We start from the raw sequence: 72,089 nt of genomic DNA on the forward strand, positions 1-72,089 counted from the left end.
CAGTTTGAATTCAACTTTATCACCAGCCAAATTGATCGTTCCTCAGTATTTAAATGAGGTTCCCGACCTTCCGTGGCGGCAACCTCTTTATGTCACCGGCGAGGGGCCTGGGAAATCGGGAAACACAATCTCGCCTAAGAATCATGGGCGGGATTCTCCGCAATCGGCACGATGTCCGCCGACCGGTGCCAAAAACGGCGCGAATCAGTCCGGCATCGCGCCGCCCCAAAGGTGTGGAATTCTCTGCATCTTGAGGGGCCGAGCCCTCATCTTGAGGGGCTAGGCCCACGCCGGACTGATTTCCGCCCTGCCAGTTGGCGGGAAAGGCCTATGGTGCCCTGCTAGCTGGCGCGGAAATTACTTTGCCGTGCGGCGCATGCGTGGGAGGGTTAGCGGCCGCTCATGGCATCCCCGCGCATGCGCAGTGGAGGGGGTCTCTTCCGCCTCCGCCATGGTGGAGACCGTGGTGGAGGCGGAAGGGAAAGAGTGCCCCCACGGCACAGGCCCACCCACGGATCGGTGGGCCCGATCGCGGGCCAGGCCACCGTGGGGGCACCCCCCGGGGCCAGATCGCCCCGCCCGCCCCCCAGGACCCCGGAGCCCGCCCGCGCCGCCTTGTCCCGCCGGTAAGAGAGGTGGTTTGATTCTCGCCGGCGGGACAGGCATTCCAGCAGCGGGACTTCGGCCCATCGCGGGCCGGAGAATCGCCGGGGGGCCCGCCAACCGGCGCGGCGCGATTCCCACCCCCGCCGAATATCCGGTGCCGGAGAATTCGGCAACCGGCGGGGGCGGGATTCACGTCAGCCCCCGACGATTCTCCGACCTGGCGGGGGGGTCGGAGAATCCCGCCCCATGTTTCCCGATCCTCACCATATTTTGTGCCCATGTTAAACAGCAAACACGGGCTGACAATCGCCCCCGTAGATTTATTTCCTCGTCGATAGATTCTTGTCATCGTCTGTATTGTGCTGTGGCAGATTTCTAATGAGTTCCGTGACCATAGCTCTCCAGTCTTGACTGGACACTGCAGCCTGGCTTTAAGAAGCGTTAAAATTTAAGCGGCAATGCTGGACCTTGGTTGCAGATAGTAAACATGTAAACGCTGCATCGCGATCTATTACATTACACATGCTTGCATCCATAAATTGTCTCAGTCTGACTGGATTACAAATACCAAAGCTTTCCAGAATCCATATGGCACTGTGGAAAACATACTGTGAGTTGAGCTGAAAATCACCTGTACCTTTTATAGTTGCAGAGAAGTCCACAGCCTTTGAATTCATCCAGTCTGCTAAAGGGAGAAATAATGGATCCCATCAATCATGGCTGGCACGTTCTGCCCTTCGGGGGAGGCTGAAATCTGCAGCCACAAACATGGATACCCATTCTCATTCCAAACCTTGCAGATGAATTCACACATGGGGCCATTACTGATAAATCAAATGAAGCTGATCTGAGATCGATCAGCTTCAATAATGAGCCGAAAACCAAATGAAGCAATCCCTTTACCATTCTGCCAATGGTCATTTAGTTTTCATTTTTACAGCAGCCACTGCACAGATAATGACATTCATAGGTGCCACACAGAGAAAAAGAGTGGAACTGAAGGACTGCAGTGCCTGCCCCTTGAAACCAGATGCATGTACGGCTGATGTCAGTTTGATGTAATCGATTTGAAGCCTAACCCGTAATCATTTTAAAAGGATCAATTGAAAATGCATCGTTTTTTTTTGTGGGTGTGTACAAGGAGAACTGACATTGATTTTCTCTAAGGGCAATGGATAGGTCTTCCTGTGATTTATGGAAACAATTGATAGCCTGCTCCTGCATCTCATTTTGTTTCGGGTAGGAGAATTTTGCTCATGATTTGTGACGCAAGAACAAACAATTTGTGGGAGTTTATATTAGAGGTTCAGTGAAATAGTTCAAAAGCACCAGGCTACAGGGGGTTCGTGTGAATGTGTAAACCACTCATTGTCATCTGAAGCTCTAAGGTTTACTATGGGGCCTTAAACACGTTCACAGGGCAGGGTGTGAGCTGGGCAGATTTTAAAACGAGGACAGGAACATTAAAATCGGCAGGCTGAGTGTGGAGATAATGGAGTGATGGGAGTGTGAATGTGAGTACAGGTGAGTACAAGAGCTGCAGCACTTTAGATGAGTTCATGCTTGTGAAGATTGAAGTGAGAGATCAGGTCGCAGGCATTAGAGAATGCAAGACCAGAAGTGAGGGAAGCATGGATAAGAATTATAGAATCACTACAGTGCAGAAGAAGGCCATTTGGCCCATTGGGTCTACACTGAGGGCAGTAGAGCGGAGCTGCTGATTGGCTGTTGCGGGGGAAATTTGCATTCGTCCGTGTGCTCACCCTAACTTGAAGGTGTACCTGAGCAAGAGACCTTTGCTGTTCAAGTGAAGACAAGCATCCAGCAGAGGGCAGTAATGCAGAGCTGCTGATTGGCTGTTGCGGGGGAAATTTGCATACATCCGTGTGCTCACCCTAACTTGAAGGTGTACCTAAGCAAGAGACCTTAGCTGTTCAAGTGAAGGCAAGCATCCAGCAGAGGGCAGTAGAGCGGAGCTGCTGATTAGCTGTTGTGGGGTAAATTTGCATATGTCCCTGTGCTCACCCTAACTTGAAGGTGGTTTCTGGAGGAGCTGTTGTCAAGTGACACTTAAACCCGAAACACTTCTTCAGTGTTTCTCTCCCTACGATGTAGGTAGGAAAAGGGATAGGGATGTAAGGCAGGAATTCAGGGAGCTAGGGTGGAAACTTAGATCTAGGACAAACAGAGTTATTATCTATGGGTTGTTACCCATTCCACGTGATAGCGAGACGAGGAATATGGAGAGAGAGGAGTTGAACACGTGGCTACAGGGATGGTGCAGGAGGGAGGGTTTCAGATTTCTGGATAATTGGGGCTCATTCTGGGGTCGGTGGGACCTCTACACCTGGACCAGAGGGGTACCAATATCCTGGGGGGCAAATTTGTTAATGCTCTTCGGGAGGGTTTAAACTAGTTCAGCAGGGGCTTGGGAACCTGAATTGTAGCTCCAGTATACAGGACGTTGAGAGTAGTGAGGTTATGAGTAAGGTTTCAAAGTTGCAGGAGTGTACCGGCAGGCTGGCAGGGTAGTTGTTATGGGGGACTTTAACTTTCCAAATATTGACTGGAAACGCTATAGTTTGAGTACTTTAGATGGGTCCGTTTTTGTCCAATGTGTGCAGGAGGGTTTCCTGACAGAGTATGTAGACAGACCAACGAGAGGCGAGGCCATATTGGATTTGGTACTGGGTAATGAACCAGGACAGGTGTTAGATTTGGAGGTAGGTGAGCACTTTGGTGATAGTGACCACAATTCCATTACGTTTACTTTAGTGGTGAAAAGGGATAGGTATATATCGCAGGGCAAGAGTTATATCTGGGGGAAAGGCAATTATGATGCGATGAGGCAAGCCTTAGGATGCATCGGATGGAGAGGAAATCTGCAGGGGATGGGCACAATGGAAATGTGGAGCTTGTTCAAGGAACAGCTACTGCGTGTCCTTGATAAGTATGTACCTGTCAGGCAGGGAGGACGTGGTCGAGCAAGGGAACCGTGGTTTACTAAAGCAGTCAAAACACTTGTCAAGAGGAAGAAGGAGGCTTATGTAAAGATGAGACATGAAGGTTCAGTTAGGGCGCTCGAGAGTTACAAGTTAGCTAGGAAGGACCTAAAGAGAGAGCTCAGAAGAGCCAGGAGGGGACCTGAGAAGTCTTTGGCAGGTAGGATCAAGGATAATCCTAAAGCTTTCTATAGATATGTTAGGAATAAACAAATGACTAGGATAATAGTAGGGCCAGTCAAGGACAGTAGTGGGAAGTTGTGCTTGGAGTCTGAGGAGATAGGAGAGGGGCTAAATTAATATTTTTCGTCAGTATTCACACAGGAAAAAACCAATATTGTCGAGGAGAATACTGAGATTCAGGCTACTAGACTAGAAGGGCTTGAGGTTCATAAGGGGGAGGTGTTCGCAATTCTGGAAAGTGTGAAAATAGATAAGTCCCCTGGGCCGGATGGGATTTATCCTAGGATTCTCTGGGAAGCTAGAGAGGAGATTGCTGAGCCTTTGGCTTTGATCTTTAAGTCATCTTTGTCTACAGGAATAGTGCCAGAAGACTGGAGGATAGCAAATGTTGCCCCCTTGTTCAAGAAGGGGAGTAGAGACAAACCCGGTAACTATAGACCAGTGAGCCTTACTTCTGTTGTGGGCAAAATCTTGGAAAGGTTCATAAGAGATAGGATGCATAATCATCTGGAAAGGAATAATTTGATTAGAGATAGTCAACACGGTTTTGTGAAGGTGACCAAACAGGTGGATGAGGGTAAAGCAGTTGATGTGGTGTATATGGATTTCAGTAAAGCGTTTGATAAGGTTCCCCACAGTAGGCTACTGCAGAAAATATGGAGGCATGGGATTCAGGGTGATTTAGCAGTTTGGATCAGAAATTGGCTAGCTGGAAGAAGACAAAGGGTGGTGGTTGATGGGAAGCATTCAGACTGGAGTCCAGTTACTATTGGTGTACCACAAGGATCTGTTTTGGACAAACTGCTGTTTGTCATTTTTATATATGACCTGGAGGAGGGCGTAGAAGGATGGGTGAGTAAATTTGCAGATGACACTAAAGTCGATGGAGTTGTGGACAGTGCGGAAGGATGTTACAAGTTACAGAGGGACATAGATAAGCTGCAACGCTGGGCTGAGAGGTGGCAAATGGAGTTTAATGCAGAAAAGTGTGAGGTGATTCATTTTGGAAGGAATAACAGGAAGACAGAGTACTGGGCTAATGGTAAGATTCTTGGCAGTGTGGATGAGCAGAGAGATCTCGGTGTCCATGTACATAGATCCCTGAAAGTTGCCACCCAGGTTGAGAGGGTTGTTAAGAAGGTGTACGGTGTGTTAGCTTTTATTGGTAGAAGGATTGAGTTTCGGAGCCATGAGGTCATGTTGCAGGTGTACAAAACTCTGGTGTGGCCGCATTTGGAGTATTGCGTGCAATTCTGGTCGCCGCATTATAGGAAGGATGTGGAAGCATTGGAAAGGGTGCAGAGGAGATTTACCAGAATGTTGCCTGGTATGGAGGGAAGATCTTATGAGGAAAGGCTGAGGGACTTCAGGCTGTTTTCGTTAGAGAGAAGAAGGTTAAGAGGTGACTTAATTGAGGCATACAAGATGATCAGAGGATTGGATAGGGTGGACAGTGAGAGATGTTTTCCTCGAATGGTGATGTCTAGCACGAGGGGACATAGCTTTAAGTTGAGGGGAGATAGATATAAGACAGATGTCAGAGGTAGGTTCTTTACTCAGAGAGTAGTAAGGGCGTGGAATGCCCTGCCTGCAACAGTAGTGGACTCGCCAACACTAAAGGCATTCAAATGGTCATTGGATAGATATATGGACAATAAGGGAATAGTGTAGATGGGCTTTAGAGTGGTTTCACAGGTCGGCGCAACATCGAGGGCCGAAGGGCCTGTACTGAGCTTTAATGTTCTATGTTCTAAGTATCTCTCATTACCTTAATGATTATATTTCAACAGAACATGCTATATTTTCCTTTAAATATGGTGAGGACTTTAGCATTTATCTATCTGATACTCCAGGCAAGATATGACTTAGTAACTGAAAAGTATAAAAATAGCAATATCAGCCACTACAGCAACTCAACAAGGCTTATTTTCAGGCGCCTTCCAAACCCATGAGCTCTACCGCGTCGAATAACAAGATGGCAGTCGCATGGAGACACCACTACCTGCAAGCTCCCCATCAAGTTACACACCAACCCGATTTGGGAATGGGTAGTCATTTTTTCATTATCATTGGCTCAAACTCCTGGAACTCCCTCCCCGGCAGCACTGTGAGTGTACCTGCACCACATGGGCGCCAAAGATTCAAGAAAGCGGCTCACCACTACCTTCTCGAGGGAAATTGGAATGGGCAGTGCATGCTGGCCCTGCCAACGATGCCCAATTCCAATGATTGAGTAAAAGAAGAGATAAGACCAACATCAATAGGACTTGATATGAGGTGTTTATCAGAATAGACTTGATCTCAATTAGGATCAATAGGTTTTCTATCCGAATTATTTTTCTATTTCATCTCACTAGATATATCAATGTGGAGACTCGCACTGTATGTGAGGGGTTAATTTTAGTCACGGCGTCTTTCAATGCAGCATAAAGCGAATGAAACAAAAAAGCTGACTAATCAGCCAATTAAATTCAACAGCACACAAATGATTAATGGTCAGCGATGTTCAGCCAAAAAATGTGTGATTCTTGATAAAAGAGGATGGACTTTTGATCAGCAGCATGCAAATTTTATACAACACTAAAACTGAGCACATTCAAACAAAACTGTTTCTCATCTGGATGGGTCTCCGTAGAATCGTTGAGGTCGCAGATGTAATGGTGAGCATGTCTTGTGGTAAAAACAAAAAGGCAGCACTGGCATGAGTCAGCACTTGTTAAATGTCAGCAGATAATATCGTGGGGTAGTTATTAAATGGCAAGTAGGTCTGGAATCCCAAGGTTGTGGTGAAAAGATGGCAGACGGAATTGTGATGGTGAGATAGTCTACATGAAAAGTCTCCGGAGGATACACCACTCAGTAGGCCGACAAAATGCAAATCTCAGTGAATTAATCAGTATAAAGAAGTGAATGGAAACAGATGAGTGAACGATCTGATTTACTTACAGATGAAAAGAAATAAATCTGCCTCAGTCACAGGAACTATTAACATCAAGGATTTTGTGCTCAGATCTTAATATCTCAGCGGACATACAGCATACAGGCATACATCATACAATATCAATTATGTATAATGATTTATAAATGAGGTGGATAATGAACTATCATTACAAATTAAATGTTCAAATTCCCATCTTCAGTCCCTGAAAGATGTGCCTCTGTTCTCATTATATTTTCCCAAGATATCCCTCTGCTGCTGTCTCTAATCATTACATTTCTTTATTCAGTGAGGAGACTGGAACAACCCGTGTTTCTCCAGATCTGCTGCCAACATTATTTGGCGATGGGCTGACAGGGGCAGCTCCTGTCCCAGTGAGGCTCCATTTAGTGATTTGCCCTCAGTTCTGCCTGCCGGACTTCTCTCCTTTTGAACAGCAGCCCAGCTGAAAGACCAGCTGATCAGGGCTGAAAGCGAATGGCAGTCAAGTCAGGATGTGAATTCTCAACACTAAGGTTGGGAAGACACTGGTCTTTATTTTAAAAAAGATCAGACCACCCCAGATCCAACTTTTTAAGTTATTGTCTTGTGTAACTTCGCTAGTATTTCTGCACAGACTAAAAAATCGACGAGGGGCCAGCACGGTGGCACGGCGGTTAGCACAGTTGCTTCACAGCTCCAGGGTCCCAGGTTCGATTCCCAGCTTGGGTCACTGTCTGTGCGGAGCCTGCATGTTCTCCCCGTGTGTGCGTGGGTTTCCTCCCACAGTCCAAAGATGTGCAGGTTAGCTGGATTGACCAAGATAAATTGCCCTGAGCGTCCAAAAAGGTTAGGTGGGGTTACTGGGTTACGGGGATAGGATGGAGGTATGGGCTTGGGTAGGGTGCTCTTTCCAAGGGCTGGTACGACTCGATGGGCCGAATGGTCTCTTCCTGCACTTTAAATTCTATGAGATTTTAAGTTCAGTGTAGTGTTAATTGAAGCGTGAAAAGTAATTTCCAGCTGGAATGAAATAAATTAAAATAGTTTTCTGGTATTCTCTTCAGATGATTTAATTTTCAAGATTTGTGATAATGGTGTGAGAATACATCAGTGTTGATAAACACACAGAAATGTCAACTGTAAGAGTACAATTCTTTTGCAATTACCCAGACCTGTTATTCGCTGAGAATAATACATCATATACGTTCAAAATGTGGATCTTTGTCTGCTTAAGCTATGCAAGCTCGCTCACATTCATCAGTGTGGAAAGTTGTACACAACCCTAGGCTTCTGCTGACATTTGGATGATTATTTCTACATAGAAATATGCAGGACAAGAGAAAAGACAACGGGCGCAATTCTCCCATCAGGAAACTAGGGCGTCATTCTCCGACCCCCCAGCGGGTCGGAGAATGGCCGTTGGCCGCCATGAATCCCGCCCCCGCCGTTTGCCGAAGTCTCCGAAGGGAGAAAAGTCGGCGGGGCGTTAATGGCGCCGCAGACGTCGTAGAATGGCACGGGTGGGAGCAAGGCAGCCGATTTTGGGCCTGCCGATATTCTCCCGTCCGGATGGGCCGAAGTCCCGTCGGCGTGATGACCGGTCACGTCGAGGTAAATCAAACCTCCTTTTAATCGGCGTCAACCTGTGCTCCAGGTTCACGCCGACCAGCGTGGAGGTGGGTGACGGCCTGGGGGGTTGGTCGCTGGGCAGGCGATGGCGTGGCCGCAGTCTGAATGTGTGGGGGAGGTGTGTGTAGGGTTGTGTGTGTGTGTGTGCGGCGGGGGGGGGGTGGTTAGAGTGGGCTGGACTCCGGGGGAGTGCCGGGAGGGGGGGGGTCAGTGCCGGGGAGGGGGATGGGGGGGTCCGTGCCGGGGAGGAGGATGGGGGGGGTCCGTGCCGGGGAGGGGAATGGGGGGGTCAGTGCCGGGGAGGGGGATGGGGGGGCTGTCCGTGCCGGGGAGGGGGATGGGGGGGGGTCCGTGCCGGGGAGGAGGATGGGGGGGGTCCGTGCGGGGAGGAGGATGGGGGGGGGGGTCCATGCCGGGGAGGAGGATGGGGGGTCCGTGCCGGGGAGGGGGATGGGGGGGTGGTCCGTGCCGGGGAGGAGGATGGGGGGGTCCGTGCCAGGGAGGAGGATGGGGGGGTCCGTGCCGGGGAGGAGGATGGGGTCCGTGCCGGGGAGGAGGATGGGGGGCCCGTGCCGGGGAGGGGGATGGGGGTGGGGTCCGTGCCAGGGAGGAGGAAGGGGGGGTCCGTGCCGGGGATGAGGATAGGGTCCGTGCCGGGGAGGGGGGGTGCGAGGGCAAGTAAGTTGGTCCACCTGGCCAGGTGCCAGCCTCCAACAGTTGGACCCATGCGGTCCATGCCACCTGCTGGCTGGGGGGAGGAGGGGGTATGGGCAATGATGACATGTCGTCGTTCCCCTCCCCCCCCCCCCCCCCCCACAAGGCCGTCATGTTTTCCGATCATCCAGCGATGTTGGCCGTCGTGGCGGCAGCTGCTAATGTCTATGTTGCCCTGGATGAGGAGGAGGAGGAGCGTGCCAGAGAGGCGGCGCAGGCTGCCGCACAGGGGCAGGCAGCAGCCGCCCAGGCTGGAGGGACACCTGACCGACAGGACGAGGAGGGGGAGGAGGACGTCGCGGCCCCATGGCAACGGAGGCACCCGAGGGCGCCCCGTGTGTCCCGGCCCCGGCAGTCATACCAGGACCTCACGGACCGGGAATGCAGGAGGAGACTCCGGATGAGCCGGAAAACCGTGGCACACATCTGCCACCTGCTGGCACACCTGTCACCGCGTGGCACTGGCGGGGGACACCCTCTCCCCGTGTCCGTCAAGGTTACGCTGGCCCTGAACGTTTATGCAACGGGGTCATTCCAGGCACCGAGTGGGGACCTGTCCGGCATATCGCAGACATCGGTGCATCGGTGCATCCGGGCAGTGACAGACGCCCTATATGCTATGGCGCACCGCTACATCCGCTTCCCTGTGCACCGGGCCAGCCAAGATGCCCGGGCCGTGGGCTTCTCTGCCGTGGTCGGGTTCCCCATGACCCAGGGCGCGATTAATGGGATGCACGTCGCCGTGCGGCCACCTGCAGATAACAGGGCCGTGTTCACCAATAGGAAGGGGACCTATTCGATGAACATACAGGTGGTCTGTGACCACCGCATGATGATCCTGCACGTCTGCGCCCGTTACCCGGGCAGTGTACACGACTCATACGTGTTGTCGCGGTCATCCATCACCGGCATGTACGAGGGACGCCATCCCCGGCTGAGGGGCTGGTTGCTGGGCGACAGGGGCTACCCATTGCGATCGTGGCTGATGACGCCTATACGGAGGCCACGCAATGAGGCGGAGAAATGCTACAATGATGCCCATGTAGCGGCAAGGGGAGTGATCGAGAGGTGCTTTGGCGTGCTGAAGATGCATTTCAGGTGCCTGGACCTCTCTGGGGGCGCCCTCCAGTATCTGTCAGATAGGGTCGGCCGCATCATTGTGGTGTACTGCGTCCTGCACAACATAGCCCAGCAGAGGGGCGATGTGCCGCAGGCAGAGGAGGGCGGAGTGGAGGAGCAGCAGGAAGAGGCGCAGTCCTCCCCAGATAAGGGGGATGGGGGCAATGGTCAGGGCAGATGGGCTAGACACAGGCGGGTGGCTGTCCACCGATACCGGCTGGCCCAGTGGGCACGGGACAGGCTGATAGCCGCCCGCTTCACTGACTAGATGGGCGTGGGAATCGGGTAGTATGGCCACAGACCGCACACCATGGCAACAGCTGACCACCCACACCCCCCACCCATCCACCCACCCAACACCCTCACCCCCCTCCCCAACCCCACCCACCCCACCCGCATGCACACCACCCCCCCCCCATTGCCGATCCACCTGCGGCACAACGGCCGGGCTCACACAGTTGCCGGTGGACGCATGTCTATTGCAGGCCATGGAGGATGATGACAACCCGCCCTGCGATGAGCTCCTGGCTCCACATCTTCGGACTATGTCTGACCCATGGCCACAGTACCACCATCCACCCGGACCACCCCTGCATGCGGCTGTGACACTGTAGCGCACGGTCCCGTCCACTGCCCGGGGGGATGTTGATGGCGGCCCAGGGGGAAGGGGCAGACTCACCTGGGGCTGAGGTAAGACCACCCCTCACACACACACACTTGCGCTCAACGTACATGACACCCCCGCACGCTTTGGACAGAGCACAAAGGCAGCTTCTGTAGGTGTAACATTGACTTTAATAACCAAACGAGTTCATGCACGTGCCCTAGCCCCTAAAACTCATCTGTGCCCTGCACCCGTGCCAACTTACTCAGTGTCTAATTGTTTGGCCTTACGGGCCCTTTGACTACATTTACGTGGTTCCCCAGATGGTACAGCAGAACTGGAGGTGGACTCCTGTGATTCCTGCCCTCTGACACTGGATCCCTTTGGCGGCCGTTTCCTGGGGCGTCCTGGCCTAGATGGGCCAGGCTGCGGCCCGGGCGACTGGGATGGCGAGCTGCCAGCCTGTCCTGCCCGTTGCCCACCCGGTGCACCTGGGACAGAAGGGGAGGAGTCCGAGGTGTCGCGGTGTTCCGGGACCTCCCCTACAGGGGGACCCGGGACGGACCACAGCACCTCCTCCTCCCTCGGGGTGCCCGATGGCCCCCAGGCCTCTACATGGGTGGGGGATGCGAACGGACTGGCCATCCGACGCCCCCCCCGACATCTGGCGCTGCCAGTCCTGGAGGCCCGTGCTGGTATCGACAGGGGTCTGCAGGTTTGCAGCCATGGAGCCCAGGGGATTGGCAAACCCCGTCTGTGACTGTGCGACGCCGGCTCGCACATGGCCAATGGCGCCGATGCCCTCAGCGATGGCCTGCTGAGACTGGGCCATGGACTGCTGAGACTGGGCTATGGCCTGCAGAGACTGGGCTATGGCCTGCTGAGACTGGGCCATGGCCTGCAGAGACTGGGCTATGGACTGCTGAGACTGGGCCATGGCGTTGAGCGCCTCTGCCATCTGCCGCTGGCACTGGCTCATGGCCTCCTGTGAGAGGGCAGCCATGTCCTGGGCCACAGACGCCGCCTGCACGGAAAGCCCCAGGCCTCGCAAACCGTTCCCCATGTCTGACACCGTCGCACCCATTGCCTCCACCGCGGACGCCACCCGTGCGGTGTCGGCCTGGGTGGCACGTATGACCGGCACCACTCCCAGCTCCTGGACGCGGGTGGACTCCTCCACCTGCAACTGCAGCCGCCGCAAGCCGGCCGTCACCCTCTTCGCTCGTCTCCGGTTCGGTGGTAGCTCCACGAACCCGGGATCCATCTGGGCGGCAGATGTTCGCTTGGGCTGGGCTGCCCTCCGACCGCCCGGCCCCTCTGCTGCTCCTACCTCCACCTGCTGTACCGGGTGGGCTGTGTTGTGCGCACCAGTGAGTGTACCAGACGCCTCATCACTAAAGTGCCCAAGCGAGGTGAGTGTTTCTGCGATGGTGGAGGGCGTTGATGACAGCAGTGGCGTTGTGTCGTGCTCTTCGTCCCACTCTGAGTCCATGGCACTTTGGGGTGGGGGTTCCTCTCCACCCATCCACTCTGTGTCACTGTCCGGTATTTCGTCTTCCTGGGTTGTGCTGTCCCGGGTAGGGGTGTCCTGGGTAGTGGTGTCCTGGGTAGTGGTGTCCTGGGTAGTGGTGTCCTGGCTCGGCTGTGACGGGGGCCTGTGGCTGCCCCTCTCGTCGCTGGGTGGCACACGCCTGCGTCGTCGCAACCGCACGAGACGGGGGCGTCGTCTCCCTGTTGCTCCAGGTCTCTCCGTCTCCCGTGGTCTCAAAGGGACATCCTGCGGGCGTCGCATGCCGGAGGGTCCGGGTCTCTCCGTCTCCCGTGGTGTGCGAGGGGCATCCTGCGGGCTTCGCATGCCGGAGGGTCCGAGTCTCTCCGTCTCCCGTGGCCTCCGAGGGGCATCCTGCGGGCGGTCTGCATCTGCGGGGATGGGTGCCTCGACGTTTGCTCCTGCGATACACAATGAAGCATGCATGGTTAGACACGCAGGCAGTGATCTGGTGATATGGGGGAGGGGGAATATGGGGACGGGCTGTCGGTGGCTCACTTGCTGGTGGGCCCCCGACCTCTGCATCAGCAACCTCCCGGTCCTCAGGTCCGCCAGCCAGTTCCAGGGCCCTTTCCTCGTGTTCGGTCAGTGGCCTCTCATCAGTGGGGCCTCCTCCAGTCCTCACATGCTCCCTGGTGTTGTGTGCGCGTTTCTCCTGTGGCGGGGGAGGGGGGGGGGCGGTGGCAGGGATAAAAGGCAACAGTGTTAGACAGGTATATGAATGCACGCCATCGGTTGCGCGTGCATTGCAGAGGTTAAGGTTAGGGCTGGATTCACTTGGGGATATGGGGGATATGGGGGAGGGGGGATATGGGGAGGGGGATATGGGGGAGGGGGATATGGGGGATATGGGGGAGGGGGGATATGGGGGAGGGGGGGATATGGGGAGGGGGGATATGGGGGATATGGGGTAGGGGGATATGGGGGAGGGGGATATGGGGGAGGGGGGATATGGGGGAGGGGGGATATGGGGGAGGGGGGATATGGGGGAGGGGGGATATGGGGAGGGGGACATGGGGGAGGGGGGACATGGGGGAGGGGGGATATGGGGGAGGGGGATATGGGGAGGGGGGATATGGGGGGTATGGGGAGGGGGGATATGGGGGATATGGGGAGGGGGGATATGGGGGAGGGGGGATATGGGGGATATGGGGGAGGGGGGAAATGGGGGAGGGGGGATATGGGGGATATGGATATGGGGAGGGGGGGGAGGCTCACCCTGCCTGCTCTGACCAGGTCGTTCACCTTCTTGTGGCACTGGGTGCCTGTCCGTGGTGTCAGGGCCACAGCGGTGACGGCCTCTGCCACCTCCCTCCACAGACGCCGGCTGTGGCGTGGGGCAACTCTGCGGCCGTGCCCGGGATACAGGATGTCCCTCCTCTGCTCCACTGCGTCCAGGAGCGCCTCCACATCCCGTGACTGGAATCTCGGGGCTGAGCGGCGGCCGGCCATCCGGTCGGGTGTTCCGGTCGGGTATTCCGGTCGGGTGGGGGGGAGCAGGCGTCCTTATGAGCCGTCACGCCGTGCGGCGTGTATGACGTTGCACCGCGTGAACCACGTGAGCAAGCGCGGATCCCGTCACGTCGCTGCTAGTCCATTTCGGGCCGGAGTCGTCGCGATGATTTTTGCGGCGTGACGCAGGTCGGATTTGCGCCGTTTTTTTGCGCCGATCGGCGGACTTTGCGCCGATAACGGAGAATTTCGCCCCTAAGTCCCGACACCAGAGTGAAAACCGGAGTGTTTCACTCTGGCATCGGAGGCCATTCCTAGGCCCCTCTTCTTCCGCATCCGGGGGGCTAGGAACGGCGCCGCGTCATTTACGCGCGCCGGGCCTTGGCGCCGCGTAAAAGCGGTACCGCGTAAATGACTCGACCGGCGCCTCGTAAATGATGTCACCCGCGCATGCATGGATTGGCCGGCGCCAACCCGCGCATGCGCGGTTGCCGTCCTCCCCGCAGCCGCCCCGCAAGAAGATGGCGGATCGATCTTGCGGGACAGTGGAGGAAAGGAGGTCCTCTTTCAGAGAGGCCGGCCTGCCGATGGTGGGCACCGATCGCGGGCCAGACCCCTTTTGAGCCCCACACCCGGCGCAGGAACCCCTCTCGACACCCCACAGGCTGCCCTTCCAGCGTTCCCGCGCTGTTCCCGCCGGCAGCGACCAGGCGTGGATGGCGCCGGCGGGAACCTATCGTGTTGGGCAGGCCGCTCGGCCCATCCGGGCTGGAGAATCGCCGCTCGCCCATTACCAATGGCAAGCGGCGATTCTCCCAGCGGCCAGCCGTGATTCGCGCTGCGAGGGTTTGGGGGGGGGGGGGGGAGAATCGCGTGCGGGCATCGGGACGGTGTGGTCGGACTCGTGCGACGCCGGGCGATTCTCACACCCGGGGCGAAATTCTCCCCAAACGGCGCGATGTCCGCCGACTGGCGCCCAAAACGGCGCCAATCAGACGGGCATCGCCATCTTTGGGGGCTGAGCCCCAACATTGAGGGGCTAGGCCAGCGCCGGAGGGATTTCCGCCCCGCCAGCTGACGGAAACGGCCTTTGTTGCCCCGCCAGCTGGCGCGGAAATGACATATCGGGGCGGCGCATGCGCAGGAGGGTCAGCGGCCGCTGACAGTTTCCCGCGCATGCGCAGTGGAGGGAGTCTCTTCCGCCTCCGCCATGGTGGAGACCGTGGAGGAGGCGGAAGGGAAAGAGTGCACCCACGGCACAGGCCCGCCCGCGGATCGGTGTGCCCCGATCGCGGGCCAGGCCACCGTGGGGGCACCCCCCCGGGTCAGATCGCCCCGCGCCCCCCCCAGGACCCCGGAGCCCGCCCACGCCGCCTTGTCCCGCCGGTAAATAGGTACTTTAATTTACGCCGGCGGGACAGGCAATTTATCAGCGGGACTTGGGCCCATCCGGGCCGGAGAATCGAGCGGGGGGGGGGCCCGCCAACCGGCGCGGCCCGATTCCCGCCCCCGCCGAATATCCGGTACCGGAGACTTCGGCAACCGTCGGGGGCGGGATTCACGGCAACCCCCGGCGATTCTCCGACCCGGCGGGGAGGGTCGGAGAATGACGCCCCCGTTGTGGGGGGGGGGGGGGGAGAATTCCGCCCCTGATTTTGGCACCAAAACGGATTCTCCGTCCCGTCGCTGAACGCGATTCCGGCGCAGGGAGCGGAGAATCCAGCCCACTATTTTTGGGACCATCCCCACCTTTGATCCCAAAGTCGGTGTGGTGGGGTGGGGGGTGGGGATGGCGGGGGTGGGTGTGTGGGAGGGGGGCGTGTGGGCCGGGGGGGGGGGGGGGAGGAGGAAGAGAAATTTCAACCCTTGGTTGAATCTGTAACACTGTGGTAATTTGTTGCGACTTCAAGGAACTTAACCCTGGAGCTTTATTTTTAGACTAATTGCAATCTAAGGGACTTGTGGTGATGCTCATTCTTCATTAATGAGGAGTGGAAAAGTGAACAGGAAGATGTTGTTGGCAACTGCCGCAGCCATTTGGAAATAAAACGTAGTGATTCTGCTGCGATTCCGCTTTCTGCACAATTGAGCAGGTCACAGGAATCCTGACTCATGCTTATCACAACACTGCAAGCAGGCGCAAAAGTGATTTGCTGGAGTTTGTGCACCAAAGTCTCACTTCACCTGCCACGTAAGCCACAATGTTGGGCGGAATTCTCCTCCCCCCCCCCCACGCCGGGTGGGAGAATCACCCGGGCGCTGCGCGAGTCCCACCACGCCGTCCCGACGCACGCATGCGATTCTCCCACCCCCCCCCCAAACCGGCACAGTGCGAATCATGGCGGGGCTCTTGGAAAACGGCGCTTGCAAAAATCCTAGGAAGATGTCGTAGTTTCTCCGCTCCGGGAAAGTACTGGACGACGAAGGGTACTCTGTCGGTTGTGTCCCATGTTTGTCTTCTGAGGAGGTCGGTGCGGTTTTTTGCTGTGGCCCGTTGGAACTGTCGATCGATGAGTCGAGTGCCATATCCCGTTCGTACGAGGGCATCTTTCAACGTCTGTAGATGTCTGTTACGGTCCTCCTCGTCTGAGCAGATCCAGGAACAGTCATCAAAAAGAAAATCCTGGCAGAATTTACTGGTCCCGCACTTGGGGGTTTGCAGTCGAAGGAGGGGGTGCCATTTTTTTGTTAAGAGTTTCCACCTCACTGACGAGGCTTCAGGTTTTTTAGGATCAAGGAAAACCCAAAAGCTTTCTATAGGTATGTCAGGAATAAGCGAATGACTAGGGAAAGAGTAGGACCAGTCAAGGACAGGGATGGGAAGTTGTGTGTGGAGTCTGAAGAGATAGGCGAGATACTAAATGAATATTTTTCGTCAGTATTCACTCAGGAAAAAGAGAATGTTGTGGAGGAGAATGCTGAGACCCAGGCTAATAGAATAGATGGCATTGAGGTACGTAGGGAAGAGGTGTTGGCAATTCTGGACAGGCTGAAAATAGATAAGTCCCCGGGGCCTGATGGGATTTATCCTAGGATTCTCTGGGAAGCCAGGGAAGAGATTGCTGGGCCTTTGGCTTTGATTTTTATGTCATCATTGGCTACAGGAATAGTGCCAGAGGACTGGAGGATAGCAAATGTGGTCCCTTTGTTCAAGAAGGGGGGTAGAGACAACCCCGGCAACTATAGACCGGTGAGCCTCACGTCTGTTGTGGGTAAAGTCTTGGAGGGGATTATAAGAGACAAGATTTATAATCATCTAGATAGGAATAATATGATTAGGGATAGTCAGCATGGCTTTGTGAAGGGTAGGTCATGCCTCACAAACCTTATCGAGTTCTTTGAGAAGGTGACTGAACAGGTAGACGAGGGCAGAGCAGTTGATGTGGTGTATATGGATTTCAGTAAAGCGTTTGATAAGGTTCCTCACGGTAGGCTATTGCAGAAAATACGGAGGCTGGGGATTGAGGGTGATTTAGAGATCCAAGGGGCGGGATTCTCCGCAATCGGCGCGATGTCCGCCGACCGGCGTCAAAAACGACGCGAATCAGACCGACATCGCACCGCCCCAAAGGTGCAGAATCCTCCACCCCTTGAGCGGCCGAGCCCTAACCTTGAGGGGCTAGGCCCACGCCGGACTGATTTCCGCCCCACCAGCTGGTGGGAAAGGCCTTTGGTGCCCTGCCAGCTGGCGCGGAAATGACATTGCTGGGCGGCGCATGCGCGGGAGCGTCAGTGGCCACTCACGGCATCCCCGCGCATGCGCAGTGGAGGGAGTCGCTTCCACCTCCGCCATGATGGAGACCGTGGCGAAGGCGGAAGGAAAAGAGTGCCCCCACGGCACAGGCCCGCCCGCGGATTGGTGGGCCCCGATCGCGGGCCAGGCCACCGTGGGGGCCCCCCCGGGGCCAGATCGCCCCGCGCCCCCGCCAGGACGCGGAGCCCTCCCGCGCCGCCTTGTCCCGCCGTTAAGAGAGGTGGTTTAATCCAATCCGGCGGGACAGGCATTCTAGCAGCGGGACTTCGGCCCATCCGGGCCGGAGAATCGCCGGGGGGGGGGGGGGCCCGCCAACTGGCGTGGCTCGATTCCCGCCCCTGACGAATATCCGGTGCCGGAGAATTCGGCAACCGGCGGGTCGGGATTCACGGCAGCCCCCGGCGATTCTCCGACCCGGTGTGGGGTCGGATAATCGCGCCCAAGATGCGGAGGATTCCGCACCTTTGGGGCGGCGTGATGCCGGACTGATTTGCGCCGTTTTTGGCACCGGTCGGCGGACATCGCGCCGATTAAGGAGAATTTTGCCCCTTGCTCTAGATCTGCAAATTTGCCAAGACCTAATCAATTCTTCCTAGAGCCATACCCTATCACATAAAGATTCATTGAAATCGGTCCATTAGGTTTTGAGATGTGTTCTTTACAAAGGGACTAACAAACGTGGAGAAAAACATAACCTCCAACCAGTGATGGCAGAAGTAACAAGGAAACAATTGCATGGATTTAACCACTCCTGTTTCTTTATTACATTTATGCACCTCTTCCTTGAGGCCTTTCCCCGCCCAGTTGATGCTCTGTAACTACAAATCTGGGGGGAAAAAAATTTTTTTGTTAAGAACTTCCATCTCACTGACGAGGGTTCAGGTAAATCCACATCCAACAATGTGCTCTGAAAACTCTGCTCACATTTTGACAGCTGTGGCAAATCCCATCACAGCAGCTGAGATGCCCACAACATTCTAAAACAATCAACAACATTCCAAACTAAACAGCCCACAACATTCTTTAAAAAAGGACAATTCACCATATATCCCAATGTTAATGGATCTTTTAAAAAATCGAAAATCTGGATCAATGCCTTTCCCAAATGCTAATGTGTTCTTCCTTGGGCCATACCCTTTCTGTATACCATGTTTTGCTGAAATCTATCCATTTGTTTTGAGCTGTGTTGTTCCAAGTCAAACAGACAAACAAGAGGTGAAAATATTACCGCCACAAACCTTCAGTGGTGGGGAAAAATGTACAGCACAGAAAGAGCTCCTTCACCCCAGTATATGATGTGTTAGGATCCCAACGAGAACCCAACTATTTTAAATCTATAAAACTGTGAGGAAATGGTACTGCACCACAAGAGTGATCGCACTGATCAATAGGTAGCTTTTATGTTAAAACAAACTTTAATTTAATCACAGAATTAACCACATTAGCAGCAAAGAAATGGCTTTGCAGTTAACAGTTACAACAGTTCTTAAATAAAAGAAGAAATCTTACCTTACTTCTAAACCTGCCACTATATTCCAATTAAGCAAACCAATATATGTTAAATACCACTCATGAATAAAGTTAACAACCAGGGTTTTACTTGTTTTTCTAAGTGCAGCATCTTTGAAGAGAGAACCTTTCAGGACCAAACTGAAACATCTGTGTTCAGATTAGAGTTCTCGGACCTACTGACTCTTCACAGGGTAACATAGTAGCACAGTGGTTAGCACAGTTGCTTCACAGCTCCAGGGTCCAAGGTTCGATTCCCGGCTCGAGTCACTGTCTGTGCGGAGTCTGCACGTTCTCCTCGTGTCTGCGTGGGTTTCCTCCAGGTGCTCCGGTTTCCTCCCACAAGTCCTCCCAATCTGCCTCCCCCCCCTATTTCCCTCCTTCACCATCAATCCCCCCCCCCCATTTCCCTTCTTCCCTCCTCCTGCCCAATGCCCTGCTCCCCCTCCCCAATTACCTCCTTAACAACCAATCCCTCCTCCCGCCCCAATTCCACCCCCCCCCCCCAAGCGCACCACCCCTCTCCCCGACCATCCTGCTCCACCCTCCAAGGGTCTGTGCAACATCAGTCCAAGGTGGTGGCACTGTGTCAGCACTATCAGCGGGTCACTATACAAGGCAGACAAGTCATGATAACTCGCTGTGAGGAAAGCTCTGGTGCTCCTCAGTTTATGCCAAAGTCTGTCTGCTGCCTTTCTGCTGACAGCGCGCTCACCCCCATCCTCTCAACGGACTCTGCATCGGGGGTGTTTGACCTTGGACCACTGTACTTGCGGGAGGTGGGGGGAGTGGAGGACAACAGGAGGTGGAGGTGCAGGCAGGCCCGCTGTGAAGATTAATGTGACAGAGGCTTCACATGTATCAGGTTTAACATGATTTAAAGGTGAACATTTGACATTTCCATTCCCCTGGCTACAGATAGTGAACCCCCTAGTGCCCACTCAGTGCCCCTCACTCTTCTTGATCTCCTGTGGTCTAGTGCTCCATCTAGGTGTGTCCCCAGGATGCACATCAGAAGTGGAGGCAGCTTGCTTCTTTCCGTGCCCTGTGGCCTTTGATGTCCTATGCCGACGTCCTCTGGAGGGCCTGCAGCCGAAGGGCCTCGGCCGACTTAATAGTGTCACAGGCGTTGCCGTGCCACCCTGCTCTGGCCCCTGCCCTTGAGAGGCGCCGGTGTCAGGAGCGGGGGAATCGGAACAATGGAGACCACCATCGTCTTCTTGGTGGCAGGCCCCCTGATGGCCTCCAGCGCTTCCTCCTCTCTGATGGTGCCTGCGGGACCCTGGCGAACTCCATGGGACAGCGGGGCAGCTGGAGTGAGCTCCAGAAGCCTCTGCGTCACCTGGCCCTGCCAGTCCTGGACACTCCCCATTGTCTGCACCATGTTTGCGATGCCCTCATCGGTGCCCCTCAGTCACTGGGCCACGCTTTGGAGTGCCTCACCAATGTCCATCTGTGTCTGCATATGTCCCTCATCGACTGTGACATGATGTTGAGGCTCTCAGCCATAGTCTTCACATACTGAGCGATGCCATGGACACCACCACTTAAGACGTAGACATTGTGCTCCAGGTTTTCCACTGTGGTCGCCACACTAGTAGTGTTGACCTTGGTGCCACACATGGTTGGCACCATCTCCTGCACCTGAATCCTTGGGACTACTCAAATTGGCTTTACAGTCGCTGGAATATCTCTGACATCCCCTTCTGAATGTCACGGCTGTGTCCTATCATCTGCATCAGCTCTGGGAGAACCTTGTCCAGAGGCTCGGCATCTGATTTGGACCCAGTTGAGTCCTGGGATCCAGCACACCTCCGACTATTGTTTCTCTTGGATGTTCCTACCTCCACCTGATGGATTGGATTTGGATTTGGATTTTGCTTTGTTTTATTGTAACGCATACTGAGGTACAGTGAAAAGTATTGTACTGCATACAGTCCAGACAGATCATCCCATACATGAAAAAACATAGGACATGCATAAATACACAATGTAAATACATAGACTCAGGCATCAGGTAAAGCATATGGAGTGTGGCACTACTCAGTAGGGAGGATGTGAAGAGGTCAGTTCAGTCCATAAGAGGGTCATTCAGGAGTCTGGTAACTGCGGGGAAGAAACTGTTTTTGAATCTGTTAGTGCGTGTTCTCAGACTTTTGTATCCCCTGCATGATGGAAAAGGTTGGAAGAGAGAATAACCTAGGTGGGAGGGGGTCTTTGACTATGTTGCCTGCTTTCCCAAGGCAGCGGGAGGTGTAGACAGAGTCAATGGATGGGAGGTGATTTCACTTGATGGACTGGGCTGTGTTCACGACTCTCTGTAGTTTCTTACGGCCTTGGGCCGAGCAGTTGCCATGCCAGGCTGTGATGCAGTCGCATAGAATGCTTTCTATAGTGCACCTGTAAAAGTTGGTAAGAGTCGATGTGGACATGCCGAATTTCCTTAGTTTCCTGAGGAAGTATAGGTGCTGTTGTGCTTTCTTGGTGGTAGCGTTGACCTCGGTGGATCAGGACAGATTGTTGGTGATGTGCACACCTAGGAATTGGAAGCTGTCAACCATCTCCACCTCGGCCCCATTGATGCAGACAGAGGTGTGCACGATACTTCCCTTCCTGAAGCTCCTTCGTATTGCTGACATTGAGGGAGAGATTGTTGTCATTACACCACTCCACTAGGTTCTCTATCTTCCTCCTGTATTCTGACTCATCGTTCTTTGAGATCCCACCTACCACGGTCATGTCATTGGCAAACATGTAAGAACATAAGAACATAAGAACTAGGAGCAGGAGTAGGCCATCTGGCCCCTCGAGCCTGCTCCACCATTCAATGAGATCATGGCAGATCTTTTGTGGACTCAGCTCCACTTTCCGGCCCGAACACCATAACCCTTAATCCCTTTATTCTTCAAAAAACTATCTATCTTTATCTTAAAAACATTTAATGAATGAGCCTCTACTGCTTCACTGGGCAAGGAATTCCATAGATTCACAACCCTTTGGGTGAAGAAGTTCCTCCTAAACTCAGTCCTAAATCTACTTCCCCTTATTTTGAGGCTATGCCCCCTAGTTCTGCTTTCACCCGCCAGTGGAAACAACCTGCCTGCATCTATCCTATCTATTCCCTTCATAATCTTATATGTTTCTATAAGATCCCCCCTCATCCTTCTAAATTCCAAAGAGTACAGTCCCAGTCTACTCAACCTCTCCTCGTAATCCAACCCCTTCAGCTCTGGGATTAACCTAATGAATCTCCTCTGCACACCCTCCAGTGCCAGTACGTCCTTTCTCAAGTAAGGAGACCAAAACTGAACACAATACTCGAGGTGTGACCTCACTAACACCTTATACAATTGCAGCAGAACCTCCCTAGTCTTAAACTCCATCCCTCTAGCAATGAAGGACAAAATTCCATTTGCCTTCTTAATCACCTGTTGCACCTGAAAACCAACTTTTTGCGACTCATGCACTAGCACACCCAGGTCTCTCTGCACAGCAGCATGTTTTAATATTTTATCATTTAAATAATAATCCCTTTTGCTGTTATTCCTACCAAAATGGATAACCTCACATTTTTCAACATTGTATTCCATCTGCCAGACCCTAGCCCATTCACTTAGCCTATCCAAATCCCTCTGCAGACTTCCAGTATCCTCTGCACTTTTTGCTTTACCACTTATCTTAGTGTCGTCTGTAAACTTGGACACATTGCCCTTGGTCCCCAACTCCAAATCATCTATGTAAATTGTGAACAGTTGTGGGCCCAACACTGATCCCTGAGGGACACCACTAACTACTGATTGCCAACCAGAGAAACACTCATTAATCCCCACTCTTTGCTTTCTATTAATTAACCAATCCTCTATCCATGCTACTACTTTCCCCTTAATGCCATGCATCTTTATCTTATGCAACAACCTTTTGTGTGTCACCTTGTCAAAGGCTTTCTGGAAATCCAGATATACCACATCCATTGGCTCCCCGTTATCTACCGCACTGTTAATGTCCTCAAAAAATTCCACTAAATTAGTTAGGCACGACCTGCCCTTTATGAACCCATGCTGCATCTGTCCAATGGGACAATTTCCATCCAGATGCCTCGTTATTTCTTCCTTGATGATAGATTCCAGCATCTTCCCTACTACCGAAGTTAAGCTCACTGGCCTATAATTACCCGCTTTCTGCCTACCTCCTTTTTTAAACAGTGGTGTCACCTTTGCTAATTTCCAATCCGCCGGGACCACACCAGAGTCTAGTGAATTTTGGTAAATTATCACTAGTGCATTTGCAATTTCCCTAGCCAACTCTTTTAGCACTCTGGGATGCATTCCATCAGGTCCAGGAGACGTGTCTACCTTTAGCCCCATTAGCTTGCCCATCACTACCTCCTTGGTGATAACAATCCTCTCAAGGTCCTCACCTGTCATAGCCTCATTTCCATCAGTCACTGGCATGTTATTTGTGTCTTCCACTGTGAAGACCGACCCAAAAAACCTGTTCAGTTCCTCAGCCATTTCCTCATCTCCCATTACTAAATCTCCCTTCTCATCCTCTAAAGGACCAATATTTACCTTGGCCACTCTTTTTTGTTTTATGTATTTGTAGAAACTTTTACTATCTGTTTTTATATTCTGAGCAAGTTTACTCTCATAATCTATCTTACTCTTCTTTATAGCTTTTTTAGTAGCTTTCTGTTGCCCCCTAAAGATTTCCCAGTCCTCTAGTCTCCCACTGATCTTTGCTACTTTGTATGTTTTTTCCTTCAATTTGATACTCTCCCTTATTTCCTTAGATATCCACGGTCGATTTTCCCTCTTTTTACCACCCTTCCTTTTTGTTGGTATAAACCTTTGCTGGGCACTGTGAAAAATCACTTGGAAGGTTCTCCACTGTTCCTCAACTGTTTCACCATAAAGTCTTTGCTCCCAGTCTACCTTAGCTAGTTCTTCTCTCATCCCATTGTAATCTCCTTTGTTTAAGCACAAAACTCTAGTGCTTGATTTTACCTTCTCACCCTCCATCTGAATTTTAAATTCCACCATATTGTGATCGCTCCTTCCGAGAGGATCCCTAACTATGAGATCCTGAATCAATCCTGTCTCATTACACAGGACCAGATCTAGGACCGCTTGTTCCCTCGTAGGTTCCATTACATACTGTTCTAGGAAACTATCGCGGATACATTCTATAAACTCCTCCTCAAGGCTGCCTTGACTGACCTGGTTAAACCAATCGACATGTAGATTAAAATCCCCCATGATAATTGCTGTGCCATTTCTACATGCATCTGTTATTTCTTTGTTTATTGCCTGCCCCACCATAATGTTACTATTTGGTGGCCTATAGATTACTCCTATCAGTGACTTTTTCGCCTTACTATTCCTGATTTCCACCCAAATGGATTCAACCTTATCCTCCATAGCACCGATGTCATCCCTTACTGTTGCCCGGATGTCATCCTTAAATAACAGAGCTACACCACCTCCCTTACCATCCACTCTGTCCTTCCGAAAGGTTTGATACCCTCGGATATTTAACTCCCAGTCGTGACCATCCTTTAACCATGTTTCAGTAATGGCCACTAAATCATAGTCATTGTAGCCATCATGTAGATGGAGTTGAGCCAAATTCTGCCCACAGTCATGTGTGTATAGGGAATAGAGGAGGGGGTTAAGTATGCAGCCTTGCGGGGCCCCGGTATTGAGGACTATCGTGGAGGAGATGTTGCTGTTTATCCTTACTGATTGGGGTCTATGGAAGTCGAGGATACAGTTGCAGATGGAGGAACCAAGTCCTAGGTTTTGGAGCTTTGATATCAGCTTGGCTGGGCTTATGGAGTTGAAGGCAGAGCTGTAGTCAATGAATAGGAGTCTGACGTAGGAGTCCTTGTTGTCAAGATGCTCCAGGGATGGGTGTAGGGCAGGGAGATGGCATCTGCTGTGGACCAGTTGTGGAGGCATGCAAATTGCAATGGATCAAGGCATTTTAGGAGTATGGAGTTGATGTGTCTCATGACGAACCCCTCGAAACATCAGATTTGTGTGCATCAGCAACTGTGTGGTGTTGACTAGATTGTGCCCCAGAAGCCTGTCCAGAAGGCCTGTGTGTTTGTTTCTGCACTGATGGAAGGTGGTGGTGCTGGTGGTTGGGGGGGGGGGGGGGGGCGGGGGGGGGTGATAGCTCTGATGCCTCGATGGTGGTTTCTTTGGAGCTCTTCTCCAAGGTGGTCTCTTGGGTGGCAGAGGGCAATGACTTCAGATGGCCCAGCCTCATCAGATGGAGATCCTGCAGGACAATGGAAATGTGGTCAGTGAGAGGGAAGGATCATTTTGTCTCACATAAACAACTCACTTGAGACAGGTCATCTGTGCGAAGAGGAAATGGATCCTCACCTCTGTGGAACAGGCCAACCTTGCTGTCGGTGACTGCTTTCTCTTCAGACAAATCCGGGTTTTCCAGTGCTCGTTCTTCATAGGGGGTGAGGATGTGGATGTCTGGCATCCCAGCCCGCGCCCCACCCCCCACCCGTTTTGGCCATTTCTCGCTTATTATGGGCTATCTTCTCCTGCGGGGATAAAGAGAGGACAGTGTGAGCTGCTTGCTTGATGGGTCGGGGGGCCTGTCGCAGGTGGCATGTGTGGGCACTGCTCCTGGAGGTTGTGTTGATAGGTGCCGGGGGTACTGAGGGACAAGAACGAAGATCAGGGGCGAGATTCTCCGACCCCCCCCGCCGGGTCGGAGAATCGCCGGGGGCTGGCGTGAATCCCGCCCCCGCCGGTTGCCGAATTCTCCACCACCGGATATTCGGCGGGGGCGGGAATCATGCCGCGCCAGTTGGCGGGCCACCCCCCCGCGATTCTCCGGCCCGGATGGGCCGAAGTCCCGCCGCTAAAATGCCTGTCCCGCCAGCGTAGATTAAACCACCTACCTTACCGGCGGGACAAGGCGGCGCGGGTGGGCTCCGGGGTCCTGGGGGGGGGGGCGCGGGGCGATCTGGCCTGGGGGGTGCCCCCACGGAGGCCTGGCCCGCGATCGGGGCCCACCAATCCGCGGGCGGGCCTGTGCCGTGGGGGCACTCTTTCCCTTCCGCCTTCGCCACGGTCTCCACCATGGTGGAGGCGGTAGAGACTCCCTCCACTGCGCATGCGCGGGAATGCCGTCAGCGGCCGCTGATGCTCCCGCGCATGCGCCGTCCAGAGATGTCATTTCCGCGCCAGCTGGCGGGGCACCAAAGGCCTTTTCCGCCAGCTGGCGGGGCGGAAATTTGTCCGGCGCGGGCCTAGCCCCTTAAGGTTGGGGCTCGGCCCCCAAAGATGCAGAGCATTCCGCACCTTTGGGGCGGCGCGATGCCCGACTGATTTGCGCCGTTTTGGGCGCCAGTCGGCGGACATCCCGCCGTTTCCGGAGAATTTCGCCCCTGATGTGGGGAGGGTATGAGTTGTCAGCCAGTGATTTGTGGAGGGGGTTTTGGGGATTTGAGGGGTGGCAGGCGGAACTGATGCCAGGAGAGAGGTGGTAACTTACCCTTGCAGATCGGTGGTGGTCGTTAGTCTTCTTCTGACATTGGACGGCGGTCCTCCTTGTCATGCTGCCCGAACTGACACTGCCTCCCAGGCAGCATTACTGACCCTGCTGTTGGTCCTCCGACCCCCTCAATGGAACAGGGTGGCCTGCCTCTCAACCACAGCGTCAGAAGCCTGACCAAGTTGGCATCACCAAAGTAAGGAGCAGGTCTGCTCGCTACCATGTTTGTGTGTTGACAGGGAGTGAGCGGTGAGGGAGCATTTAAAAGCAGCTCCCCGTGAGGGTAGCACAAGTGGATAGCACTGTGGCTTCACAGCGCCAGGATCCAGGTTCGATTCCCCGCTGGGTCACTGTCTGTGCAGAGTCTGCACGTGCTCCCCGTGTCTGCGTGGGTTTCCTCCGGGTGCTCCGGTTTCCTCCCACAGTCTAAAGACATGCAGGTTAGGTGGATTGGCCACGATAAATTGCCCTCAGTGACCAAAAAGGTTTTGAGGGGTTATTGGGTTACCGGGATAGGGTGGAAGTGAGGGCTTAAGTGGGTCGGTGCAGACTTGATGGGCCGAATGGCCTCCTTCTGCATTATATGTTCTATGTTGTTAGCAGCGAGAAGGTAAGGCCCAAGTCAGACGGCATGGCCGCCAGTAATATCCAGAATCTCGTGGGGGATCATTCTTGGCACTAAGTGCTGTCGAATACAGGCCGCAATCTCGCCAATGTGGCTGTGGAGAAACAACCCGCTAAGCGTGCCCAAAATGACACTTCAGTGTGAGATTTATAGCTTCCAATCTTATTTCTGTCTGATTTCTCTCTGTCGGCAACAGAACTTTCTCTTTGTCCTTTATTTTGGTTTCCCTGGTTAGTCAGGTCTGCCTCCAGCAAAGTCTTAACTTGTACCAGTTCTGCATATTCATTTCTCCTTTATCTGCTCACAGGTTGGGAAGTATTTTCCTTTCACTGTCTCCTCTTTGTCATTCAGCTGCTTCTTCCGCTCCTCAATCTGTTTCCTGTGGCTTTCGCTTTCCTCTGGGAACATAGATCATTGATGAGTCTCTGCCAACTGCTTCTTCAGTTTGTTCAGAGTGACGTTCAATTCATTTTGCTTCTCTTTGTATTTTTCCAGAGGAACCAACTTTGACCTGAAGGATTCTTGTAATGAAGGCCATTTCCTTTTCTATATGAAGTCAGCTTGCTTCATCGTGAGCTTGCCTGTCATTCAATAGAGTCTCCTTGAATTTATTTTGGGATGCTTCCATTCTGATCTTGAAGGACAACCAATTATTCCTCCAATGTTTATTTTCTTGTTGCCCTCTTGCCGACTCATTCTGGGTTTCAATACATCAATTTGTTATTACTGAGAGTTCCAACTTTATCTGAAGCAATATTCAATGTCCTCTGTAGTTCCTCATGTTTTTCTCATGGCTACATATTGTTTCTTCACAAAGTCATTCATGGAATCATAGAATCACTACAGTGCAGAAAGAGGCCATTCGGCCCATTGGGTCTGCATCGACCCTCTGAAAGAGCACCCCACCTAGGCCCATTCCCTGACTTATCCCCGTAACCTCACCTAACCTGCAAATCCCTGGACACTAAGGGGCAATTTTTATCATAGCCAATTCACTTAACCTGCACATCTTTGGTCTGTGGAAGGAAACCCACACAGACACGGGGAGAAAGTGCAAACTCCACACAGACAGTCACCCAAGGTCGGAATTGAACCCGATTCCCTGGTGCTGTGAGGCAGCATTGCCAACCAGTGTACCACCATGCCACCTGGTGACTTTTTTCAGGTCAATACTTCTTTGTGTGCTTTTTCTTCCTGCTGTTTTGCTTGGCTGCACATCTGGTTGCGTTTTCCAAACTCCCGTTGTTATTTGCTACCTGTGGAATTGGCGTTCATTATTTCCTCTTGATACATTTGTGTCATTACTGTTTGTTCAGATCGTGAACAGCTTAGTTAATTGAAGACTTTAGTTTTCAAGGGTATATACTCAGCTTGAATTTTGCACTTCCACTCTTCCAGTTCAGCTCTGATGCGAACATTTTCCTAAAGAACAGCTTCATATGGCTTTTTCCACATTTTCCTTCTGTTGAATTACCTCAGTTGGCTTTCCTTCTTTCACAACAATCTGCTCACTCCATACTGTTGTGGTGTCGATGCAATGTCAGTATTTTCAAAGAGCTCTATGTCTAAGCCTTTTGGCTGCCTCTCAGCTATTTCTTTCTTTTGCACTAAATTCTGTAGCTCATGCATTTCATTGTACTGACATGATCGGTAACTGTCTACAGGTTTGAACCTTGTGGCGGTATCGAAAGATACCTGGCGACTCTAGAGCAAACATAATTAGGATTGAGGAAGGCGACCCATATTGACCGCCATATTCAGAGCCAACCAAAGAGAGCAACAACTTGGAGTCTGAAATACCTGTCAAAACCTTTTAATATCTCAACAAATGTTGCCGAGAATTGGTCAAGTGTTGTACTTACCCGTAAATGAACCAAAGACGAATGAAACTTGTCACCTTGTACTTCTTCTGATTCCTAATTTTAAAAAAAATTTAGAGTATCCAATTCATTTTTTCCAATTAATGGGTAATTTAGCGTGGCCAATCCACCTAGCCTGCATATCTTTTGGGTTGTGGGGTCGAAACCCATGCAAACACAGGGAGAATGTGCAAACTCCACACGGACAGTGACCCAGAACCGGGATCGAACCTGGGACCTCGGCGCCGTGAGGCAACCGTGCTAACCACTTGCACCACCGTGCTGCCACTTCTGATTCCTTATTAAATCTTATCATTTTCCTGGAAACTAAAAATTTCTCCAAGATTCCCACTCTTTTGCCTGGTTTAGCCATTTTTGAATCCAAAATGTGCCTGGCTCTGGTAATTTTCTGTACATGGCCATTATTTTTTTTCTTAGTTTACAGCTCTAAATGTAATTGTCCCTTTAACACTATCAATGCAGTTATCATTTTTCATGCAGGTTGTGTTCAGCCTATTGGTTTCTTTGTGTTTGATTTCCCCATGCTTTTTTGGGGATCCCTCCATTCATGGAGTTTAAGTTTTTAAAAATGACCAGCAATTTCTTCACTGGGCTATGAAAACGAATTGCACGTTAATTCTTTCTTCTTTTGTTTAACTCTGCAGGTTTTCTTTCTGTGAACATCCCTCGCTTTTCTGATTTGGCAGACTCTTCAGCAATCAGCTGCTTTGTTTTTTGTTAAGGATTTTGAACTTTTGGAACTTTGCCTTTAGAAAAAAATGTCACTGCAGCGATTTCTGCCTTTAAAGTTCTGTAAAAAGGTTTCCCGTTTCTCTACTTTCTCAGACTTTCTTCTCTTTTTTTTACTGTGCTTTGCAAGTCTCTCTCTAATTCTATTTTTGAAGCTGTCGACTTTTTGGAGCATCAGCTGCCGGAATCTGCTGAGCCTCTGGGACTGCCACCTATTCTACAATGGAAGTGGAACTTTGTTTTGGGGACTTTTTTCACCCTCTTGTGAACTGACCAGGTTCTTTGACACTACATCAGTCAGGGTATTACAATTTTAGAAGTTTTGCTCACATGCCTTTGTGATCTGACTAGGTTTTTTAACTCTACGTCACTCAAGATTTTAGATTTTATTTTGTAGTTCTGCTCACCCGTTTTTATGATCTGACCAGGGTTATTTTACTGTGTCGCTCAATGTCCTTGCTTCTTTTTTCCCGAAGTTCTACTCACCCACCTTTGTGCTCCAACCAGGCTTTTGTTTTATTCTGCATCACTTGGGGGTTTTGCAATGGTCTTCACTCACTCTCATGGATTCCTTAACACACAAGTCTGTGTTGAAGCTTCTTGAACTGGTTCTTCATTTTTTCCTGTTAGGCACATAATAATAATCTTTATTGTCACAAGTAGGCTTACATTGCAATGAAGTTGCTGTGAAAAGCCCCGAGTCGCCACATTCCAGCGCCTGTTTGGGTACATGGAGGGAGAATTCAGAATGTCCAAATTACCTAAGTCTTTCGGGACTTGTGGGAGGAAACTGGAGCACCCGGAGGAAACCCACGCAGACATTGGGAGAACATGCAGACTCCTCACAGACAGTGAGCCAAGCCGGGAACCGAACCTAGGACCCTGGCGCTGTGAAGCAACAATACTATCCACTGTGCTACACATGCCATTATGGGTAGGCTTTGGCTGCACTTAGTTGTTCATATCTTGAGATTCTGCTTTATGTTTCTCTTTTATCCCATCGCTGTCACCATGTTATAATACCACCACTGATCACTATGTTGCATTATGGTGTTACTGGTGATGTCTCAATGATGAGATCTTGAGAATTGTATGTTTCAACATGAACCATTTATTGTTAATCTTTAACTATGTACAGATCTCAGTTAATGTCATGCATGGTGCTGGTTCTCCCAGACAGGTTCCTTCTAGAGTGTTCTCTCAGTCATTTACCATGTGACTCCATGCATCATACCATGGGCAGTGCTATTCTTCAGTTCCACATTAGCTTGCTCTATTGGATACCTTTACATTATAATGGCATGCAAACACATGTAATATCATACAACAGAAGTTAGCATATGGACAGAAACTAGTCAGGACCATATATATAGTTATGTGTTAATAATAGACAGTTATTATTCAACCATACAAGTCTCTTTTGAGAGAACACTCAACCTTACAACAGTGATCCCTTTGAAACATATTTTTAAGGGGCTTGAAGGCTGGATACTGCAAGGATATTTTCCTGGGCTGGGATTCTAGAACTAGGTGCACAGGATCAGAATAAGGGGCAAAATTCTCTGTTATCGGCGCAAAGTCCGCCGATCAGCGCAAAAAACGGCGCAAACCTGACTTGCGTCACGCCGGAAAAATGGTTCAAAAGTCTCCGGCCCTAAAGGGGCTAGCAGCGACGTGACGGGATCCGCGCTTGCGCACGTGGTTCACGCCGTGCAGCGTCATACGCGCCGCACGGCGTGACGGCTCATAAGGCCGCGCTGCTCCCCCCCACCCGACCGGAACACCCGACCGGATGGCCGGCCGCCGCTCAGCCCCGAGGTTCCAGTCACGGGATGTGGAGGCGCTCCTGGACGCAGTGGAGCAGAGGAGGGACGCCCTGTATCCCGGGCACGGCCGCAGAGTTGCCCCACGCCACAGCCGGCGTCTGTGGAGGGAGGTGGCAGAGGCCGTCACCGCTGCGGCCCTGACACCACGGACAGGCACCCAGTGCCACAAGAAGGTGAACGACCTTGTCAGAGCAGGCAAGGTGAGCCTCGCCTATATCCCCCCCTCCCCCATATCCCCCCTCCCCCATATCCCCCCTCCCCATATCCCCATCCCCCCCTCCCCCATATCCCCCATATCCTCCCCTCCCCCATATCCCCCCTCCCCCATATCCCCCCTCCCCCAGATCCCCATCCCCATATCCCCCCCACCCCATATCCCCCCTCCCCATATCCCCCCATCCCCCATATCCCCCCTCCCCATATCCCCCCTCCCCATATCCCCCCTCCCCCATATCCCCCTCCCCCATATACCCCCTCCCCATATCCTCCCTCCCCAATATCCCCCTCCCCCATATCCCCCCCTCCCCCATATCCCCCATAGCCCCCCTCCCCCATAGCCCCCCTCCCCCATATCCCCCCTCCCCATATCCCCCCTCCCCTATATCACCTGATCACTGCCTGCGTGTCTAACCATGCATGCTTCATTGTGTATCGCAGCAGCAAACGTCGAGGCACCCATCCCCGCAGATGCAGACCGCCCGCAGGATGCCCCTCGCACACCACGGGAGACGGAGAGACCCGGACCCTCCGGCATGCGACGCCCGCAGGATGCCCCTCGCACACCAGGGGAGACGGAGAGACCCGGACCCTCCGGCATGCGACGCCCGCAGGATGCCCCTCGCACACCACGGGAGACGGAGAGACCCGGACCCTCCGGCATGCAACGCCCGCAGGATGCCCCTCGCACACCACGGGAGACGGAGAGACCTGGAGCAACAGGGAGACGACACCCCCGTCACGTGCGGGAGCGACGACGCAGGCGTGTGCCACCCAACGACGAGGGGGGCAGCCACAGGCGCCCGTCACATCCGAGCCAGGACACCACTACCCAGGACACCACTACCCAGGACACCACTACCCAGGACACCACTACCCAGGTCACCACTACCCAGGACACCACTACCCAGGACACCACTACCCGGGACACCACTACCCAGGACACCACTACCCGGGACAGCACTACCCAGGACATCCCTACCCGGGACAGCACTACCCAGGACACCCCTACTCGGGACAGCACTACCCAGGACACCCCTACTCGGGACAGCACTACCCAGGAAGACGAAATACCGGACAGTGACTCAGAGTGGATGGGTGGAGACGAACCCCCACCCCAAAGTGCCATGGACTCAGAGTGGGACGAAGAGCACGACACAACGCCACTGCTGTCACCAACACCCTCCACCATCGCAGAAACACTCACCTCGGTTGGGCACTTTAGTGATGAGGCGTCTGGTACACTCACTGGTGCGCACAACACAGCCGTCCCGGTACAGCAGGTGGAGGTAGGAGCAGCAGAGGGGCCAGGCGGTCGGAGGGCAGCCCAGCCCAAGCGAACATCTGCCGCCCAGATGGATCCCGTGTTCCTGGAGTTTCCACACCCACACATAGATCCGATGCAACCACCGACCCGGAGACGAGCGAAGAGGGTGACGGCCGGTTTGCGGCGGCTGCAGTCGCAGGTGGAGGAGTCCACCCGCGTCCAGGAGCTGGAAGTGGTGCCGGTCATGCGTGCCACCCAGGCCAACACCGCACGGGTGGCGTCCGCGGTGGAGGCAATGGGTGCGACGGTGTCAGACATGGGGAACGGTTTGCGAGGCCTGGGGCTTTCCGTGCAGGCGGCGTCTGTGGCCCAGGACATGGCTGCCCTCTCACAGGAGGCCATGAGCCAGTGCCAGCGCCAGATGGCAGAGGCGCTCAACACCATGGCCCAGTCTCAGCAGGCCATAGCCCAGTCTCAGCAGGCCATGGCCCAGTCTCTGCAGGCCATGGCCCAATCTCTGCAGGCCATCGTTGAGGGCATCGGCGCCAGTGGCCATGTGCGAGCCGGCGTCGCACTGTCACTGACAGGGTTTGCCAACCCCCTGGGCTCCATGGCAGCAAACCTGCAGACCCCTGTCGATACCAGCACGGGCCTCCAGGGCTGGCAGCGCCAGATGCCGGGGGGGCGCGGATGGCCAGTCCGTTCGCATCCCCCACCCATGTAGAGGCCTGAGGGCCATCGGGCACCCCGAGGGAGGAGGAGGTGGTGTGGTCCGTCCCGGGTCCCCCTGTAGGGGAGGTCCGGGAACACCGCAACACCTCGGACTCCCCCCCTTCCGTCCCAGGTGCATCGGGTGGGCAACGGGCAGGACAGGCTGGCAGCTCGCCATCCCAGTCGCCCGGGCCGCAGCCTGGCCCACCTAGGCCAGGACGCCCCAGGAAACGGCCGCCAAAGGGATCCAGTGTCAGAGGGCAGGAATCACAGGAGTCCACCTCCAGTTCTGCTGTACCGTCTGGGGAACCACCTAGACGTAGTCAAAGGGCCCGTAAGGCTAAACAATTAGACACTGAGTAAGTTGGCATGGGTGCAGCGCACAGATGAGTTTTAGGGGCTAGGGCACGTGCATGAACTCGTTTGGTTATTAAAGTCAATGTTACACCGACAGAAGCTGCCTTTGTGCTCTGTCCAAAGCGTGCGGGGGTGTCATGTACGTTGAGCACAAGTGTGTGTGTGAGGGGTGGTCTTACCTCAGCCCCAGGTAAGTCTGCCCCCTTCCCCCTGGCCCGCCATCAACATCCCCCCGGGCAGAGGACGGGACCGTGCGCTGCAGTGTCACAGCCGCACGCAGGGATGGTCCGGGTGGATGGTGTTACTGTGGCCATGGGTCAGACATAGTCCAACGATGTGGAGCCAGGAGCTCACCGCAGGGCGGGTTGTCATCATCCTCCATGGCCTGCAATAGACACGCATCCACCCGCAACTGTGTGAGTCCGGCCGTTGTGCCGCAGGTGGATCGGCAATGGGGGGGGGTGGTGTGCATGCGGGTGGGGTGGGTGGGGTTGGGGAGGGGGGTGAGGGTGCTGGGTGGGTGGATGGGTGGGGGGTGTGGGTGGTCGGCTGTTGCCATGGTGTGCGGTCTGTGGCCATACTACCCGATTCCCACGCCCATCTAGTCAGTGAAGCGGGCGGCTATCAGTCTGTCCCGTGCCCGCTGGGCCAGCCGGTAACGGTGGACAGCCACCCCCATGTGTCTAGCCCGTCTGCCCTGACCATTGCCCCCATCCCCCTCATCTGGGGAGGACTGCGCCTCTTTCTGCTGCTCCTCCACTCCGCCCTCCTCTGCCTGCGGCACATCGCCCCTCTGCTGGGCTATGTTGTGCAGGACGCAGCACACCACAATGATGCGGCCGACCCTATCTGACCGATATGGAGGGCGCCCCCAGAGAGGTCCAGGCACCTGAAACGCATCTTCAGCACGCCAAAGCACCTCTCTATCACTCCCCTTGACGCGACATGGGCATCATTGTAGCGGTTCTCCACCTCATTGCGTGGCCTCCGTATAGGCGTCATCAGCCACGATCGCAATGGGTAGCCCCTGTCGCCCAGCAACCAACCCCTCAGCTGGGGATGGCGTCCCTCGTACATGCCGGGGATGGATGACCGCGACAACACGTATGAGTCGTGTACACTGCCTGGGTAACGGGCACAGACTTGCAGGATCATCATGCGGTGGTCGCAGACCACCTGTATGTTCATCGAATAGGTCCCCTTCCTATTGGTGAACACGGCCCTGTTATCTGCAGGTGGCCGCACGGCGACGTGCATCCCATCGATCGCGCCCTGGACCATTGGGAACCCCGGCCACGGCAGAGAAGCCCACGGCCCGGGCATCTTGGCTGGCCCGGTCCACAGGGAAGCGGATGTAGCGGTGCGCCATGGCATATAGGGCATCTGTCACTGCCCGGATGCACCGATGCACCGATGTCTGCGATATGCCGGACAGGTCCCCACTCGGTGCCCCGTTGCATAAAAGTTCAGGGCAACCGTAACCTTGACGGACACGGGGAGAGGGTGTCCCCCACCAGTGCCACGCGGTGACAGGTGTGCCAGCAGGTGGCAGATGTGTGCCACAGTTTCCCGCCTCATCCGGAGTCTTCTCCTGCATTCCCGGTCCGTGAGGTCCTGGTATGACTGCCGGGGCCGGTACACACGGGGCGCCCTCGGGTGCCTCCGTTGCCGTGGGGCCGCGACGTCCTCCTCCCCCTCCTCGTCCTGTCGGTCAGGTGTCCCTCCAGCCTGGGCGGCTGCCGCCTGCCCCTCTGCGGCAGCCTGCGCCGCCTCTCTGGCACGCTCCTCCTCCTCCTCCTCATCCAGGGCAACATGGACATTAGCGGCTGCCGCCACGGCGGCCAACATCGCTGGATGATCGGAAAACATGACGGCCCGGTTGGGGGGGGTGGGGGGGGGGGGGAACGACGACATGTCATCATTGCCCATATCCCCTCCTTCCCCCCAGCCAGGTGGCATGGACCGCATGGGTCCAACTGTTGGAGGCTGGCACCTGACCAGGTGGACCAACTCACTTGCCCCCCCATCCCCCTCCCCGGCACGGACCCCCCCCCCCCCATCCCCCTCCCCGGCACGGGCCCCCCCCCCCCATTCCCCTCCCCGGCACGGACCCCAACCTCCTCCCCGGCACGGACCCCCCCCCCCCATCCCCCTCCACGGCACGGACCCCCCCCCCACCATCCCCCTCCCCGGCACGGAACCCCCATCCCCCTCCCCGGCACAGACACACCCCCATCCCCCTCCCCGGCACGGGCCGCCCCCCCCCCCATCCCCCTCCCCGGCACGGACCCCAACCTCCTCCCCGGCACAGACCCCCCCCCCATTCCCTTCCCCGGCACGGTCCCCCCCATCCTCCTCCCCGGCACAGACCCCAACCTCCTCCCCGGCACGGACCCCCCCATCCCCTCCCCGGCACGGGCCCCCCCCCACCCCCCTCCCCGGCACGGACCCCAGCCTCCTCCCCGGCACGGACCCCCCCCCCACCCCCCTCCCCGGCACGGACCCCCCCATCCTCCTCCCCGGCACAGACCCCAACCTCCTCCCCGGCACGGACCCCCCCATCCCCTCCCCGGCACGGACCCCAGCCTCCTCCCCGGCACGGACCCCAACCTCCTCCCCGGCACGGATGCCCCCCCCCATCCCCTTCCCCGGCACGGACCCCCCATCCCCCTCCCCGGCATGGACCCCCCCCATCCTCCTCCCCGACACGGACCCCAACCTCCTCCCCGGCATGGACCCCCCCCCCATCCCCCTCCCCGGCACGGACCCCCCATCCCCCTCCCCGGCACGGACCCCCCCAGCCGCTGAAAAGGAGGTTTGATTTACGTCGACGTGAACGGTCATCACGTCGACGGGACTTCGGCCCATCCGGAAGGGAGAATATCGGCAGGCCCAAAATCGGCTGCCTTGCGCAGACCCGTGCCATTCTCCGACGTCAGCGGCGCCATTAATGCCCCGCCGACTTTTCTCCCTTCGGAGACTTCGGCAACCGGCGGGGGCGGGATTCACGGCGGCCAAAGGCCATTCTCCAACCCACTGGGGCGTCGGAGAATGACGCCCAAGGGGTTGGTCATTTACAACAGTGGTGAGGAGAAATGTCTTCTTGAAAAAGTATTCGGAACAAAATAAATAGGAGCAGGATTATGCCATGTGCCCCCTTGAGCCTGCTCTTTTATTCAATAAGACAAATGTTGATCTTCTACCTCACCTGCTCACACTATTCTCATATCCCTTAATCCTTTAGTATCCAAAATATGTTGAACTCAAAGTGTTCACAATGATCTCCATCAGAGCGGTGGAAACTCAGTTCGTGAGTATATACAAGACAGAAATCGGCAGGTTTTTGGATAGTTAAGGGGGTTAAGGGATATGGGGATTTTATGGGACGATGCAGCTGAGGTAAATGATGAGCGATGATCTTATTGAATGATGGAGCTGGTTCAAGATGCCTAGTTGTCCACTCCTGTTCATTTTCCTTTTCCTTTCTTAATGTACTTTAGAGAAGGAAATCTGCTATCCTTACCCAGTCTGAAGCTTATGTGACTCCAGACCAGCAGCAATGTATTTGGCTCTAAATTGCCCTCTGAAATAACAAGTCATTCAGTTCTATCCTACCAGATGACTCACCAGCACCTTCTTAAGGGCAATTAGCGATGGTAATAAATGCTGACCTACAGTGCAGAAGGAGGCCATTCGGCCCATTCAGTCTGCACTGACCCTCTGAAAGAGCACTCTACCTTGGCCCACTCCCCCACCCTATCCCACCTAACCTACACATCTTTGGACTGTGGGAGGAAACTGGAGCATCCCGAGGAAGCCCATGCAGACACGTGGAGAAAATGCAAACTCCACACAGTCACGCAAGGCCGGAATTGAACCCGGGTCTCAGTGAGGCAACAGTGCTAACCACTGTGCCACCACGCCGCAGAATTACAAACTACACCACATCTTTTAAGTAACTCTATTAAATGGAGGAGCATTTGGCATCTGTCTTTGAGAGTTTTTTTTAACAGTTGTTTAAGTTACCATTAGTGATGGTCACAATAATTTGCTTGTTTAGCTGTCTAACTAATTAGTATTCATTTGCTCTCATTGATAAAAGGCAAGAAAAACCTATCATTACTCCGCATGGTCCTGATAAAATGTGTCCAGTCTGAAGTTGCCTTCTATCAAGAATCTCAGTACTGATACAAAGCAGCTGAAATGAATGGTTCCTGTATTTCTCAATCAATACCTTCAGGATGCATTCTGAAACCATAACAATTATAATGCTACATTTGAGACACCTTCCATCCTACCCTACTGATTAGCCTATTGTTCAAGGTAGAAAATAGACTACACCAGATCCACAACAGCACAACAGGACTAATTTTCCTGGGCAGGCGGTATACAAAGGCATTATTTGCACTGCGCTGTGCCTTAGAAAACAACTGTAATATCTGAATGTCTGGAGGTTTGTTTATGTAATATTCCATCAAATATGCAACACAGAACCAGGTCATTGAGTCTGACAGATCTATGCCAGAGTTTATGCTCCACAGAAATCTCTTCCCAACTTATATTACCTCACGCTATAAAAAATGAAAATATCAACATATTTTTATTTTGCTTTCTCCGTCATGTGCTCACCAAGCTTCCCCTTAAATGTATCTAAGCTGTTCATTGCAATGGCTCCACAAAGTAGCAGGTTTCACTTTATAGCCACTCTCTGGCTAAAGAAGTTTCAACTGAATCCCTGATTCGATTTACTTGTGAGTAATTTATATTTCTGACTTCCAATTTTGTTATGCTCCATAAGTGGAAGCATTTTGCCTCTGTCTACCCTATTGAGAGATGGCCATCCGTCACTTCTGGAGGGGCACAATTGAAGTTGAGGTTGCACATTCCCATTATATTCATACATGTAAATTTGAAACAAGTCAGATGAGCCATTTCCACCCACACCTAAGCTATATTCGCGGCAGCTGGCCGACTCTTGATTTGTAACATTTATGACTAAGGGCTGCATGGTGATTTCAGTTAATTTTCTCTGGTGGGTGTTACCATCCTGAGCACGGCTTAAAAAAGGAGTAATTAATGTGCGTGACAGTGAAAAAACAGGCATTAATGAGAGGGCCGCAGAATTGCCAAATGCCAGCGTGTTAACAATTTCTGTGGTTCTCTCTTCTCTTGACAGCAAACTCACCCCACAGTCTAGCAGACACAAGGCAGATTTGTTTTGAGAGCATGCACAGGAGAGAGGAGTCTTTTGTGGGGACGATACCTATCAAATTAAGTTCCAATCTTGCAATATAGGAAGAAAGTGAGAATTGAATGTGTTTCGTCCTCTTTCATACTTATCCTCAGCAGGCTCTCTGATGGATCATAAAGCCAAGGATGGCTGAATTTAATTCTAAAATATATCTGCATCAAATAACTCAAAGCGATTTACATATCCTACTAGGATGGGTCTATGATTTAAACACCATTTAATGTTTTTCTGCTATACTCCCAGCAGTTATTTTAGCTTTTGCTGTGGCTTTGTTCCCAGTTAATCTATTACAACCACAAAAAGGGTGAAATCTTTTGGGTTGTGCATAGAGGTCACGCCTAATCTAAGCAATATGTTAAATAAAATGATACTTCACGGGAGATGATTAAATGTCAATCACTATCACAAACGCACAGTTCATGGAGCATTACCAACCAGCTCCCTGAATGGAATTACATGTGTGTGATTAGCTGAAAACTGCCAAAATACTGCAAGTGTCCAAATCAATGTACCTGTCTAAGAGAAATGCAACAAAATAGTCGTCCCCATTCTGTTTGAATGGACCTCTTTATAAAGTTTAACGTAAAGGGTTCAGGGCAGAAAGCTGCAGGAATGTTCCCTGGACAAAGTATTGAGATTCTGGCATTAGACACTGAAGTTAGGAACATGTCAAAATTTAAGAATATGTTAGATTGGTGGTAGAAGGAGAAAGGAACAAAGGGGTATTTGCTGGGCACATGGGATCAGGATGGGACAGTTTATGCAAAGGGCAACACCAACACTAGAGTGGTTGGGATAAATAGTTAGTTTCCCTTTTGTAAAATAAAATGCAAATCCACAGTTGCTTCACAGCGCCAGGGTCCCAGGTTCGATTCCCGTCGTGGGTCACTGTCTGTGAGGAGTCTGCACGTTCTCCCCGTGTGTGCGTGGGTTTCCTCCGGGTGTTCCAGTTTCCTCCCATAGTCCAAAGATGTGCAGGTTAGGCAGATTGGCAATGCTAAGTTGCCCTTAGTGTCCAAAAACATTGGGCGTCATTCTCCTACCCCCCGCCGGGTCGGAGAATGGCCGTTGGCCGCCGTGAATCCCGCCCCCGCCCCTGCCGAAGTCTCCGCTCCCGGAGATTGGGCGGGGGCGGGAATCGGGCCGCGCCGGTTGGCGGGACCCCCCGCTCAATTCTCCGGCCCGGATGGGCCGAAGTCCCGCTCAGAAATTGCCTGTCCCGCTGGCGTAAATCAAAGCTGGTATTTACCGGCGGAACCAGGCGGCGTGGGTGGGCTCCGGGGTCCTGGGGGGGGCGCGGGGCGATCTGACCCCGGGGGGTGCCCCCACGGTGGCCTGGCCCGCGATCGGGGCCCACCGATCCGCGGGCGGGCCTGTGCCGTGGGGGCACTCTTTCCCTTCCGCCTCCGCCACGGCCTCCACCATGGCGGAGGCGGAAGAGACTCTCCCCACTGCGCATGCGCGGGAAACTGTTGGCGGCCGCTGACGCTCCCGCGCATGCGCCGCATTTCCACGCCAGCTGGCGGGGCACCAAACGCCATTTCCGCCAGCTTGCGGGGCAACAAATGCCATTTCCGCCAGCTGGCGGGGCGGAAATCCCTCCTGCGCCGGCCTAGCCCTTCAATGTTGGGACTCGGCCCCCAAAGATGCGGAGCATTCCGCACCTTTGGGCTGGCGTGATGCCCGTCTGATTGACGCCGTTTTTGGCGCCAGTCGGCGGACATCGCGCCGTTGGGGGAGAATTTCGCCCATTGTTTGGGGTTACTGGGTTACCAGGCTGGGGTGGAGGTGTAGGCTTGGGTGGGGTGCTATTTCCAGGGGCCAGTGCAGACTTGATGGGCCGAATGGCCTCCTTCTGCACTGTAAATTCTATGATTCTATGAAAGTCCATGATTCTATATTTAAATAAAACATTTTAGCATTCATACAACATTCCATAACCAATCAAACCTTTATACATTGAATTGTTCTTTTAAAAATAAGCTAAACATTTCTATAACAGGACAACTAACAGTGTCTGCCGTCAATTAAACTTGTCCCTACTGCTTTCAGCTCAAGACAAATTGTCCACAAAGTTGCTGATAATGGCAGAGCAAGGGGGACAGAGCATCTGAACATGAGTGAAAGAGTAAACATTCTTCATATCCAATGAGATTTAAGGATTAGAAAATAATAAGGATTGAGAAGGAAAATAGAACGGGCGCGATTCTCCGCACCCGCGCCGAAGTGCCCACGCCGTCGTGAACGCCGTCGAGGTCCCCGAGGGCACGAAACGGCCCCGATCCCGACCGATTCAGGGCCCGATAATTGGCTAGGAGCGGGGCCGCGTCATTTACACGTGCCAGGCCTTGTCGCCACGTAAAGGCGGCGCCGCATACATGACGCGGCCGGCGCCAACCCGCGCATGCGTGGTTGACGTCCTCTCCGAGTCCGCCGCGCAAGAAGATGTCAGACGGACCTTGCGGTGCTGCGGAAGAAAGGAGGTCCTCCTTCAGAGAGGACGGCCCGACGATCGGTGGGCATCGATCGCAGGCCAGACCCCATTTGAAGCCCCCCCCCCCGGTGCAGGATCCCCCCCCCCCGCAGGCCGCCCCCCCCCCCCCCCCCCCCCCCCCCCTCAGCGTTCCCACGCTGTTCCAGCCGGCAGCGACCAGGTGTGGATGGCACCAGGGGAACCCGCCGTTTTGGCCTGGCCGCTCGGCCCATCCGGGCCTGAGAATAGCGGGGGTGCCGGAGAATCGCCATTTTGGGTGTCTCGGGCGATTCTCCAGCCTGCGCCGCGCGGAACTCGACGGGGTCGTTCTCGCCGCTTGGGAGAATCGTGGGGGGGCGTCGGACCGGCGTCGCGGGAAAATTCGCCGACCCAGCCGATTCTCCCAACCAGTGCGGGAGCGGAGAATCCCGCCCAACATGTCCAGGGACCTATAGACCAGTCAGTTTAATAGGATAAATAATGGAATCCCGACTAAATGATTAATAGAAAAGTATCTAAAAACCAACAATATAATAATGAATAGCTAGCATGGATTTCAAAATGAAAAGTCCTGCTTGAGTAACCTCACTGAACTACTTTTGAAGGTAACAGAAAGGGTAGACAAGTGTACCGTAATGCTGTAATAAACGTACAACCGCCCCTGAGGAATCCTATTTGAATTTCTCCTTTAGTGCAAGTGCTTGATGTTGCGATCAGACAGATTTAACAAAACTTCTATCACTGTCCAACAAACTGCTGTGCTTATCGGAGGACCTTCAGCTGGGAGACCCGTGGGCGGGGCACTGCCAGGGGGAAAAGTGAATCGCAGCAACCTGAGAATTCCAGTCAATATGCATTTTACATTTAATAGATCTCGATTTACAAAAGGCCTTCAGTAAGGTGCCACATAATAGATTGAATAATGTCAGTGTCTGCAGAGTCAGGGGACAAGGAACAGGATAGGGCTCCTTGCCAGACATCAGGCCAATCGTGAGTCACCCGACTTGCTCCATTCAACACAATCTAGAACTTGCCCTTGCTGGGCGAGATCCAGATCTGCATACTTAAAAATTAGTCTAACATCAATACCCGGAAGCTGGATTCATCCAATGCCAGTACTTACCAGTTGCGCCTGGGAGAACTCGCCAGGGGTGCCGTTTGGTACTGGTTCCCACAAATGTGGACCAGTCGTAATGGCACCTGGGGGGGGGGGTGGTGTAACCCAGGTGATTGGTGACACCTGGCTGATCAGAAACAAGGCATGGTGGCACCCTGGCACTCCCACTGGCACCTGGGCACCTTGGCACTGCCACTCGGTCACCCTGGCAATGCCAACCTGGCACTGCCCGTGTGGCACTGCCAGGGTGCCAGAACACTGGTAGGGTGCCAGACTGGCAGTGCCATTGTGACCAGGTGCCAGGTTGGTACTGAACCAGGATCAGAACCAGGGGAGCCTTGCCAAGTAGAAGGGGCTGTCGGGGGGGGGGGGGGTACCCAGGGACCTCCCCAAGGTTGGGAGGGTGGGGGGGGGGGGGGGGGTCAGAAAGGAGGGGAGGTGGGTGAAAGGGTGGAGCTGCCAGACAAAATGGTGCCCAGACCTGTGAGGAGCCTTTCCTGCTGGAGAGCTTCAGCCCGCCAGCAGGAAATCCCTCCGAGTGCGGACTCAGCAGAGGGATTTTCTCCAAGGCCAAGAAAAATCAGCAAAGTGCTTTTGGATAGTGGGATGTTTCTTGGCATTGATGCTGCTGCAAAACATCCCGCTAAATGTGACATTCAGCGGATTTAAAAGTCAGTCAACTGAATCCACTGGGGCAGCGCAGTGACACAGTGGTTTGCATTGCTGTCTCACAGCGCCAGGAACCCGGGTTCAATTCTGGCCTTGCGTCACTGTCTGAGTGAAGTTTGCACTTTCTCCCTGTGGCTGTGTGGGTTTTCTCCGGGTGTTCTGGTTTCCTCCCACAGTCCAACGATGTGCAGGTTGGGTGGATTGGCCATGATCAATTGCCCCTTAGTATCCAAAGGTGTGCAGGTTAGATGGGGTTACGGGGCTAGGGTGGGGGAGGGGGTCTAGGTGAGGTAGTCTTTCAGAGGGTCGACCCAGAGCTGAGGAGGGCAGGCCATAGCCAGTCAGCCAGCAGGGAGGCGAGGTCATCAATCGAGGGGCAGTTTGAGGGGCCAGTTGTTGAGCGTATAATTCGACCCCCAGGCCAGAGCTGAGGAGAGCTGGACAGGCGAGGCCAGAGCCAGGCAGCCTGAGCCAGCAGCAAGGCAAGGTTATTGAGGAGAGCAGAGGTGACTCGGCCTCAGGCAAGGGCTGAGGAGGGCTGGGCAGGCCATCGCCAGGCAGCCAGAAGTGAGGCAAAGTCATCAAGGTGCAGTGCGAGGCGGGGCAAAACTGGAAGCGGGGTAGCAAAACTGGGAGAAGGGACAAAACTGGGATGGGGGAAAATGTGATGAGGATGAAATTGGGAGAGGGGACACAACTGGGAGTAAGGGGGCAAAGCTGGGAGAAGGCAAAGCTGGAGAGAATCCAAATTGGGAGAGGGTAAAACTTGCAAAAAGGGGCAAAGCTGAAAAGGGGCCAAATTGGAGGGGGGCAAAGCTGGAGGTGGTAAAACCTGGGAGAGGGGCAAAGCTGGAGGTGGGGCAAAGCTGGAAAGGGGGAAAACTGGAAGATGTCAAAAGTGGAAGGCATGTTTTTAAAAGTTAAAAAGCACTAAAGCAGTTAAGAAGCAATCAATTTATGTATTTTTGTAGCTTGTTGCTCTGGGTTCTGTGGGGCAAGGCTGGGCAGAGCCAGGAGGGGTGTGACATCTTTGGGGGGTGATATCATTGGGAGCGACCCAGAAATTGAGGTGAGAGTGGGACCCCATAAAGTGTAAGTCCACCAGTGGTCCCCCTCCAAAAACATTCCTAAGTATGGATGGATTGCAATCTGGACCGTGCTGATCCATCCAATGGGAATCAAACTGCGCTTCCCGCCTGAGATCACAATTTGGAATTTTTTGGGAGAATTGCACATATTGCAACACGTGCCAGATCAGTAAGCATTGATAAAGAGGAAAGAAAAGTGTAAGTTTCAGGTATAACTCTTTATTCATTCAACTAGTCTTAACTCCTCACAAAACCAAATCTATCCAAGACTTGGATATTACTTACATATTTTGGGAAGCCCTTCCGACAATTTGCACTTCCAGATATATGGTTAGATATCCCTCTTCATACTTCCAGCTTCCAAGCTTTCTGACATGGTCCTTACATTATTAAGTATTCATACTGAGAGAAACCGTGTGAAGACCTTTTAATTATATATGAGTGTGAAATGAGTGTCATTTAACTTGTTTTATTAAGTGCCTGGTTTGGTCTTACTCAAACACAGGATGAGATCTAGCCAGTACTATTTGCTTATATTTGAAACCTAATTCATGCAGGCTTTATGCCTGCTAACTTTCAAGTCAGTTGGCTGATTTCACCTGGTAGAAATTTGGCCAAAGTCCAGATTATGAGCAAAATACAACATTCTACATCACAGAAGCAAGTTGTAAAATTTGCCAATTCCTAAATTATTCTAATCCCGTATTTTTATGTTCCTCTCTAAACATCCCGTTATACACATAGTGGCCTGCTCTTGTCATTCTCTGACCAATAGGTATGTGTGAGTATAGTGTTATATTTGCTAGATTTCAAAAGATGGTTATGTTTTAAACTGTCACTTTTAATTTAAGGTAGAACAGAATGCCCTGGAATAGATGGGGGAAGAAATATTGTGAAATTGAGCTGCACTCTGCTCAACATAAATCCAAGTGGCCTGGTTGCCATGGGGACAGGGTGACGAGGTCAAAAGGTCAGTTGCAAACTTAATCACTTGAGACAAAAAAGGGGGCAGCCGGTCTTACTTCTGCTGGACTGTGAGGAGAGCGAGAGAGAGAGAAAGAGGGAGAAATGCTCTTGTGCATGCAAAGAAGGGAAGGTACAGCTGTGAGAGGAGAATATTTGTAAGCGTCGGTTTTCTGTTCAGAAAGAAGATGGAACAGACAGGAACTTTGAAAACTTAAGAACAAAAGAGTCACCAAAGTGAATCTTCAGGCTGGAAACCCATTTGATTATGCTCAGATGATTGTGTGAAGGGGCATCTATTTAAAAAGGACATAGGAAGACTCACACTGACATGATAGGGAGAAGAGAACCTGCTGAAACACCAGAAAGGATTTGGGCTTGAATCTACAAGGTTACATTTCTGCTGACAAGGAGATGTAATATGTAAGTATAATGTGGGGTTTTAGGTTGCATTAAGAAGTTAAGGGATACCTTGCCTCTAATTTAGTGTATTAATTGCCTCCTGATTTTAGTCTATTTGTTACAGTAAAGTTTTAATATGTGAATTATTATCATGTGATCCTTTGAGTTAGTCACCAGGAAATTCTTTTTTAAATGTTATTGGTTTCCATGGGAACTGCGAGACTACCTTTGTGTGTTGATCTAGTGCCTGGTGGGGCAATGCAGTATTTATTCTGTGACTCTCCTCTTGCCTATCAAGAGATTGAAGGAGGGGGCTGCACGTGGCACAGTGGTTAGCATTGCTGCCTACGGCGCTGAGGACCTGGGTTCGAATCCCGGCCCTGGGTCACTGTCCATGTGGAGTTTGCACATCCTCCCCGTGTCTGTGTGGGTTTCACCCCCACAACCCAAAGATGTGCTTGTTAGGTGGATTGGTCACATTAAATTGCCCCTTAATTGGAAAAAAAATAATTGGGTACTCTAAATTTAAAAAAAAAAGAGTATAGGAGAAGCAGATTCTTCTGCCATTTTATACAGTACTGTAAAAGTGCTCAGGTCTGAAAGTTCTGGTCAGATTTAGAACTTGTGCTAACCCGCAGAGAGGTAAATTTGATGCAGCTTGAACATATTGTTTAACAGGTGGATTTCATTTATAATTTTATTTTGGAGGATGATTGACAAAGGTTGTTTTATATTTTCTTTGTTTGTCCCACAGGGCCATCTGTCACTTGTTCTTTAGTTTTGCTTTCACTGAGCACTGACCTTTGTTCTCCTATTGACACATTCTGCTATCGTACTTTTATGTCACGGTAAGTGCCTTCTTTAGTCTTTAATGCTACCTTTTACACGCCCTTTGTCTTTTGTCCATGACATCTTTGTCAATGTCTCCTTAACTCCAACCTATCCCTAACCTCTATTTGGCTCCACCTTTTGTACCCCCCTCTCCAACTATGTCATCCACCACATTTTGACCCCTCTTCAGCTCTGAAGAAGAGCCATATGGGTTTGAAACGTTCACTGTGTTTCTCTCTCCACAGATGCTGCCAATCCTATTCAAAATGTTGATAAAGAAGCATCATGTCTGTGCTCTTTTCTTGGCCCAAATCTTGCTTTGGAAACAATGTTCAACATTGCCACACACCTTTGAAACTATTTATTAACACGGAAAGCAAGCATTTGGAAACGAGCATGGATATATAATAAACAAAGGTTAAATATTTGTCTTCATTCACAGGCTTTCTTTTCTGGCACCACCTCCTTACTTGAAGGTAAGGATTAAATTCACAAAGATGCTACCAGGCATTAACTCCTTTGTTCTGCTGTTTTACAGTGAAACAATACATTTAAGAACATTAAAATAAATAAACAAAATACAACTGAACTGTTTTAACTGCTGCATCTCTTCCTGGAACTGTTGCCTTTTGCCTGGATGTCCGTTTTGAAAAATGTGCTCAAAAATATGCTGTAATATGGATGGATTTTCTCCCAGTAACTTGTCAGACTACAGATAACAAGTAACGACTGTTTGTTGACCCTATTGAGAACTGACATGCATACAAATATCTAGAATCATGCATATTGTACAAATGTTTCAGTCATTTTACAAACACCGCAGATCACTGACCTTTTTAATAAATGGCCTAGAATGTTATAGTTTTGTGTTGCCATGGTGACTGCTTTGGATTGCCACCAAATGAACAGTAATCTGCGTATTTTTTTAGCAAGCAGTGAGGGTAAGATTGCTCTATTACTTTTAACATACTTTATGTGCAGCTTTTTTTCTGCATCTTAGTCTCTCACAGAGTTACAATGAGAAACTCTTCCAATATAAAACAACCCTGTTGGCCATAAGTTATTTGGGTCATAATTTTATGCTTCGAGTTGACCTGTTCATTTTACAGTGCCATGATATTCAGTGGATGTATGTAAGTTGGACAGATATATTGTATTATAGGAGCAATGACACAACAAAACAAAATTACTTTTTAATCTTTTTTTAAATTTAAAGTACCCAATTCATTTGTTCCAATTAAGGGGCAATTTAGCGTGGCCAATCCACCTACCCTGCACATCTTTTTGGGTTGTGGGGGCGAAACCCACGCAAACACAGGGAGAAAGTGCAAACTCCACACGGACAGTGACCTAGAGCCAGGATCGAACCTGGGACCTCGGCGCCGTGAGGCAGCAGTGCTACCCACTGCACCACCGTGCTGCCTGTCTTTTTAATCTTTACTGCGTTTTTATTCAGTCTAACTAAATATAAATATGCTTTGAAGGAGAGTGATATAGAATTAGCATCATAAATACAGTACAATTTATCAGCATAGCCACATTGTTTAAACCTCTATATTGTACACTATGCCTAAAACAAATAAAATGGGAAAGTTCTAACTCACGGACACCAATTCTACCTGCAAAACATTTTTTTTAAAAATACATGTTTTATTAAAGTTTTTCCAAACAGCGTTTTCACATAACAAAAATAGAAATACAGATAATAAAAAATAACAGTCAACATATCCCAAAGCTTACAGTGAAACTACTTACACAACAGAAAAGTTTTTCCTTTTTTTTAAGCATGGTTTTGTCTCCATGCCCAACTCACATTATATCAACAGTACCCCCACGTGAACGCCCCCCCCCCCTCCCCCCCAGGATGCTGCTGCTGCTGACACTTACTGCTCCCCTAGAAGGTCAAGGAAAGGTTGCTACCGCCGGGAGAACCCCATCAAGGGCGCTCTCAAGGCGAACTTTATTCGCTCCAGGCTGAGGAACCCCGCCATATCGCTAACCCAGGTCTCCACACCCGGGGTTTTTGAGTCCCTCCACATTAGCAAGATCCGTCACCTGGCTACCAGGGAGGCAAAGGCCAGTACCTCGGCCTCTTTCGCTTCCTGCACTCCCGGATCCTCCGACACCCCAAATATCGCTAACTGTTGGACTCGCCTTCACCCAAGTGTCCAAAATCCTAGACATCACCCTCGCAAACCCCTGCCAGAATTCTTTAAGCGCCGGGCATGCACAAAACATATGGGCATGGTTCGCCGGACTCCCTGCACATCTCGGGCACCTGTCCTCCACCCCAAAAAACTTACTCATTCTTGCCACCGTTATATGAGCCCAATGCACCACCTTAAACTGAATTAAACTGAGCCTGGCACATGATGAAGAGGAGTTCACCCTGCCCAGGGCGGCGGCCCACAGGCCCTCATCCAGCTCCTCACCCAGCTCCTCCTCCCACTTGCCCTTCAACTCCTCCACTGAGGCTTCCTCCACCTCCTGCAGCTCCTGATATATGTTCGACAACATCCCCGCCCCTACCCAGATGCCAGTCACCACCCTGTCCTGGATCCTACAGGAGGGCAGCAGCGGAAATGTCCCCACCTGTTTTCTAAGAAAGTCCCGAACCTGAAGGTACCTGAACGCATTCCCCGGGGGCAGGCCGGACCTCTCCTCCAGCGCCTGCATGCTGGGGAAAGCCCCGTCTATAAAAAGGTCCCCCATCCTCCTAATACCTGCCCTATACCAGCCTTGGTATCCCCCATCCAACCTACCCGGAGCAAATCTGCGGTTATTCCGTATCGGGGTCCACACTGAGGCCCCCTCCTCCTGCCTGTGTCTCCTCCACTGCCCCCAGGTCCTCAGTGCCGCCGTCACCACTGGACTAGTGGTGTATCGCGCCGGCGAGAACGGCAGCGGAGCCGTAACAAGTGCCCCTAGACTGGTGCCTCGACACGACGCCGCCTCCAGCTGCCCCCTCCTCCATCATCCATTTCCTAATCATGGCCACATTGGCCGCGCAGTAATAACCGCAGAAGTTCGGCAGGGCCAGTCCCCCCCCCCCCACTACGCTCCAAGAATACCCTTTTGACTCGCGGGGTTTTATTCGCCCACACAAACACCATAACAATCCTATTCACCCGCTTGAAAAAGGACTTGGGGATGAAAATGGGGAGGCACGGAAATACGAAGAGGAACCTGGGGAGAACCGTCATCTTCACAGTCTGCACCCGTCCTGCCAAGGAAAGCGGGAGCATATCCCACCTTTTAAACTCTCCCTCCATCTGCTCCACTAGCCGGGTTAAGTTGAGCCTGTGCAGGGCATCCCAGTTCCTGGCCACTTGTATCCCCAAGTACCGAAAGCTCCTCTCCACTATCCTGAGCGGGAGCTCCCTCAGTCTCTCCTCCTGGCCCCTCCCGTGGACCACGAACAGCTCACTCTTCCCCACATTCCACTTATACCCCGAGAACCTCCCAAAGTCCCCCAGGATCCGCATGACCTCCCCCATCCCATCTAACGGGTCCAAAATATACAACAGCAGGTCATCCGCGTAGAGGGAGACCCGGTGCTCCTCCCCTCCGCGCACCAGTCCCCTCCAATCCCCCGAAGTGCTGAGCGCAATGGCCAACGACTCAATTGCCAGGGCAAACAGCAACGGGGACAGGGGACACCCCTGTCCCGTCCCCCGATGCAGCCTGAAATATTCCGACCTTCGACGGTTTGAGGACACACTCGCTACAGGGGCCTGATACAGCAGCTTGACCCACCCTATAAATCCCTCCCCAAATCCAAACCTGCCTAGCGACTCCCACAGATACTCCCACTCCACCCTCTCAAAGGCCTTCTCCGCGTCCATCGCAGCCACACCCCCCTCCTCCCCCCCACCCCCCCCCCCCCAAGGGCATCATGATAATATTCAGGAGCCTCCTCACATTCGCGTTCAGCTGCCTGCCCTTAACAAAACCCGTCTGGTCCTCCCCAATTACTCCCGGGACACAGTCCTCTATTCTGGTGGCCAGAATGTTTGCCAACAGCTTGGCATCCACGTTCAGGAGCGATATCGGCCTGTAGGACCCACACTGAAGCGGATCCTTCTCCTTCTTCAGGATAAGCAAGATCAATGCCTGCAACATTGTCGGAGGGAGGGTCCCTTTCTCCTTTGCCTCAGTGAAGGTTCTCATCAGGAGCGGGCTCAACAGCTCTGAGAACGTCTTATAAAATTCTACGGGGAAGCCATCCAGGCCCGGGGCCTTGCCCGTCTGCATGCCCGCCACTATCTCCTCCAACCCAATCGGGGCCCCCAGTCCCTGCACCCGCTCTGCCTCCACCCTTGGGAACCTCAACCGGTCCATGAACCGCCTCATCCCTTCCCCCTCCCCGGGGGATTCTGACTTGTATAACGTTCCGTAGAACTCCCTGAAGACTTCATTGACCCTCTCTGGTCTCAGCACCATGTTGCCTTCCCTATCCCGCACTCCCCCAATCTCTCTGGCCGCATCCCTCCTGCGCCAGCATCCTTCTCCCCATACTCATAAACTGCCCCCTTCGCTTTCCTCAGCTGCGCCTTCCCCGTGGTCAGCAAGTCAAACTCTGCCTGTAATTTCCGGCCCTCTGGGGCCTCCGCGTACCTCCTATCTACCCTGAGTATCTCTCCCACCAGTCTCTCCCTCTCCGCCCTCTCCTTCTTCTCTCTATGGGACCTAATGGAGATTAACTCTCCCCTAATGACCGCCTTCAGAGCCTCCCAAACCACTGCCACCATCATCTCTCCTGTGTCGTTCGCTCCCACATAATTCTCAATACTCCTCCTTCTCCGCCCGCACACCTCTTCGTCCGGCAGCAGCCCCACATACAGTCGCCAGAGAGGGCGCTGACCCCGTTCCACCCCCAGTCGCAGGTCCACCCAGTGCGGGGCATGGTCCGAGACCGTAATGGCCGAGTATTCTACCCCCTCCACCCTCGGGATTAATGCCCTACTCAACACAAAGAAGTCTATTCGCAAATAGACTCTATGGACATGGGAGAAAAAGGAAAACTCCTTCGCCCTTGGCCGCTTAAACCTCCAGGGGTCCACTCCCCCCATCTGGCCCATGAACTCCCACAAGGCCCTGGCCGCTGCCGGCCTCTTTCCCGTTCTGGACTTGGAACAATCCAAGCTCGGATCCAAGACCATATTCAAGTTCCCTCCCATAATCAGTTGACTTGTCTCCAAGTCCGGGATCCTACCCAACACGCGCTTCATAAAGTCTGCATCGTCCCAGTTTGGGGCATATACATTCACTAACACCATCCGAGTCCCCTGCAGCTTGCCACTCACCATTATATACCTGCCCCCCTTATCCGCCACGATGCTCCCCGCCTCAAATGCCACTCGTTTACTGACCAAAATAGCCACCCCTCTGATCTTTGAGTCTAACCCCGAGTGAAACACTTGTCCCACCCATCCTTTCCTTAGCCTCGTCTGGTCCGCGAGCTTTAAGTGCGTCTCTTGCAACATGGCCACGTCCACCTTCAACCCTTTAAATGCGAGAACACGCGGGACCGCTTGACCGGCCCATTCAGGCCCCTCCCGTTCCACGTGATCAGCCTGGTCGGGGGGATAACCACCCCCATCCCGCCGACTAGCCATCTCCCTTTTTCGGCCAACCGCGTGCCCCCGCCTCCCTCCTCCAGCTCTCCCCCCGGCAGCCCCCTCGCCCGACTCTCCATCCATACCCCTCACCTGGCTCCCCTTCTGTCAGCAAAGCAGCACCACCACCCCCCCCCCCCGCAACCCCCTCCTCCCCTGCCAAGCATCCGCTTAGCTCTGGTTCCCCCCCCCCTTGTGCTCCCGTGAGTCAGCTCACCCATGCTGACCCCGGCCGCTCCCGCCTCTATATACCAACCCTTAACTTGTTGACTCCTTCGGGCCGCCCTACCACCCCTCGCCCGCAGGGTAGAGGGGCAAGCACCATCTGGGACCTCCCCATGCGCCAGACAGCCCGTCCTGGGCGTTTCCCACCAACTAGCACCGCACACCTGGAAAACAAAACACCTGGAAAACAAGCAAAACAAACAACAGAACCCGCAACCTACCTAGGGTAGACATGCCCATAAACTTATGCTTTACCCGCCGTCCTCCCCTGGATCCCTCCCCACCCGCACATTTCACCCCCATACAGCAGTCCCTTAGTTCAGGTCCAGCTCCTCCTGCCTGATGAACGACCACGCCTCGTCCGGCGTATCAAAATAGTGGTGCCTGTCCTGGTATGTTACCCACAGTCTCGCCGGGTGCAGAAGCCCAAACTTCACCCCTTTACCGTGGAGGACCGCCTTCGCCCGGTTAAAACCTGCACGCCTCCTCGCCAGCTCAGCTCCCAGGTCTTGGTAAATTCGGATCTCGCCATTCTCCCACTTACTGCTCCGCTCTTTCTTCGCCCACCGCAGGACTCGCTCCTGGTCTGCCAAGCGCTGAAACAGTATCACCATCGCCCTCGGTGGCTCGTTTACCCTCGGCTTTCTGGCGAGAACCCTGTGCACCCCATCCAGCTCCAAGGGCCGCGGGAAGGCCCCCGCGCCCATCAGCGTCCCCAACATTGTGGCAACGTATGTGCTCGCGTCCGCCCCCTCCACTCCTTCAGGAAGGCCCAGGATCTGCAGATTGTGGCTCCGAGACCTACACTCAAGGTCATTCAGCCTCTCGTGCCATCTCTTATGGAGCGCCTCGTGCACCTCCACTTTCACCGCCAGGCCCAGGACCTCATCTTTGTTCTCCGCCACCTTCCTCCTCACCTCCTTGATCTCCTTCTCCTGCGCCTTCTGGGTCACCACAATTCTCTCCATGGAGGCCAGCATCTCCGTTTTCAGCTCCATGAAGCAGTTTTTCAGGAGCTCTTGCTGTTCTCTGGCCCACTGGGCCCACACCTCCTGATCCTCTCCGGCCGCCATTTTGTCCACCCGGACCTTCTCGACCTTCTTCCCCGGGGTCGCGCGTCTGCCGGCTCCGCTCCTGATCCCCCCCATCCACCAGCAGGGGTGGGGGCTCTCCCACGTCTGTTCCCACGCCGGTCCCTCCTGTTAACTGCCGCTGCCGCTCCTTTTAGCGGCCCGAAACACCAATCCCGGCGGGAGCTGCCGTTCGCGTGACCTAGCAGGTCGTGGCCGCTACCGGAAGTCGTCCTACCTCCAAAACATGAACTTTAAGGTACGGAGAGTCCAGTCACAATTGTATCCACCTGGCGTGGAAATATATCGCCGTTCCTTTTCTGTCGCTGGGCCTAAAACTAGAATTCCCTTCCTAACAGCACTGTGGGTGTACCTGCACAACAAGGACTGCAGTGTTTCAAGAAGGCAGCTCACCAGCACTTTCTCAAGGGCAATAACTGCTGGTGTAACCGTCGTCATCCACAAATTAATTTTTTAAACTGAAATATTCGTCCATCGCCAATTTGAACTGTGGCTTCTTTTAGACATGCAATGTACAGGCCTACAATCAGCAACCACAAATCACAGCTTCTTATTAGTCTCCTGCATGAGCAATAGGACCTTGCTAGGTGCCTACTTGTGAATTCTAAAGCAGTTACAGAAATCATGGACATGAACAACCAAAGCCATTTCTAATGATATTTAACGGATATTTTCATATCTGACTTTTATATCCATCTATACAAACTGCTCTCAAGTAAATCTCTTACTTCAATCGGACTGGTAGCATGTTACTTTTGAGCTTTTTGGAGAGTTTTAACTGATGGAACTGGCATTAATCATTTGTGAATTTATTGAGTAGGCAGATGGTTTTTACCCAGGGGCTTCTGGCATGCGTTTCAATATGCACTCTGATTGTGGTTATAGAAAGAGAAGAAGGAGATGTAGAGGGTCATCTAAAGTCCAGGAATCTGCAATTGCAGAGACCAGGAACAGATAGAGAGAAATTTGCAGGAGGCCTTACCCCACACAAACGTATGGGCACAACATTTCACTGAGGAGCATGTGAGGAGACCCCACTTACCAGGAGTCATAGAGATCTCTCATTGGGTTCAGCACTAACTGCAATTCTAGCATTGACACATTGCCTGTAGGTGTCAAAGTCACTGTGATCCTGAACATTTATGTCATGCACCATTCTATTCTGCAATAGTGACATCTGCTCCATCATCAATTGCTCTACAGATTTGCATTTACCAGTTGCTAGAAGTAGGCTTTTCCAACGTCAATACCATAGAGAATGTTGCCTGTCTTTCGGTAAGGAAACTTGAGATTGTAATGTTCAGTGGTTTGATCAATCTGGGTTTGATCATGTTAGTTTGTTCACTGATTTATATTTACTATACTTATTGCTTAAGTCAGTGGATGGAGCTAGAGAGTACTGAAACCATGCACAAGGTTCTGGAATCTGGTCTGAGACCATGGGCAGAATAATATCGGGAGGGTGGTGCGAACAATATGATATCAGGTAGGTACAGTTTCAGGTACTTTTCTGGGGATTGGGCCATACCTTGAGGCAGTATACATGGACCTATAACCTGATTTTAAACCAAAATGGCTGTTCTCTACAATTGCAGAGTGACTTAATTATTCACATTAATAAGTGAGAAACTAAAAACTAATCCTGTATCTCATCATGAGTCTCTTAAAACGCCAGTATTGCTTCATTCTTAATCGAAAAAATGATTTCCAGAAGGCATTTGACAAGGTGCCCACATCAAAGGTTATTGCGGAAGATAAAAGCTCAGGGTGCAGTGGGTGCCAGATCAGCCTGGACTGGCTGGCCGGCAGAAAACAGAGAGTATGCATAAATGGGTCTTTGTCTGATTGGCATGATGTGACGAGTGGAGTCCCACAGGGGTCTGTGCTGGGGCCTCAACCTTTTAAAATTTACATCAATGACTTTGATGAGGGGAGGGAAGGCATGGGAGCTAAATTTGCAGATGACACTTCTTTCTACTAAAGTGAATAACCACCCACTCCACATTATACTCCATCTATCACCTTGCCCATTCATTTAACCCGCATTTCTCTTTTTGCAGCCTTTGTGTCATCAACACAGCTTGACTTCCCACCTAGCTCTGAATCGTAAGCTGAGCCATTGAGACGACTTGCCTCTCTGAATAGGTAGCTTGTGCTACCTCTCTTTCATTCCCTTTTGTTGACCTCTCTTCTGTTGAAGCGGCACCATCGGGATCAGCATCCGAGTCTGTGAGTTTTGTATGGCGCGGTGAGTCAGGTTCAGATTAAAAAGCTGAAAGAAAATGCAGAGCAGCCCACATTCAGCTGCCTCCACTGTGACACCTTTGAAAAGGGGAAGGATGACTATTATGTTGGATAGTCATAGCTGGTGTGTTAATCTAACCTCCTGCCTTTCTTTACAGATGATTCAGACCTGCTGCGTGTTTCCAGCCTTCTCTGTTTGTATTTCACATGACGCATGGTCACTGGAGTTCTCTCTTCAGAGCATAGTTTTAGAAACAAAGAGTGGAGAAAGCTTTGGTGTGCGAATTGATCAAAATGATCTGAAATACAAACATAATGAGTGGAATCTTCCATTTATGGGATTAAATGTGGTGGGGGTGGGCTGGCGGGAACATGAGCTCAATTCCATGTTTAGAATCTCATTAATTATGCACAGGTCAAATCACCTGGTGGATTGGGAGTTGGTTTGACCGCCCGCCATCAGCTGGCAGAGTCGAAGGTGCAGGCGTCATATTTAAATACCAGTCCAACACATACATCACACTCTCTCCAGTCCACCTGTCTTCAGAACAGGTTCACAGAGGCCACAAGAAGAAGGGGCTGAAAGCCTCAAGATAAAGGCAGCCCGCTCCTCCTCGTGGCCTTGATTAGAGGAGTGCGGGCACACAGGCATGTTCTGTATCCCAGGGATGGCTCCACAAGGCACACCGGCCTCATGCCTCCGGCCTGGAGGCCGTCACAGAGCAGGTCAGCATGGCTGGCAGCTATGCCCAAAGTGGCATCTAATGCAGGAACAGGATGAATGAAATGAAATGAAAATCGCTTATTGTCACAAGTAGGCTTCAATGAAGTTACTGTGAAAAGAATGATCCCATTCACTCCACCAGGCCAAGTCATCCTTCAACTCCCATGGGACAAGCGTCGACAATGCCCAGCATTGCCTCATTTATTTATAGATAGGAAACTCTTCTACGATAAGCCCCCAGGTCTGATGTGTCTCTGCTATTGTCTGGGGCTTTACCCTCCTACTGATTCTCTGGCTCCCCTTGACTGCTGGAGCTGCACTCTGCATTGCCTCTCCCTCCTTCACCTCCTCCATTGCATTAGGACCTTGACAAAGGCAGAACCTGGATCCTTTTATCCTTTTGCGTTCTCTCTGAAATGAAATATCGGAGACAAGAATGATTAAAGGGTCAAGAAAGTGAAGCTTTGAATATGAAAACTGTCTGAAATGTAAGGCTCCACAGCTTTTCCTGCCCTACTTACATGGCAGCTGATGCAGCCTTGTCCCTGAGATGCTGGCTCACACATTGAGGTGGCCAAGATGGCATCCCAGAAATGTGACGGTGGGAACCCTGTGAGGTATGATAAGGTGTAAATGCGACAAGTGACCCAACATAGCTCTGCGCTCCAATCTCTACTGTGGCATAGTAATGACCAATCAGGTACTCATGCTCAATGAATCGATGTCCTTTGGCCCGTAATGAATGCCAATTCTGGTGAACATTTGACTGATCTTCATTGATAGAACGCCATATATGATGCAGTGTGCTTCCTTCACCCTTGCCTGCATTCACAAAATCTACGTTCCTAGGCGCTACTCTTGAGATGCAGTGACTGTGACGTGAAGCCACTGAGTTCAGAGTACCCCTTTAACAGGGATAATGGAGGCATTGACTTCATTGGCAAAGATTGGAAGACATGACGAGATTCCGGCAGGCAGCTGTTTTAATGAGCATTCGCGGGGTGAAAATGAATGCAAATGGCATTCACATCACTAGTCGGCGAGATGACCAACCTGCCATTAACCCGCCACCGGGAGAATTATAACCTATTTTTACGCCAGCGGGTTTTCAACTTCGGATCCTGGGAAAATTCAACCCAACAGTTTATGTATGAGACAGGAACAAGAGGAACAGAAAACGAGCGAGTCTGCATCCCTGGGATACACAGGTGCCTTTGTGCCCGCAACCCTCTGATCAAGGCCGAGAAGGCTTGGTGGGTGAAGTGGGCGCTGCCTTTATCTGCAGAAATAAGAAGCGGCTCAGTCTGCAGTTGTGGAGACAGTCGGCAAGTTCACATTTTAGGTGTGGCCATTCTTCAGATCTGAAAATTTAAAAGGTAAATAAGCCTATTTCTATTATTAGAAGCAGACAAAAGGAAGAATGGAGAAGGAAAAAATGCAGAGAAGAAAAGGGAGATGAAATATAAATAGATTGATATAATAGATCATTTCAGTCAGGCAATGGGAGGAAGCATGAGAGAAATTAAGCATTGATGAATTGCTATGGCAGTAAGAGGAGTCCTCAAGGAAAAAGAACAGATGATGTTAGAGATGGAAAATACAAAGAAGCCTGTAGACCAGATTGGGCATTAAAGCAGAAATGCTGGGAAAGTGCAGCAGATCTGCCAGGTCAGGGAGAAGAAGATGAAATGTTCAAATAGAGGGTACAGTGCCACCTCTCGTCAGCATCTGCCAACTATAACATTTCACTGCCAAATTATTGGGCAGAATCTTGTGCCCTCCCCCATGGCGGGTTTTGTGGTGGGGGCAATTAATCAGGTGAGAGAGTGTGGTGGCTCGAGACAATACACTGAGACTTCCAGGAACAACAAAGCGGTTTTATTAGTAGACAAAGACAGGTATTGATGCACGATCAATTACACAAAGACGAGTTGGATGCAATCGAGGCTTTACTACACTAAGATGTGTGGCCTCCTTCAGCAGCTGGCGAAATGGCTGCTGTACGAGGAGCACACGTATTTATACTCTGCCTACTGGGCGGAGCCAGCAGGCAGGGAACTACCCCCGTACTTGTAGTACTGGCCTTACCACAAAGCACCTAATATATACATCAGTGGTGACTACCACAGGTATACCGAGAACACTTAAGATTAGGCCTTGACTCTCCGCCTCCCGGGTCCACTCTGCCTGGGGCCTTGCTCCTTGGGCCCTTACTCGCTAAAGGTCGGGGTTCGTGCACTCCCGTGCGATTGGCCCTGAGTCGATCACGTGGGCTGTGTTACCACATCCGTCCCGCCTTATTACATTTCAAACACTAACTATGCACAAGTGCTATATACAAGGTCAAGAGACATCAGGGGAAAGACTTCATCAGAGGGTCAGTCTGTCCGGTGACCTTCAATTCCTCGCGGACTTCCCCGGTCCATTAGCTGGCTCAACCACCTTCGAGGTAGTCATGCTGCTTGTGGCAGACGCCGGTTCAAAAGGCGCCATCTCCTCTGTAGGGCGGCTGGCCTCACCAGCTCCCACCTGCGCAGCTGGCGGGGTGCACTCAGGCACTCTCGGCTCCCTCTGTTTAGGAACAGCCACCCGCAACACTGGTGGGAACGGTCTGCTCTGGAATCAAGGGTCACTGCCCCCCCCCCCCCCCCCGCACCCCCCCCCCCCCCCCCCGCTCCTCAAACGGTCAGCGTACTTCTTGACTGTCGTGTTGGGTGTTCCGCTATACAAACGAACCAACATGGTTGTAGATGGTACAACTCTGTTTTATTATTCTTGATAACATCTACTGTATACTTCTGGCTGTGGTTTGTACCAGTTAACCTGTGGACCCAGCCCTTGCACAATCCTAGAGAGGCACTCAGCACATGGTGTATGTCTGAGTGGCATGCTGTGAGCTCTGTGCCCTGAGCTATCTCCTGCTGGAATGAGCTGGAACTGTGGTGTTCCCCGTTTTATAGTGCGTGTGCTCTCACTGGTGATTGGCTGTGATGTTGCGTGTGTGTTGATTGGTCCGTTGATCTGTCCATCAGTGTGTGTGTGTGTTTGCACCATGATATGTTTATATGAATATCATGACATTGACAGTCCTGCGATTGACATTCCCCACGTAAGACAGGGGCCCAAATTAGGACACAATCTGACCGGCTAGTCAGAGTGGGCCCAAGGCAATATTTCAAACTAGAACAAGGTCGCCCAACTGGACTGATCCTTTTGCGTAGTACATTGATTTATCTGGGAAGCATGGTGTGCCTCTACCCTCCCCGTCAAGTTAGGAAATATCAAATCCAAATGTGTATGAGGCGACGGCTCATCAGTTGGCTTGACCCACATGATGGCTTGGGGAGGCCATGTTGTAGGATAACAGGAAATTAGCAAGTCGATGACACAGCAGTCATTCTGACTGTTTCCACATGACATTTTTTTTAATCTGTACGGTCCTTTCAGCCAACCCGTGGATTCTGGGAGATATGGGGTAGTCCTGCTGTGCCGAATGTTTTTATCCAAACAAAGTGTGGGAAATACCCCCTGTAAAAGGGGTGCCATTGTCAGATGCGATGGCTTCTGGCAGTCCGTGTATAGTGAAAGGTGAGTGCAAGGCATCCACAGTAACCACCGGGGATGTGGTCCCCATCTCCTGGATGGACAACCACTTGGGGTGGACATCCACTAAAACTAAGAACACCCTGCCCAAGAAAGGGCCGCATAGTCAATAAGCACTATGATCCATCGGCCACCCGGCCACTCCCAGGCGTGGAGACTGGCCGATGGAAGCAATGATTGCTAAATCTGACAGGGGAAAACATTGTCGTACCATTTCTTCGATGGCTTTATCAATTCCTGGCCACCATATATAGCTGAGTCAGCATTTTCTTTTTTTTTTGCCCTGACTGGGCACTGTGTAATAAGCTGAATTGCTGGCACAAACTAGTCAGTTAAAAGATAACTGTTCTGAGGAATGTTTAAAGTGGCAATGTCAACCTCTGCTTTTTATTTATTGTTGCAAATGGACCTGTAGCCATCTAACTACCTGCAAAGGACCATGGGAATTATGGCCAACCCAGGACTCAGACAGATACACAGCCTATGGGTATCTAAAACACTGGTTACAAGACCTGACCAAAACCCCCGCCCGTTTACATTTTAATGGCCCATTTTCCCAGGACAATAGAACTCCAATCAAGCAACTGGTACAGCCACAGACTGATCGGCGCCTCTCCCCTTACTCAGAAAGTACAACTGCCAAGGTCAATGACCGCTAAGGACCTGCCTAGCTACCAAGGCACCCGCCCCTTTATTGGCCGAAATCGAAGAGAGTGATCAGAACCCTGTCGAACTATTGGGTCCAAGGTTAAGGACCGCCCCAAAAAAGCGCAAAATCCCAGGGAGATAAAAGAAAGCGCAGCCATGTGTCCTGTCTCTCTTGGATCCGGCCTGTGCCACCCAATTGCAGCAGGAACAGCCAGTTAAATCCAAGACCAATGATCGCTACCTGACGGGTGAGCCCAGCAGAGACAGAGCCACTTTCTTAGAACCAGCCAAGTGAAAGCCAGATAAAGGACTTTATCCATTTACACAGTGCCGGTCGCCCTGAAGTTAAGTATGGATTATTGTAGCTGATAGGTGTAGTTTAACTCGTAGTAGATATTGTGTTTGCATGTTGAGATAACTCTTGTGCATGTAAATAAACCATCTTTTGAGCTAACTAACTGGTTGTGTGGTCATTTGATCGATATAAGGGAAAGGCTTGTGGTTCACCGAGATAAATAAATAAAGCAACAGACCCGGCATGTTTTCTTTGTTTATTTTGTCGTACACTATTTTGACTACTTGGTTTTGCAGCAATTATTATATTTGCGCACATGCAAAGAATTGCAAAGTGTTTTTTCATGTTGAGTTTCAGTTTAAAGTGAGTATCGTTTTAGCTGGCAGTAGATTTGGTGGTGCAACAAAAAAATGCAGCTGTAAGTTATTACAAATGGTCCACCATTGGGGGGCATGGTCACACAGTGGTTAGCACTACTGCCTCACAGCACTAGGGACCAGAGTTCGATTCCAACCTCGGGTGACAGTCTGTGTGGAGTTGTACTTTCTCCCCGTGTTTGCGTGGGCTTCCTCCGGTTTCCTTGTACAGTATAAAGATATGCAGGTTAGGTGGATTGGCCATGCGAAGTTGTCTCTAGGTGGGGTTACGGGAAGCAGCACAGTGGTAGCGCTATTGCTTCACAGCACCAGGGTCCCAGGTTCGATTCCCGGCTTGGGTCACTGCCTGTGCAGAGTATGCATGTTCTCGCTGTGTCTGCGTGGGTTTCCTCCTGGTGCTCCGGTTTCCTCCCACACGTCCCGAAAGATGTGCAGTTAGGTAATTTGGACAACTGAATTCTCCCTCCATGTACCCGAACAAGCGCCAGAATGTGGCGACTAGGGGCGTACTTGTGACAAGAAAGATTATTATTATTAAAATAGGTGGAGATTGGGTCGAGGTAGGGTGCTCCTTCACAGGGTCAATGCAGACTTGATGGGCCGAATGGCCTCCTTCTGCACTGTAGGGATTCTATGATTCCATTCCATGCAGTTGCTGAGGGCAGTGGTGCTATGGTGATATTGAAGTCAACCACAAACTTCGTTTGGGAACCAATGTGGATATTCTGTTATTCCATACGAAACGTCTGGACTTCAATACCCAATTCAGAAGCAGTACCAAATAGGGATGAGCTTTCTTGAGAATCCTAAGCGTTCTATCAGCTTTTCTAGTCATTGCTATCATGTGTGTTTTATCCCACGGAGCCCATATGGGTTTTCCCTGTCAAACTGACGAGAGACATTAGGACTGTAACAGAAGAGAGAATTTAACACCATTCTCAGTGGAGTTATGACTTCATTTCCACTGAAGATGTCAGGATTTATCGACACTCAGTCACAAGGGATATGCACACTGAGCAAATCAAGTAATGCTTAATCCAACTCCCAGATATCATTGGCCTTCGAGGCTGATTTTCTTGTTTACCACCATGGAGGGAATTTAATGCCTTTCTCCAAGGTGAGTTTGGAAGCAGCGGGGTGGGGGGAGATGGGAGTTGGGGAGACATTTAATCAGAGAGTGTCAGATGTGCTATGTTCTTCTTTGATGTAAATGTACCAATCATACATAAGGACTGGTGAGACAATAATGTGGCTTCTTTATTTGACGAAAAAACTATGGACAGAAAATGTTCACTGGGAGACAGTGAGCTATTTGATTCTTGGCAGTGTGGATGAGCAGAGAGATCTCGGTGTCCATGTACATAGATCCCTGAAAGTTGCCACCCAGGTTGAGAGGGTTGTTAAGAAGGCGTACGGTGTGTTAGCTTTTATTGGTAGAGGGATTGAGTTTCGGAGCCAAGAGGTCATGTTGCAGCTGTACAAAACTCTGGTGCGGCCGCATTTGGAGTATTGCGTGCAATTCTGCCGCCGCATTATAGGAAGGATGTGGAAGCATTGGAAAGGGTGCAGAGGAGATTTACCAGAATGTTGCCTGGTATTGAGGGAAGATCTTATGAGGAAAGGCTGAGGGACTTGAGGCTGTTTTCATTCGAGAGAAGAAGGTTAAGAGATGACTTAATTGAGGCATACAAGGTGATCAGAGGATTGGATAGGGTGGACAGCGAGAACCTTCTTCCTCGGATGGTGATGTCTAGCACGAGGGGACATAGCTTTAAATTGAGGGGAGATAGATATAAGACAGATGTCAGAGGTAGGCTCTTTACTCAGAGAGTAGTAAGGGTGTGGAATACCCTGCCTGCAATAGTAGTGGACTCGCCAACACTAAGGGCATTCAAATGGTCATTGGATAGACATATGGACAATTAGGGAATAGTGTAGTTGGGCTTTAGAATGGTTTCACAGGTCAACGAAACATCAAGGGTCGAAGGGCCTGTACTGCGCTGTAATGGTCTATGTTCTATATATCTGACCATGTCTCGTGCTGTTTACAAACTGCCTACAAATCATAGGTCGAATACATCATGGCCTGTTGAGATGTGTAATGATTTCCAGTGGTTTGACATACAACTCTTTAAGGTCTATCATGTCACGACAGGTAAGGACATCGCCACCTTCATGTCTCTGCCACGATTAAGTTCAGGGAAGGAAGGCTCATGGACAGCCTTCCAACACTGCCCCACTGCCAATTAATGCCCTCATCTTGCCACTGCCGATATTCAACGGAGGGCAGGGCAGACATCAAGTGGGAAACCGAAAAGAAGACCCACCCTGATCACTTACGTGAGTGATTGGTGCTTAGTATGGCGAGCCTTTCCCAAAGGAGGCAACACAGATCTTTCAATGGCTCTCCAGTCAGTGGGTGAGACACTCCTGCCACCCTGATTAAACATGGCCTCATGTGCGTGTCAATTTTTCGAAGGTTAGGGAAAGCAAATGGAGCAGCGACTTGTAACACCAGCTTTACACAAGAGTTGGGTTTTTGGTGACCCTTTTTTGATATAGGGAGAAGTTTCATCATTGTGGCTCAGATTTTGTGGTGAGATTAATGGTGAGGCTAGCAGCACTCGCTTATTGTGGAGTCAATTGGGCAGCAACTTCTGGTGTCCACCCACGCATGGCTAAACACAGAAATCAGCAATCGCTGTCCAATTTGCCCTGCTTCTCCACAAGCTTTACTGCATGAGGGGCTGGTTTAGCACAGGGCTAAATAGCTGGCTTTTAAAGCAGACCAAGGCAGGCCAGCAGCGCGGGTTCAATTCCCGTACCAGCCTCCCCCAACAGGCGCCGGAATGTGGCGACTAGGGGCTTTTCACAGTAACTTCATTTGAAGCCTACTTGTGACAATAAGCGATTTCCATTTCATTTAATTTCATGAGTACCTGATTGTGAGATTCAACATTCAAACCCATGAATGACATGAAGTGCCAATATTTACAGAGCAGATATCCAAGAAACTCATCAGAAAATGTTAGGACTTTGCTGCTCAAGTGAAATTTTAGCAACACTCTGAGCCTTAATTAAGGGGATAGGGTGGAGGTGTGGGCTTAAGGGGAGAGCCGGTGTAGATGCGATGGGCCGAATGGCCTCCTTCTGCACTGTAAATTCTATGAATACAAGATACAACCAATTGCTGGCAAACAACGTCTTTTCAAGTGAAAATTTACAAATGTAGAGTCTCATCTTAATTATTGCTGAAGAATTTTTTAAAATCAAGCTCTGCATTATTTTAATTTGTTTTTCTGTCTCTTATCTCCTTCTCAATCACACCTTTCTTGGGAGCAATTTAATGGCTTTGTCGGGTTGGTGACGCGACGAGGCCGTTGAATCGCGCAAGAGGCCTCTTGTAGGCTTCGCGGCACTCAAAACGCCTCGTGGGATTTAACAAAATCTCATGAGACATCGTGACCTGGATCTCGTCTTTTTCGACCACTGGGCTTGTGGCTGACCCTACTCTGGTAATTATGGTGAATGTATATGTCCCTAATTCCGAGTTGCATTTATCAAGGGTGTGCTAGCCTCCATCCCTGATTTGGGCACACATCAATTGATTTTGGGCGGGGACTTTAACTGTGTTTGGAACCCAAAATGGACCGATCAAGCCCTAAATCGCAGGCTCTCTCAGGGATGGGACGGTGCTTTGGACTTTCATGGAGCAAATGGGGGGAGCGGACCTGTGGAGAATCCTGTATTCATACAATTGGGAATTCTTGTTTTTCTCACAGGTACATAAGGTCTATTCAAGACTAGATTATTTTTTGGTTGATAAGTCTCTGCTCCTGGGAGTCAGAAAAACAGAATATTCGGAGATAGTGATCTCTGATCACACCCCACATTTGATGGACCTTGAGCTGGAGACAGATCTTATCCAGCGGGCTCCATGGAGATTAGATGTGACACTACTGGCTAGAAGGGGTTCTGCGATCACTGGATCGGTGAAGGGGGTGAAGCAGCTACGACATAGTATATGAGCATAGGGAGAAGGCAGGTCGTCTGCTGGTGCACCAACTGAAGCAGTCGGCAGCCTCTAAGGAGATGATGCGGTTCAAGAACTCAGGGGTGGTTGAGTGATGACACTGAGAGAAGTGAATGTGGATTTTGAGGCAATCTATAGGGATCGGTGCAGGTTGGGTGCCGCCGGAGTGGGTGTCAGATATGATGGAGTTTCTGGAAGGGGTGTCCTTCCCAAGAGTAGAAGAGAAGAGTAGGGAGGAGCTGGAAGTCCCACTAGGCTTGGATGAGGTGCTATGGCCAATTGGGTTGATGCAGATGAACAAAGTCCCAGGCCCTGATGGGTACCTGGTTTAATTTTACAAAACATTCTCAGACCAGCTAGTACCAGTAATGGCAGATATATTCAACGATGCTAGAGCTTGAGGTTACCGGCCTGAGACACTTACACAGGCCTCCATCTCCCTGATTTTAAAGAAAGATAAGGACCCCACGGAGTGTGGTTCTTACATGCCCATGTTGCTGCTAAATGTTGATGCCAGGGTATTAGCTAAGCTCCTAGTCTGGTGATTAATGTGTCCCTGGTATAGAGGTAGAAGACCAGACAGGATTTATGTAGGGGAGGCAGCTGCCCTCTAATATATGGTGCGTCCTGAATGCTGTCTTCTCACCTTCTGAGGCCCCCGAGCCAGAGGTGATTATAACTATGTATGCTGAGAAAGAATTCGACAGAGTGCAGTGGAAGTACCTCATTGAGGTACTTGGGAGGTTTGGGTTCAGGCAGAAATTTATTTCCTGGGTGTGGCTGCTGTACACAAACCCCATGGCTCGCGTTCGTACCAATGTGACAAGATCGGGATACTCCACTCTGAGCAGGTGCACAAAACAGGGGTGCCCATTGTCACCGCTCCTTTTCGTCTTCCGATAGAACCTCTGCCGATGGCACTGAGGGTTTCTGCTGGACGAAGGGGGGTTGATCAGTGGGGGGGGGGGGAGGGGGGGCAGAGGGTGTCACCTTATGCTGATGACCTGCATCACCTCTATGTCACAGGTCCGGTCTCCTCTGTAGATGAGATTATGAGACTGCTGAGCAGCTTTGACTCCTTTTCGGTCTATAAATTAAATCTGTGGAAAAGCTTGCAATGTTGTCTGAGCTGCCTCCATATCTTCAAGGTGGAGATCCCTTCAGGGTTTGAGGGATAACTCGTTGGAGAGAGAGGGAGCCAATCTGGGGGTATTACCCTTCCACCAGGCCAGAGGTAGCTTTCGGTATCTGAGTATCCAACTGACAAATGATTGGCATAAGCTTCATTAGTTAAACTTTATAAGTTTGTTAGATAAGGTGGGACTTGATTTGTTGAGAGGGAGTAGCCTTCCTCTGTCCCTGGCAGGCAGAGTTCAAATCATCAAAATGAACATTCTGCCGAGGTTTCAAATTTTGTTCCAATGCCTTTCTACTTTTCTCACTAAATCCTTCTTTGCCAGAGTGAACAAATTAGTGAATTCCTTTAAATGGCTGAGTAGGGTGTTGAGAATTCGCAAGGTGTACCTCCAGAGGGGCCGACTGTTGGGGGGGGGTCTAGCACTACCCAATTTCCTCATGTATTACCGGGTGGCGAACAAGGAAAAGGTGTTGGGGTGGCACAGAGTCGGACACCATGTGGGGGAGGATAGAGGCAGGTTTGTGTAAAGGGCCGAGCCTTTGGATCCTAGTAACAGCACCACTCCCTCTCTCTCCAACGAGTTATCCCTCAAACCCTGTGGGGATCTCCACCTTGAAGTTATGGAGGCAGCTCAGACAACATCGCAAGCTGAGTGCCATCTCACTATTAGCCTTATATGCGGTAACCATTTGTTTCTGCCATCAGGTTTGGATTCAACTTTTAAGGCGTGGGAAGGGAAGGGACTAGACAGCTTCATAGACCTGTTTACAGATGGACATTTCGCCAGTTGGAGGAGGGGTTCTTGGCGAAATTTCAACTATCAGGGTCACACCTATTCCTATATTTTCAATCGCGGAACTTAATCTGCGGGGCTTGCCCTGTATCTCCATTAGCACCGCAGCCTTTCCTGTTGGAGGAAATCTTACAGTTGGCAAGGACTTGGTGGGAGGGGGAGGATCTGGAACATCTATGAGTGGACCTTCGTGTTGGGTGGGGTTACTGGGTGTGGGCTTGGGTAGGGTGCTCTTTCCAAGAGCCGGTGCAGACTCGATGGGCCGAATGGCCTCCTTCTGCACTGTAAATTCTATGATCTATGATCTATGACCATCTCATTGGAATCTACATCGCTTGATCAGGTGAAGGAAATGTGAGGAGGAGTTGGGGCCCATCTTAGATGAGGATGTGTGGAATGAGGCCCTCGGTAGGGAAAATCCAGCTCATCCTGCACGCGGCCCAGCCTCATCCAACTTAAAGTGGTTTATAGTGTTCATTTAACCAAAAGTAGGACGAGCGGGTTCTTTGATGAACTGGAGGACAGGTGCAAGCGGTGTTCTTGTGCATCCGTCAACTGTACGCACATCTTCTGGGCTTGATGGTGAGCTTTTGGATCTCCTTCTTTAACACCATGTCAGCAGTTCTTAACATTGATCTAGAGCCTTGGATGTTGGTGGCCATTTTCAGGGTGTCGGACTCGCTCGGGCTGTGGACCGGGGTGAGGGTGGATGCGCTTACCTTTGCCTCATTGATAGCCTCAAGGCGGGTTCTGCTGGGATGGAGGGCGTCCTCCCGGCTTAGTGCCTCGGCCTCGTTGGGTGACCTTATGGAATTTTAATATCTGGAAAAGTTCAAGTACACCATCGGGGGTCGGTGGAGGGATTCTACCTGAGGTGGCAGCCATTTCTCTCTCACTTCAAAGCATTAATTACCATCAGCTGTTGGGGGGGACTAGGGTTTATTGGTGAGGTTAGCGGGGTGCGGGGAGGTTTAGATGTAGCTTTTGTTGTTTATTTTTTTCAATATCTTTTCTTTTGTAAACATTTTATTAAGGCATTTATGATGTTATAACAACAATTACAAATGTAAGCAGAACTCAGTAAATAACACCCCACCACAACCAACAACCATACCCAGCCAACATGGCTTTTACACAGTTCCCCAGTCCCTCTTCCTCCACTCGCTGATCTCGCCTAAATTAAACTAAACTATCTCCCCTACCCCCCCATTCCCTAACCCCCCCCCACCCCCCGCCACCTTAGTGTATCTGCTAACAGTTTAATTTTCCCCGAAGAAGTTGATAACCTCCAGACGAACCCTAACGTTGATCCTCTTAGGGCAAACTTGATTTTCTCAAGCCTAAGAAACCCAGCCATGTCGCTAATCCATACCCCCGAGTTCCTCCATGCCAATAAGATCCGTCTCCGGGCTACCAAGTTGGCAAAGTCCAAAACGTCAGCCTCTCTCGCCCCCTAGACTCCGGGTCTTCCGACACTCCAAAGATCGCCACCTCTGGACTCGGTGCCACCCTTGCCTTTACTACCATGGACATGACCTCGGCAAATCCCTGCCAGAATCCCCTAAGCTTCGCACATGCCCAAAACATGTGGACATGGTTTGCGGGCCCTCCCTCCCACCTCACACACCTATCCTCCACCCCTTCAAAAAATCATAAGGTCAACTGTGCCCGGTGAACCACCTTGAATTGTATCACCTGGCACATGATGTGGGCATGTTGACTCTGCTCAGAGCATCCTCCCATAAACCCGCCTCTATTTCCTTGCCCAACTCATCTTCCCACTTACGTTTTACCTCCCCTATCTAGGTTCTCTCCCACTCCATGAGCTCTTTATAAATTTCCGAGACCTGCCCCTCCCCCACTCCCATTTTCGAAACGACCTTGTCCGGTATCCTGTGGCGGTAGAAGCGGAATGGTCAAAACCTGCCTTCGTACAAAGTCCCTCACCTGCAGATAGCGAAACCCATCCCCACCTGGCAGTTCAAACTCCTCCTCCAAATCCTCCAAACATGGAAAGCTCCCATCAATGAACAGATCCCCCAACCGCTCAATCCCCACAATCTGCCACCTCCGAAACCTTCCATCAAGCCTCCCCGGGACAAACCGGTGGTTCCCACAGATTGGAGCCCACACCGACGCTCCCTCCACTCCCATATGCTTCCGCAACTGTTCCCATAGCCTCAAAGCAGCCACCACCACCGGGCTTGTGGGGCACCGAGCCGGCGAGAACGGCAATAGTTCCTAAAATTCAGTAGGGCCAGCCCACGGACCCACCCCCCGCCCCCCCACCCCCCACCCCCATCCCACCCCCACCCTCGGCTCTGCTCCAGCAGCATCCTCTTTACCCGCAGGATTTTACCCGCCCATACGAACCCAGAGATCACCACATTGATCCTTTTAAAAAAGGCTGTTAGGATAAAAATAGGGAGACACTGGAAAATAAACAAAAGTCTCGGGAGAACCGTCATTTTTACGGTCTGTACCCTCCCCAGCAGAGACAACGGGAGCACCTCCAAAGGTCCTCCTTCATTTGCTCAACTAACCGGGCCAGATTTAATCTATGTAACTGCTCCCATCCCCGTGCCACTTGGATTCCCAAGTATCGAAAACTCTCTCCCACCACTTTAAACGGCAGCTCCCCCAGTCTCCTCTCCTGCCCCCTCGCCGGGATCACAAAATCCTCACTTTTCCCCATATTCAATTTATACCCCAAGAACTGGCCAAATTCCCCGAGGGTCCGCATAATCGCTCCCATCCCCCCTAATGGGTCAAAAATATACAGGAGTAGGTTGTTCGCATATAACGAGACCCTACGCACCCCCCCCCACCCCCCCCCCCCCCCCACCCCCCGGACTAGCCCCTTCCAATCCTTTGCCGCTCTCAGCACTAATGCCAACGGCTCTATAGCCAATGCAAACACCAGTGGAGAGTGTGGACATCTCTGCTTCGTCCCCCGGCTCAGTCTAAAATACTCCGAGCTCACTCGGTTCGTCCGCACACTCGCCACCGGGGCCTGGTACAACAATCGGACCCAGTCTACAAAGCCCTGCCCAAACCCAAAACTCGCCAGGACCTCCCACAGATAATCCCACTCCATCTGGTCAAAGGCTTTTTCCGCGCCCATAGCGACCACCACCTCCACCTCCCTACCCTCGGAGGGCATCATGGTAACATTTAAGAGCCTCCTAACGTTGGCCGTTAACTGCCTTCCTTTGGTAAATCCCGTCTGGTCCTCCCCTATCACCCCTGGAACACAATCCTCTATTCTCGAGGCCAAAATCCTGTCAGCAGTTTGGCGTCTACATTTAAAAGGGAGATTGGCCTGTGGGACCCGCATTTTTCTGGGTCCTTCTCCCGCTTCAGAATCAGAGAAATCGAAGCCTGTGACATTGTTGGGGAAGGACACCTCGCTCCCTAGCTTCATTAGCTGCCCTTACCAGCAAGGGCCCCAGCACCCCAGAAAAGGTGTTGTAGAATTCTACTGGGCACCCGCCAGCCCCGGGGCCTTGCCCGACTGCATAGCCTCCAATCCCTCCACTACTTCAAAGAGCCCGATCAGGGCTCCCAGGCCCTCCACAAACTCTTCCACCACCCTTGGAAACTCAATTCCTTCCAAAAACCGCCACATCCCCCTGGGGGTTCTGACTCGTACAGCCTGCTATAAAATTCCTTGAACACCCCGTTCATCCCCGCTGGGTCCAAGATCGTGTACCCACCCTATCCTTCACTCTTCCTATTTTCCTCGCAGCCTCCTGCTTCTTAAGCTGGTGCACTAGCATCCTGCTGGCTTTCTCCCCGTATTCATATATCGCCCCTCTCGCCTTCCTCAACTGCCCCACCGCCTTCCCTGTAGATAGCAGACCAAACTCTATCTGTAGCTTCTTATGCTCCTTCAACAACCCCGCCTGGGGGACTCCGAGTACCTCCTGTCTACCTGAAGAACCTCCCTAACCAGCATGTCCATCTCTGCCCGCTCCACCTTCTCCCTATGCGCCCATATTGAAATAAACTCCCCCCCTCACCACTGCCTTCAACGGCTTCCAAAATGTTGTTGCCGAAACCTCCCCTGTGTCATTTATCTCCACATAATTCTGGATGGCCTCCCTCAGTCGCCCACACACCTCCTCCTCTGCTAACAGTCCTACATCTAATTTCCAATGCGGGCGCTGGCCCCCTCCTTGCTCACCCATAAATCCACCCAGTGTGGGGCATGGTCCGACACGACAATCGCCGAGTCCACGGCGTCTACCACCCCGCCGGGAAAGCCCTATCCAAAACGAAAGAGTCAATCCGGGAGTACACCTTGTGTAGAAAAAAGAAAACTCCTTCGATC

The 72,089-nt window shown here is 51.8% G+C and overlaps 1 long non-coding RNA gene across 2 annotated transcripts; it reads left to right on the forward strand.

Moving 5' to 3' along the window:
• Positions 1-6,369: 6,369 nt before the first annotated feature.
• Positions 6,370-47,826, forward strand: LOC140400147 (uncharacterized). 2 transcript variants are annotated; one of them, XR_011938069.1, is made up of 4 exons: positions 6,370-6,451; positions 45,916-46,157; positions 46,891-46,984; positions 47,213-47,826. It is a non-coding gene; the product is annotated as an uncharacterized lncRNA (long non-coding RNA). The 2 variants fall into 2 exon arrangements; XR_011938066.1 differs by lacking the exon at positions 6,370-6,451 and having other exon boundaries at positions 45,789-46,157.
• Positions 47,827-72,089: the final 24,263 nt, after the last annotated feature.

This window comes from Scyliorhinus torazame, chromosome 2, assembly GCF_047496885.1.
Source record: "Scyliorhinus torazame isolate Kashiwa2021f chromosome 2, sScyTor2.1, whole genome shotgun sequence".
In the NCBI taxonomy this organism is placed as follows: domain Eukaryota; kingdom Metazoa; phylum Chordata; class Chondrichthyes; order Carcharhiniformes; family Scyliorhinidae; genus Scyliorhinus; species Scyliorhinus torazame.